The sequence below is a fragment of the Lactuca serriola genome, chromosome 6 (assembly GCF_051521515.1).
Source record: "Lactuca serriola cultivar US96UC23 chromosome 6, Lser_US96UC23_V15, whole genome shotgun sequence".
NCBI classification, from domain to species: domain Eukaryota; kingdom Viridiplantae; phylum Streptophyta; class Magnoliopsida; order Asterales; family Asteraceae; genus Lactuca; species Lactuca serriola.
The window spans coordinates 99,367,127-99,439,215 of record NC_136413.1 but is presented as its reverse complement, the minus strand read 5'-3'; positions in this window follow the sequence as shown (position 1 = coordinate 99,439,215).

Genomic DNA, 72,089 nt, shown 5'->3' with positions numbered 1-72,089 from the left:
TAGGGCCTTTTGAGATTCTCGCCAGAATCGGCCCCGTAGCTTATAAACTCAACTTACCCCACGAGCTAAGTAACATACATCCTACCTTCCACGTCTCAAACTTGAAGAAATGTCTGTCTGATGAGAAACTCGTGATCCCCCTCGACGAGATCGAGGTCAATGAGAGCCTCAACTTCGTGGAAGAGCCTGCGGATATTATGGATCGGGAAGTAAAGCGAACGAAACAAAGCCGCATCCCAATTGTGAAAGTTCGGTGGAACGCCAAGCGAGGACCCGAATTCACTTGGGAGCGCGAAGACCAAATGAAACTCAAATATCCCCATCTCTTCGCTTAGTCGTATTGTAATTCTTATCTGTATGAATTCTAAATTTCGGGACGAAATTTCCCTAACGGGGGGATGATGTGACAACCCCAAATCTATTGCCGTTACAAATCCCATCTTCACTAACGGAATGTGTCGCTATATGTTATTCTCTGTAATATATGGAGTCATCAATAAACAAATATCTAGTATTTATATGTCTTGATATTATCATAAGTACATATAACTTGTATGTGTTAACCCCGTTTAACCAAATAGAGTTATATTACTTTTCAAACCACTTCACCCGGGTAAAAAGTTTTAACCCCGTTAAACTTTAGCATCGGGTAGCCGTGTATCGGGTGCAATACCCGAGACATATATAAACAAATGGACACTACATTTAAGCTCTTTTACCACACATTCACTCTCTCTCAGTACTTTCTCTCTCTAGACCTGAAACCGACTCCAAAACTGCGAATTCCGATTTCCAAAACGTAAGGACTTCTTCCCTATCTTGTTCTAAACATACTTCATTGTATTTAGAGGCCAAAAACCATAGGATTTAAATGATTAAAAGGAGTTTACGGCCTAGGAAGCCCCTTAGGCCGTAAACACCCAATACTTGGCCAAATACCCCGTTTTTCCTTCCTTTAAGCCTATATACTAATTAATGGATTTACCTAGGGGAGTTTGGACATTAAAACATAAGAAATTGAGGCATAAAAAGGTGTTTACGGCCCAAGCTTATGCTTAGGCCGTAAACACCCAAAAACCTTGGATTTAAGTCCCAAAAACTCATCTAGGGCATGGGGTAAATTTGCTATGACCTCTAGACATGTTTAAGGCCATTAAAACACATCATTTGGAATCAAAAAGAGGAGTTTATGGCCAAGACTAGTCTTGGGTCGTAAACACCTAAGAAATATTCTAAAATGCCCCTAAAACTCCACATAAGGCCTTCATAAATTTATCTAAGATGTAGGAGAGTGTTTTGGACCATTTAACACGCCATTTTGAAGAACAAAATGGATTTTACGGCCCAAGCACAAGCCTTGGCCGTAAACTCCCCAAAATGCCACAAAATGAGAGTTTTAACCCTCCCAAATGGTCCTAGACACTTGTTAGAAAAATTAGGGAAGTGATATGAGGCTTAAACTTGCACCTTGGAGGAATACATGAGTTTACGGACAAGCCTAGGGGGCTTATGGCTGTAAACTCCCAAGGAGTGGCCTTTGGTCCGTAAACTCCAAGGGAGTGAGCTCATGGACTCCCCCGTAAACCTTACTTGGCCTCGTACCACTCCCGGGAACCCCTTCTAGGCCCTAAAACCCCGAAACGATGCTAGAATGCCCAAATACTTTAACGGAAGGCATAAAATGTCTAATTTATTGTAAAATACATATTTCATATGAATCTAGGGTCCTAAAAGGTGCACAAGTCGTTATTTGGCACAAAACGCTTAATCGGCAATTTTACCCGATTCACCCGATTTACGCGATTTCAGGTGAGTTCATACCCCTTTAATGAACCTTTCAAATGTTTTATATGTTTTAGGGGGGGATACAAGTTGATTATACATGTTTATGGAAAGTTATACAGAATGATTTTCCACGTTACGAGAATTAATCACATGTGATTCACTATCCTTAGTTCAAATCACATGTGATTTATCACTATGCCTTATAAACAGATTTATACGTTTTCAAAACTATTTTGGACAAACAAGCAAGATTTTAAATGTTCTTTTGGAAAATACTTTTAATAAATCAATCTTCTTATAAAATGTAACCACACTAATATATTTATATAAGTAAGACTTGGAGGACTTAGGACCGATATCTCGCCTTATTTCCTATTCTTGTTTGATTGTGGGCTTAGGGTAGTAGTTATCTGTCCGAACGTCGTTGATTTCTTAGTTATATAACTTGTATATTAGTATGGGACACGAATATTTCTCATTTCCCTAGATGCTAAAGTCACTAACATGACAAGAACCATCCACACTAAGTTAACTATAATAGGTATAGTTAATGCTACTACTGCTACCACTCCCAATAGCCACTACTCTCTACACTATAATACTCACCATTACCAGACAATACACTAGTAAGAGAATACACTATGATCCATACTAAAAGATTACTACACTATAACAAAAGAGAAAGCACTAAACAGATGATAACACACTAACCCACTACGAGATACTCTATTCGCTACCCACTACGCCTGGAGTTTTCCGACAGGAAGACGACACTACATGTATAGATCTATACAGGGCAGACGCTATTACATCCCGACTGTTAATTTCAGTCCGTGCCGTACAGGCCCAGGGACGCCACTACTTCACTATAATGTGCATGACTGGGAAGGTCATGGGATCCTCTATTATCCTCACTATCAGAAATATACAAGGAATACACTATAACCACACTAAATGCTAAACTACATCCCAAAGTAGGTAAGTGTCTATCACTAAAGGAAGCTTGCACCTCTATCACTGATTACAGGCTTAACCTATTCTATCACAATACTATTTGGAGATTTGCTAATATACTTTTACAATAAACTGTTTTCAAAAATGAAGAATGCATACTTTTTCATAGATTTTCACTTACAATGTATTTTCTGGAAAATATAGGATTTTCTAGGTTTTCCACTGCTTATGAATGTAAATTGCACATTTTTCGTACTATTGGTTCTAATGCTTTTTATACAAAAACTCACACTAAACTCTTATGAACTCACCAGCTTTATGCTGATATTCATTTTCAAAATAACTTGTATCCTCAGGTCAAATATAGACAGGTACAGACGCAGCATTTTTGGAGAAGGTGGAGCATACAAGACCCACTTATTTTTGAATTACTTTTGGAGTTTGTTGAACAATATAAAACACGCTTGTAATTAAATTCACTATGTAAATGCAATGGTTGTATGTTCCTTGTTTACTATTATACAATTGTGATGATACTGTACATGACGTCCTCCACCCCGAAACGTATTCCGCCGTTATCGGTTTTGGGGTGTGATAGATTGGTATCAGAGCATTGTTTATAGTGAATCAAGTATATCAACCTATAAAAGATATATGAACCATAAACGCTTCGGGACTAAAACACTCTGACCAAGAATATATACTGTTAAGTATCTAAAAGATCTAACTAAGTATATATATATATATATATATATATATATATATATATATATATATATATATATATATACACATATCACTATAAAACACAGAAATCAGTATCACACTAGAACAGAACAAAAGTATTAAGATTGTTGGGCAGCACAATTGAGCTTAGAGACATATAGTCACATTCGAGGTGATGTAGCCTGATCAACTAAATTTTCCTGAGAGTGACTAGCATGTGCCTAAGTTTGACTGTGGTGTTGCAACAAGTCTAAAACTTACCAACACTACCACAATAACGTTACCATAAGGATACCATAGGAGTATTCTGTATCTCTAGATTATACGTATGTGATAACAAAAAGGATCGTTACTAGTAGGACAATAGTTGCTAAGTGGATACACCACGATTACATGTGACTAGGGCGCTATAGACTCAGAATCTGCAGCCTTTGCTTCATTCCCTGTTCTTGTTTGATTGGGGGTCTGAAGTTAGGGTGGTTTATTTGAAGGACTATCTTGCTTCGATTACATGTAATTGGTATGCACTATGCAAGTATTGGGTCGACTAATAACGATTCATCCTATAAGGATCTTAGAATAGTATGTCTATTAATCTTCTTTTCCCCCTTTCTCGCGTAGATAGCATGGCTGGCTTCCACCTACCCGGCGATCCGTACTACCCGAACCAGGGCAATGGAGGATGGCTTGAAGAAGAGTCGGACGATGATCACCAGATCCCTCTGGACGACCATCGAGCTGAAGGCTTTTCGGATAGCTCCGACTCCGAGCCAGAAGTGAACAACCAACCTCCTGAAGCCCCGAACCCTAACCCCCGTCCGGCATTTCAGGGTCCCACTCCTATGTGGACCATATCCTTGCACCGATGGAGCGAGGAACAGGGGCAGCCCTTGCCTTACAATGGAGACCGAAGCTTTTACAACATAAGCGAAGGAGGATCAGCGGACCGGGTTCTGCCCATCATGATCCGAAGGATTGCCAGGAATGTTGAGCAAAGTCAAGCTGCTATTGGTCGAGTTGTTGAAGTGGATGCCAACTCGAATCTCAACACTATTCGCATCCGCCTACTCGAAGAAGCCATGGACAGGACGAGGAGGACCAACGAGGCTCTGCAGCATCAGCTGGCTGCATCCCGAGCCGAAGTCAGGGAACTCCGAGCACGCCAAAGGACTCCTGACCGACACCTTCAAGAAGTTATGCGTCAGCTAGCGGATCTGAGGATTCGCCCAACAAGTAACTGTCGCAAGTAGAAGACGTCTAGTTACCTCAGTCCTTTGTTTAAAGGATTAGCCTTTTCTCTCTATGTTCCATAGGTCTATTATCTGTAAACATTCCTAGCTTGAAAGTACTCTAGTTAAACCTCTAAACTGCCAACATTTTCTCTATGGTATGATGTAAGACCTACTGCTAGGTCAATTTTCATGAACTTGTGTTGCATCATTAATACCAGTATATTGGCAGTTGATTTCTCTATTGCTATAACTCTCATTCTGATCTTGGATTATGTTGATTTAATCCACGAAACACTCTATTCATATTCGCAATAGGCTCTTACTATTGCTATCATTTCTATGATCTTCCAGTGAAGGATGCCTCCACGAAAGCGTCCCAGCAGAGGAAGACCCGCAACTCAAACCCCTCCTCCACCACCTCCTCCTCCTCAGTTCGAGCCGGTGTTGTTCCAAACGGCTGTGACTGCGGCTGTAACAGCCGCCATGGCCCAAATGAACTCGGGTGATGCGAGCGGTGGTAACTCCAGGTTCGGTGAAGTCCATCAAAGGGTGCAGGGATGCACTTATAAGGATTTCATGAACTGTAAACCTACCTTCTTCGACGGTACGGGAGGAATTCTGGCATTGTCCCAATGGTTCGAAAGAACCGAAGCTGTATTTGAGATGTGCTCTTGTCCCGAAGAGAGAAAAATCAAGTTCGCTACTGCCATGGTGGAACGGCCATGTCAGTGCACTCTCCTTGCTCACAGCCAATGCCATGGGCTGGGACACTCTAAAATATCTCATGAGAGGAGAGTACTGCCCTAGGGGCGAAGTTCAGAAACTTGAGGAAGAACTCTGGAACCTCAAGATGAAGGGGACTGACATAACGGCTTATACGGCCAGGTTTTGCGACTTGGCGGCTATGTGTCCCAACATGATCCCCTCTGAAAGCATGAAGATTGAACGATACATCTGGGGTTTAGTGCCCCCGTATCGAGGGAATGTTCTGGCCTCACGCCCTACCACTTTTGACAGCGCCAAGGAATTGGACCAGAGTCTAATCAACCACGAAATCTCCTCCACTCCAGCAACAACAACCACTGCACCACCCGATTCATCTGACAGAAAAAGGAAACGATGGGATAAGAAGAAAGGCAAGAAAACTCAAGCCGCCTCCAAGGGCCAGCAAATTGTGGCGGTCCATGCTGCCACCACCCCAGCCACTCCAGCTGCTCCAGCCCCGCCGAAAGCTTACAGTGGAAACTTGCCCAAGTGTCCCAAGTTCCCTTTTCACCACAACGGCCCCTGCCGTGAATTGCAGTGTTCCAACTGCGGTCGAAAGGGCCATACTGTCCAATTTTGCAAGGCCCCTCCCAAACCTATCATGTAGGTTCCGGGTACGGGAGTGATCCCAACTTGTTATGGCTGCGGGGAAGCAGGTCATTTTAATAAAAACTGTCCGAAGACCACAAATGCTGGAGGAACTGGAACGCTACTCGCTATCGGTCACAATGAAGCGGTGGCTGATCCCACGATAGTCACGGGTACGTTTCTTCTCAACAACTCCTATGCCTGTGTCTTATTTGATAGTGGTGCAGAAAGGAGCTTCGTAAATCAAAACTTTAAACACTTACTCAAACAAACCCCTCAACCACTAAACGAAACATTCGTCGTAGAAATGGCTAATGGGAAAACAGAAAGCTCTAACAAAATCTATATAGGTTGTACTCTCACGTTAGATGATCACCCCTTTTCAATCGATCTTATACCAGTCTCAATCAAAAATTTCGATGTCATTGTTGGTATGGATTGGTTGAGTCTTCATCACGCCGATATCCTATGCTCCGACAAAGCCATTTGCCTGAACCTTCCAAATCGCGAAACCCTATTGATATATGGAGATAAGCCAAGTACGAGCCTTCGTATCATCTCCAGTATCCAGGCTCAGAAATACTTGCGCAAGGAATATCGCGCCTTTCTTGCTCACGTTGTCGACACTAACCAGAAATCGAAAGATCCAAAAGAAATTCCCGTAGTATGCGATTTCCCTGATGTCTTCCCGGAGGATCTTCCAGGCCTACCTCCCAAACGACAGGTTGAATTCAGAATCGACCTAGTCCCAGGAGCTACCCCCGTAGCTAAGTCGCCCTACCGTATAGCGCCCGCTGAAATGCAAGAACTGCCCGGTCAACTCAACGAACTGCTCAGCAAGGGCTTTATAAGACCGAGCTTCTCACCTTGGGGAGCTCCGGTCTTGTTCGTGAAGAAAAAGGATGGATCGTTTCAGATGTGCATCGATTATAGGGAACTCAATAAACTCACGGTCAAAAATCGCTATCCTCTCCCTCGTATCGACGATCTATTCGACCAACTCCAAGGAGCAAGTTACTTCTCCAAGATTGATCTTAGATCCGGGTATCATCAATTACTGGTGCTTGAGGAAGATGTTCCGAAGACAGCCTTCCGAACCCGCTACGGGCATTTTGAGTTCGTAGTGATGCCCTTTGGACTGACTAACGCCCCCATAGTATTCATGGACTTGATGAATAGGGTGTGTCGTCCATATCTAGATCAGTTTGTCATCGTCTTTATTGATGATATACTCGTCTACTCTCGGAGCGAGGAAGAACACGGGGATCATTTACGACGAGTCCTGGGAACACTACGATCCGAGAAGTTATACGCGAAGTTCTCTAAGTGCGAGTTTTGGATCCAAAGAGTTGAATTCTTAGGGCACGTGGTCAGTGAAGACAGAATCCACGTGGATCCTTCCAAAATTAAAGCTATTGAGAACTGGTCACCACCGAAGACGCCTACAGAAATTCGTCAATTTCTAGGCCTCGCTGGCTACTACCGCAGATTCATCCAAAATTTCTCTCGAATTGCGAAGCCTCTCACTATGTTAACCCAGAAGGGTGTATCATTCGACTGGGAAGAGAAACAAGAGAAGGCGTTTCAGACCCTGAAGCGAGCCCTATGCACTGCACCAGTATTATCCCTTCCCGAAGGGACAGAAGATTTCGTTGTATACTGTGATGCATCCAATCAGGGGCTCGGTTGTGTCTTGATGCAACGAGGCAAGGTTATCGCCTATGCCTCGAGGCAGCTAAAGACCCATGAAGTGAACTATGCTACTCACGACCTCGAGTTAGGAGCGGTCGTCTTCGCACTAAAAATCTGGAGACACTACTTGTATGGGACAAAGAGTGTGGTGTACACTGATCATAAAAGCCTCCAACATATACTGAACCAAAAAGAACTCAACATGAGACAGCGTCGATGGGTCGAGCTACTTAACGATTACGACTGTGAAATTAGATATCATCCGGGGAAAGCCAACGTAGTAGCAGACGCCCTGAGTAGAAAGGAGTATTCTGGTCGAAGGACCAAGTCGTTGACGATGACTATCCATTCGCATCTATCCACACAGATCAAAGAGGCTCAGCTGGAAGCCTTAAAGCCCAAGAATGTGATGAGAGAATCCCTGCGCGGAATGGATAAAAATCTGGAGGTTAAGGGTGACGGAGCCTACTACTTCATGGACCGAATCTGGACTCCACGCCATGGAGGTTTCAGAGACTTAGTCATGAAGGAAGCACACAACACTCGTTACTCCGTCCACCCGGGTTCAGATAAGATGTATCTGGATCTCAAAAAGCTATACTGGTGGCCGAACATGAAAGCGGAGATCGCTACCTTTGTGAGTAAGTGCCTTACTTGCGCGAAGGTCAAAGTCGAATATCAAAAGCCATCAGGACTCCTCCAACAACCTGAGATACCGGAATGGAAGTAGGAGCGGATCACAATGGACTTTATCACCAAACTACCCAAGACAGCGGGTGGATTAGATACCATTTGGGTCATCGTTGACAGGTTGACCAAGTCCGCACACTTCCTACCCATCAAAGAAACGGACAAGATGGAGAAACTCAGAAGAACATACATAAAAGAAATAGTACGACTGCATGGCGTCCCTATATCTATTATCTCGGACAGAGATAGTAGATTCACCTCTAGGTTTTGACAATCATTGCAAAAGGCACTAGGGACAAGGTTGGACATGAGTACAGCCTACCATCCGCAGACCGATGGACAAAGTGAGAGGACGATCCAAACCTTAGAAGATATGCTGCGAGCTTGTGTGATCGACTTCGGGAAGTCGTGGGATACACACTTGCTTCTTGTGGAGTTTTCCTACAACAATAGTTATCATACGAGCATCAAGGCAGCTCCATTCGAAGCCCTCTACGGCCGGAAGTGCAGATCCCCTCTGTGTTGGGCTGAGTTGGGTGACACTCAGCTAGCTAAAGGACGAGTTCCTGACAGCGCCCTCACTGGTCCGGAGATCATTCGAGAGACGACCGAGAAGATTGTACAGATACGTGAACGACTAAAAGCCGCTAGGGATCGACAGAAAAGCTACGCCGACAAACGAAGAAAACCCTTGGAATTCCAGGTGGGAGACCGAGTCCTGTTAAAATTCTCGCCCTGGAAGGGCACGATACGCTTTGGGAAGCGTGGAAAGCTGAACCCAAGGTACATAGGGCCTTTTGAGATTCTCGCCAGAATCGGCCCCGTAGCTTATAAACTCAACTTACCCCACGAGCTAAGTAACATACATCCTACCTTCCACGTCTCAAACTTGAAGAAATGTCTGTCTGATGAGAAACTCGTGATCCCCCTTGACGAGATCGAGGTCAATGAGAGCCTCAACTTCGTGGAAGAGCCTGCGGATATTATGGATCGGGAAGTAAAGCGAACGAAACAAAGCCGCATCCCAATTGTGAAAGTTCGGTGGAACGCCAAGCGAGGACCCGAATTCACTTGGGAGCGCGAAGACCAAATGAAACTCAAATATCCCCATCTCTTCGCTTAGTCGTATTGTAATTCTTATCTGTATGAATTCTAAATTTCGGGACGAAATTTCCCTAACGGGGGGATGATGTGACAACCCCAAATCTATTGTCGTTACAAATCCCATCTTCACTAACGGAATGCGTCGCTATATGTTATTCTCTGTAATATTTGGAGTCATCAATAAAAAAATATCTAGTATTTATATGTCTTGATATTATCATAAGTAAATATAACTTGTATGTGTTAACCCCGTTTAACCAAATAGAGTTATATTACTTTTCAAACCACTTCACCCGGGTAAAAAGTTTTTAACCCCGTTAAACTTTAGCATCGGGTAGCCGTGTATCAGGTGCAATACCTGAGACATATATAAACAAATGGACACTACATTTAAGCTCTTTTACCACACATTCACTCTCTCTCACTACTTTCTCTCTCTAGACCCGAACCCGACTCCAAAACAGCGAATTCCGACTTCCAAAACGTAAGGACTTCTTCCCTATCTTGTTCTAAACATACTTCATTGTATTTAGAGGCCAAAAACCATAGGATTTAAATGATTAAAAGGAGTTTACGGCCTAGGAAGCCCCTTAGGCCGTAAACACCCAATAATTGGCCAAATACCCCGTTTTTCCTTCCTTTAAACCTATATACTAATTAAGGGATTTACCTAGGGGAGTTTGGACATTAAAACATAAGAAATTGAGGAATAAAAAGGAGTTTATGGCCCAAGCTTATGCTTAGGCCGTAAACACCCAAAAACCTTGGATTTAAGTCCCAAAAGCTCATCTAGGGCATGGGGTAAATTTGCTATGACCTCTAGACATGTTTAAGGCCATTAAAACACATCATTTGGAATCAAAAAGACGATTTTACGGCCAAGACTAGTCTTGGGCCATAAACACCTAAGAAATATTCTAAAATGCCCCTAAAACTCCACATAAGGCCTTCATAAATTTATCTAAGATGCAGGAGAGTGTTTTGGACCATTTAACATGCCATTTTGAAGAACAAAATGGAGTTTACGGCCCAAGCACAAGCCTTGGCCGTAAACTCCCCAAAATGCCACAAAATGAGAGTTTTAACCCTCCCAAATGGTCCTAGACACTTGTTAGAAAAATTAGGGAAGTGATATGAGGCTTAAACTTGCACCTTGGAGGAATACATGAGTTTACGGACAAGCCTAGGGGGCTTACGGCCGTAAACTCCCAAGGAGTGGCCTTTGGGCCGTAAACTCCAAGGGAGTGAGCTCATGCACTCCCCCGTAAACCTTACTTGGCCTCGTACCACTCCCGGGAACCCCTTCTAGGCCCTAAAACCCCGAAACGATGCTATAATGCCCAAATACTTTAATGGAAGGCATAAAATGTCTAGTTTATTGTGAAATACATATTTCATATGAATCTAGGGTCCTAAAAGGTGCACAAGTCGTTATTTGGCACAAAACGCTTAATCGACAATTTTACCCGATTCACCCGATTTACGCGATTTCAAGTGAGTTCATACCCCTTTAATGAACCTTTCAAATGTTTTATATGTTTTAGGGGGGGATACAAGTTGATTATACATGTTTATGGAAAGTTATACAGAATGATTTTCCACGTTACGAGAATTAATCACATGTGATTCGTTATCCTTAGTTCAAATCACATGTGATTTATCACTATGCCTTATAAACAGATTTATACGTTTTCAAAACTATTTTGGACAAACAAGCAAGATTTTAAATGTTCTTTTGGAAAATACTCTTAATAAATCAATCTTGTTATAAAATGTAACCACACTAATATATTTATATAAGTAAGACTTGGAGGACTTAGGACCGATATCTCGCCTTATTTCCTGTTCTTGTTTGATTGTGGGCTTAGGGTAGTAGTTATCCGTCCGACAGTCGTTGATTTCTTAGTTATATAACTTGTATATTAGTATGGGACACGAATATTTCTCATTTCACTAGATGCTAAAGTCACTAACATGACAAGAACCATCCACACTAAGTTAACTATAATAGGTATAGTTAATGCTACTACTGCTACCACTCCCAATAGCCACTACTCTCTACACTATAATACTCACTATTACCAGACAATATACTAGTAAGAGAATACACTATGATCCATACTAAAAGATTACTACACTATAACAAAAGAGAAAGCACTAAACAGATGATAACACACTAACCCACTACGAGATACTCTATTCGCTACCCACTACGCCCGGAGTTTTCCGACAGGAAGACGACACTACATGTATAGATCTATACGGGGCAGACGCTATTACATCCCGACTGTTAATTTCAGTCCGCGCCGTACAGGCCCAGGGATGCCACTACTTCACTATACTGTGCATGACTGGGAAGGTCATGGGATCCTCTATTACCCTCACTATCAGAAATATACTAGGAATACACTATAACCACACTAAAATGCTACACTAAATGCTAAACTACATCCCAAAGTAGGTAAGTATCTATCACTAAAGGAAGCTTGCACCTCTATCACTGATTACAGGCTTAACATATTCTATCACAATACTATTTGGAGATTTGCTAATATACTTTTACAATAAACTGTTTTCAAAAATGAAGAATGCATACTTTTTCATAGATTTTCACTTACAATGTATTTTCTGGAAAATATAGGATTTTCTAGGTTTTCCACTGCTTATGAATGTAAATTGCACATTTTTCGTACTATTGGTTCTAATGCTTTTTATACAAAAACTCACACTAAACTCTTATGAACTCACCAGCTTTATGCTGATATTCGTTTTCAAAATAACTTGTATCCTCAGGTCAAAGATAGACAGGTACAGACGCAACATTTTTGGAGAAGGTGGAGCATACAAGACCCATCTCTTATTTTTGAATTACTTTTGGTGTTTGTTGAACAATATAAAACACGCTTGTAATTAAATTCACTATGTAAATGCAATGGTTGTATGTTCCTTGTTTGCTATTATACAATTGTGATGATACTGTACATGACGTCCTCCACCCCGAAACGTATTCCGCCGTTATCGGTTTTCGGGTGTGACAGTAAAGCTCACGAATCCACAGATATCATTCCTCAACATGGCATGATACCTCGTCTTCCTCATCTCCTCATTTGTAGCATACTACATCAATAGTGCTCGTTCTGAAAACTTGGCGGTGATCTTCGCTGCAGTTTCGGTGGTCTGCTGCAGCTCCTTAAACTCCTTCACTAGCCGTTGCACCTCAAATTGTGGTGCAAACTCCAAATCAAAACATCTGACAAACTCTACCAATGTCATCTCATCCACACCGGCTGCTCCCACCTGGCTAGTCACCTCTCCCCACCAATCTCGGGCTCGATCCCTCAGCATACAAGAAGCAAAACCCACCTTTGCTGAATTAGTGCAAGAACTCATGTGCTAGGCATTCTCTATGTCCACCACCCAGCTTTGGCTAATTATGGGGTCCTTGACCCCGAAGAACTCCGGCGCCCCGCATGCCTTGAACTCCCAGAACGAGGGAGTTCGGGCCCCAACCTAGCCCGCAACAATCACAGCTCTGATTCCCCTTAGCCTCTCCTCCATAATCTCCATCATCCCTTCCTTGACTGTCCAAAAAATCACTGGGGTAGCATCAAGGATGCCCCTCGTAACCTCGGATGCAATGAGCTCGCGCAGCCTCTCGTCAATGGGCTCAGTAGTGTCGCCCGACCCAGATCTGGATCCCCCTACTCCAAATCATGTCACCACCTTACTAAACTACAATCTCATAAAGCTTAATGATCAGGATATTCGAAAAGGGGATCCTCCCACACCAGTTCTCCTTAGAGCGACCAGATCTAATATTGGTTCGGGTACAGGTCATGTGCTTTTAGTAGTACGGGCCCAATTCTAACACCCATTTATTTATTAGTTAAATAAATAAATTAACGAACAAATGGTAGCCCTAAAATAAATAATTATATATCAAAGTGTGGTCTCGACGAGCTAATTGTCACAGTTTTAGAAGTCAGGGGTTAAAAGTGTGACTCCCGGACTCAGTTTGTGAATATTTATGAAGACAAGGACTTTGTGATAGTTATCGGGTTTAATTTGAAGAATAATTCCAAAGCCAGGGTAGAAAAAGTAAAATTTGGACTTCAATTGTAAAGGATTCAGGAGGCAGGGTTCAAATGGTAAATTTTGGATCATAGTTGAAAAGAATTATATAGAGAGGGACTAGAATTGCCATTATGGGGTGAAGTTTCAAAGTTACGGGATATATAACCCCATTTAAACCCTAACCCTACTCAATGATCTACAGCCGCCATTTCTCCCCCGATATGCCTCCCATCGCCAGCCACCACCCTATCCCCCTTGTTTCTCCGTCCACCGAGCCTCCATGGTGTCTTTCTGTCGCTGCTGAAGATGGAGACCATCGTGCGATGCCATTGTTCAGTCACTAGCGAAGGGAAGCGGGTTGCAGCCGCCATCTCCGGCCGTTAAAGCCCGATGCCGCTGCTCCTTCGCCATCGAGATACCACAACGTTGTTCCAACTTCCGACATCGCGTAGCTGGCGTCCTCATTGGAGACCATCTCGTCGTCGGACACCATTTTGTGGTGACTGGTGCTCTTTCCCGGTCATTGGCGCCACTGCTGTGAATGCGAATATCGCTCCTGCCGCCTTTCTCCATTGTTACATCGCAAGTACCACCACCTGCCGCTAGTTCTTCTACTTCTGTCGTCGCCGCCATGTGCCATCTGGTGGCAGTGAGTTGTGTGGGTGTGTGATTGTGCTTCAAGTGCGTATTAGGTGTGTGTGGTTGTGTTTCTATTTGTATTATGTGTGTTTGGGTGTTTGGTTAGCCGAGATTCACAGAAAAGCAACTGCGACCACCGTGAGGTGGTGGCTGCCACCATGTATGTGTGTTTACGTTAGTTAGGGTGTGTGTGAATTTTGGTATTTTCTTGTAAATTGTAAAAGAAAATGGAATAATGAGAAAGAAACCCTAACCACCACCGTGAGGTGGTGGCCGCCGCCACCGGCCGCCTTGTCGGGTGGCAGTGTGCTTAGTTGTGTTAGCATTCCAAGTTTAGGATGTTTGGACAAGGGACTAAACCCTAATGGGCCCTGAAACCCTAATGGGCCCAATGAGGCTTAATGGACATAAAAGCCCAAACATGTGATCAATGGGCTTAAGGAAACCCTAATGGGTCTAATGGAACCTAATTGACCCAAAGAGACCTTAATAGGCCCAATAAAGCTCTAAATGACCTAAAAGCCCAACAAATTAATAAATGGGCTAGTATTTAGGTTGGAAACCCTAATGCCATCAAAACCCTAAATTTTGGGGAATTTAATGGGAACACACAGAAATTATTAATAACGTTGAATAATAAATAATAATCATTGGCAAGACTAATCTAAGCGATAGTGGACTTAATGGATGAAGTCCTTAGAGGATTAGGTCCTTAATGGGTTAAGTAGGAAACTTCACCCTAATTATCATTTTATGTGTAACCCTAATTTCACTTGGATTTATTATTGGACCTTTCATTTTGGCCTTGATGATTGGGTTATTAATGGGCCATCCAAGATCAAGCAAATGGACTAGAATAATTAATGGGCTTTGTGGTAAGGCCCATATGAGGAATTGGGCCCAATTTGGAAAATTAGGCCATAGATGGGCCATAGTTTGGGCCTTTATGATTATGTGATATTGGGCCAGGAGAATGTTGAATGTTGGACTGGACTAAATGGTTGGGCCTTATGGTAACACCTTGTAAGGGTTTGGGCCCAATTTAGAAAATTGGGTCATATGATGGGCTTTGACTCATAGTTGACTTTTGGTCCTATGGATTGGGCCTTGGGCTTGAATAAAGCCAAGCATGGGATATATAGTAATGACCCCAAGTACATACTTATGGTTATGTAGTGGAACTCAATTATTAATTGGGTGTTATTTTGGTGTTGACAGTTCGGGAATCTGTTATCCAGCAGCTGGGGTTGAGTCTGCGGGACTTCAGCAGTGTGGGATTGTGTCTACGGAACTTCAGCAGTGTGAGGTAAGTTACCTTCCAGTAGCGGTGGGTCTACGGCCACAATGTCGGCCCACCAGTAGGAGTTGTATGTTAGATGATTGTCATTGTGATATCATCTAGGTTTGCTACTACCTGATATGTTATATGTTGGCATGATATGTTATATGTGATAGTAGTAGAGTTCGGTTGTTAGGACCGAAGGGTAGGTCAGACACCCCAGATATGTCTGACAGTATGTGATGATATGTTTATATGCTGGCATGATATGTTATATGTGATAGTGGTAGTAGGAGGGGAATAGTCCCCAAGTTCGGTTGTTAGGACCGAAGGGTAGTTCGGACACCCCAGATATGTCTGATAGTATGTTTATGTTATGATATATGTGATAGTAGCAGTAGGGGGTGGAATAGTCCCCGAGGGTCGGTTGCTAGGACCGACGGGTAGGTCAGCACCCCAGAATGGCTTGACACGGTTAGGTCAGCACCCTAGAATGGCTTGACACGGGTAGGTCGGCTCCCCAGAATGGTCATACCGGGTAGGTCGGGCACCCCAGAATTGCTCGACAGTATGTATGCTTTGTGATTGTATGGTATGAGGTATGATGGGGGAACTCACTAAGCTTCGTGCTTACGGTTTTCAGTTTTGGTTTCAGGTACTTTGTGTCTAAAGGAAAGGAGTCGGCTTGATCGCAGCGCATCACACTATGTTTTCCGCACATGAGATCTTTGGGGATTATACTCTAATATGGTTTTATGATAATATGTTTTGATTACTGACACTTTGGTTTGACACAAGATATTATTATGAATGTTTTTATACTGAGGGTTTTATGTAATAACTTATTTAAAAATGAAATTTTTGGCCTTGAATTTTGGGATGTTACAAGTTGGTATCAGAGCCTTGGTTTGAGGGATTCGGACACACTCTCGGGTGTGTCTGAACTCAAACTAAGGACTTGGTATGAAAATTTTCAAAAATAAAATCATTTTATAAAAGAAGTTTGAAAAGAGAAAAGAACTTTGAAAAGAACAAGGTGTGTGATGCGTGCAATCAGCCGAGCTCAAGTAAGTCTTCCCCAAGATATCCATACATGTTATGAGATGTTATGACATGATATGATTATGAGAACTACATGGTAGATTAGGGGTAAGGATCTAGAGAGGATGCCTTATATGCCTATTGTATGTGCTTGTAGACTTGCATGTTAGTACTGATCAGTCAGTAATAGGATAACCTGTTTAGGTTATGCCTGATTGTATGAGCCTTTGAATTGCATGTACAGATTCCTGATTAGAGGATAGAATGATTTGATTGGAATATGATGGTTAGATTTTCCATTGTCTGAATGTTGCTTGCTTTGTGCTTTATGGGACTTTTGGTAATGTGAGTTAGCTATTAAGTGAATATGCTAAGTCACATTTGGCACAGGCTGGATAATCTCCGAGTGATAGATTTGACCCTATTGTGCAGCTCTCGTTTGAGTCTGACCGTTATAGGGATGAGTCTGTTACTTGAAGAATTATCTGATCTCTGTTGCATGTGGCTATATTCATGAGGTAGCTAGTTGACATTACTAGGAATCTTTCAGCAACTAAGGACTGGGTGAGTTCGGGAACCTAGGGAAGCCTAGGATATATTTCAATGAGTTAGTAGTGAGGCTCAGTTAGACTTGGGTGTACCAGTTGAGGAAGTGACTTGGAGGATCCGGGAGGATTGCTGAGGAAAGTATGGATAGGTGTGGAAAGTAGTATTGGTCCCGTACTACTAAAAGCACGGGATTCATACTCGAATCGGTGAGAGTCTTGGAGAATATGAAAAGTTTTAGGGAAGAGTTTGTGACCCAGTTTCGGGACAGAGGATGTTCCAATTGCTGCAGCTTAGCCATTGACAAGTGAGTTAGTGGGCATGGCAGGGCGTCAGACCTTGATGGATATGATTTCCATGAAGTTGCAGATGTGAGATCGATTTGGAGCACCTTGAAAAGAGTGGTTCGTGCTGGGTGCGTATAGTAAGGGTCCCGGGAAGAGACCCATGATTTCTGATCATCAGGTGAAAGGCCAACAGGGCCGGAGTCAGTGCAGCACGTATAGGACAGTGCACAAGGGAGTTTGTTGCTCCGAGGGTTTAGGCTACTATAGGGTAGCAGGGTTTGTCATGTCAGCAGAAAGTGATTGGTATTCCTCCAGATGTTGCGGGTATGTCATCTTCTATTGCTATTATATGGATGTTGGGGATACGTATCGCGTTGGAGTTATGAGTGAGTTTGGATACGTTAGATCGCGGGTCGGTTTCCTGCTAGTGTTTCGGGTTATCAAGGATCATATATTGACCTGTTGGATTAGTGTCTAAGTCCATAACTATTTTGGTATGTACTTGACCCGATGGTGCATGGTCCTTTTGGGTTGCCTTCACCAAAGCAACTTGATAGGATGAATTATGGAGAGAAAGGATTAAATATGATTTATTAATATATTATGGGAATAATATATTAAAGGAGAAATCATATTGTTTAATTAATATTAGTCAAGAATTAATAAGAATTAAGTTTGTGACTAAAAGAGATTAACTAAACTTAAGGGACTGGAACTGTAATTATAAGATAATTGCAATTGGGCCATGGATTGCCTTATATTATAAGGTTGGACGAATTCTATGGGGAAACCCATTATAAATCATCCAAGGCCTTTAAGGAAAGGAGTCCATGGGTTGCTTAGGGCTTAAGCATCCAAATTAGGGTTTCCTTGTTAGATAACCCTAATAGCCTCACTATATATAGAACCCTTATGCCCCAAAAACGTGGTGAACAAGATCCTTAGGGTTTCCACACGTTTTGGGCAGCCTCATTCTCTTCTCTTCTTCGTCCTCTTGCTCTTGGTGTTTGTGAACCATTAGAGGAGTGACATTTGTGACTCTAAGTTTTCTAAAGTCATTACAAGAAGGATTTGAGATTGTTATTGCTACATAAAAATCAAGGTATGATCTAAACCCTAATTTATATGTTATCTTGTTTATCATATGCTAGATCTAGGGTTTATAGTCTTGGATAAATTGCATGTACAATAGAGAAACCTAGATCCAAGCATTAGGGTTTGTATGAGCATGTAGGATGTTCTTATAGCCAAAACCCATTAGTGGTATCAGAGCCTAGATTGGTTTCTATTGTATTGATGCATTGTGTTGCTGAAAATCATTTTTTGGCCTTCTGTTCGACTTAACTCGGCGAGTCACTACCTGGACTCGGCGAGTCAGTCCTACTCGGCGAGTACCAAAGTGTGATTCGGCGAGTCGGAGCGTCAGACAGAGGAAATCTCGGATTTTGTTGCTGTTTTGCTTAAGGATTATTACCATATTCATTTTAAACCTATAGAATACGAATTTTATTGTTTCTTAATGAATATCCTTGCCAAAACACAAGATAATTACCAATTAATTAGATAATAACTTCCATATATGATTAAAGTTGATTATTTGTATTAATTGGGTAAATACAGATAATGACAAAATTAATTTGTTAATTTATATTATTTGTTATTTGATCCTTGAGTTATGAAAAGTTTCAGTTTTCCCCTTTAGGTTTTATAGTTTAAATTTGATCTCAAAAGTTTAGTTTTGAAATTTAAATAGTTGAAACCCTAATGTTTTGAAAAAGGTTTCAAAACTTGCCCTCAAGTTTTGGAATTTAAATTTTGATTAAAAGTTTAATTTTGACGTATATTTAAATTCTAGACCTAAATGTTTTGAAATGTTTCAAAACTTGCCCTCAAGTTTTGGAATTTAAAAGTTGATTAAAAGGTTTAATTTAGGAATGTTAAATTCTAAAACCCTAGATATGTTTTGAAAAGATTCAAATCACACCCTTATGGTTTTATTAATTAATTAAGGTGTATAATTAAAAGAGGTTTAATAAATCCATAAAGTTTTGGTTTACAATTTAATTGAATTAAAAGTATAATTGTTAAATTTGACCTCCTAGTATTTTAAAAGTGTAAAATACACCCTATACTATATATAATATTAAAAGTCTAACATTATATATATATATATATATATGTATGACTAACAGTCAGGCTTACCATTAGTAGGCCTCATTCACGAAGCTGGTCTATAAGGGGTGTTTAAGGAAATTGCCTATAAAATGGCGATTAAATGGGTATCCACTCTTACCCACCGCACTCTTGACTAGTGGAGGGTCATTAGCCGAACGGGTAGGATAGGACAAAACCTTCCATTATAAGTATAATGAAGTACAAAAGTAACTAAATGTTTTTCAAATTCCCAATCTTAGTTACTTAGGCAAAAGTGAATTGATGCAATTCCATGAAATTACACTTTGTGCCCTTGCGAAGACGTTAATGGAGCGTGTGTGGTTTACCGGCACACTAAATGGTACTAAGCAAAGGTAGCAAAGGGTGACTCAATGTTTGTCATAGTTTGGTCGAGCGTGTTTGGTTTACCGACACATCGAATAGGTGACTGTAACATGTGAGGGCACCATGTAAGTTTGCATGGTTATTCACACCTGCTTTGTGATCCTCGGCATCCCAGTCACAAACTAGAGGGGCATATCGAGATTTAAACATGCCATTGAAATGTTCAATGAATCTCAAAGGATCTAGGAGTTTTCATAGATTTAAAACTTAAATTTCTTTTTCGTTTTTCATGGTGGAAATTAGTGAATCGTCATTCACTTACCTTCAAATATTCTGCAACTAGATTACAGCATCCCTTTTCTAGGTTGTAGCGTATTGTGTTGGGTCCTAGCCTTAGTATCTCATTTGGGTGATTTACTAAGGACTCAATCAATCAACTAACTTGAATTCATTTCTCCCGTTTTGTAGATGTTAAAGTATGACAACTATGGTCTTCCCAAATCCCGTGGAACAAGCATTCCACGTGAAGATGATATTCCACGATTCGATCGAGAAACAAGAGATCATGTTTCACTTCCTCCACCTCCTCTAATTATTCTCCCTAACCCACAAGTTCGAAGGCTTGAAAGGTTCAAGCTCACTCAAGCCCTTTTGGCAAGTAAACATAAAGAAGGAAAATCGGTGTGTGCACACGTCCTAGGGATGAAGTCACACATTGATAAGTTAAGAATGTTGGGATCCATTGTCTGTGAGGAGATGGCTGTTGACTAGGTTCTTCAGTCACTTCCTAACTCGTATAGTGAGTTCGTAAGAGAGTACTATATGATGAACCACGATGTGACCCTTATAGATCTCACTTATATGCTTATTGCTGCTGAATCAGCAATGGTTTGGTGCAATGGAAAAGAAAAGTTGATTGGTGAGTCTGCCTTTCAGACCTCTATGGATATAGGCAATGGCAACGACAAACATGCCATGATCGAAGAGTTTAATCATAAGAGAAAGCCAATATCTGAAGTAGCTCCATGTGATGTTCCAAAAGAGTCTATTTGCTTTTATTGCCAAGAGAAGGGGCATTGGAGACAAAGCTGCCCTATTTACCTAAGAGATCTAAGAGATGGGAGAGTCAAAACGTATGGCACTGCTTTAGGTAAAATCCATTGACTAACTCTTTTAAGCTCCTATTCTAGATTCTTAATACATAATGTGATAAGATTACAATTGATGTTTTGTAGGATCAAAGAAAAGAGAGGAAGCTTAAGGGAAGAAGTGAGCAGAATCTAACCGAGAAGGAATGGATTTCGATCGCATTACTTGAAGATTAGATTCTCGAGCTGCTACTTAGAGTTAGAATTAAATTGCTAAGAAAGATGTATTAGCATAGTTTTTCAATGAATTGCATTGTAAGGACAAATTTTTCCGCAATAAAATAAATTTTAATTTTATATTATTTATTTATCCTTGCAATGGCGTATATGAAAAATTGATGTTTGAATGTTTCTAATATTAGCAATTCTGGATTTGATTCTTAATTATGTTGTTTCAATTGGACAGAAATTTGGAATCATGCAACTTGGTTACACGATAAATGAGAAATTTCATATTTGGAAATTAGACTATTAATTCATTGACAAAGTGTCAAGTGAACGACTAGGAGATCGACTACACAAAGTTGTGTGTTGATCAAGTCCACCATAAGAGTAACAAAGATATTTTTCATGATTTACTAAAGGTTTAGTAAATATGATTATACTTATAAGATTAAGTGTAATTCTGAATTGATTGAAAAAGTTTAAATCAATAGCAGAACGAAGAAGAAGAATCAAGTAGGCAGAAAGATAAAAGTTTCTCCATTCTAACAAGAAGGGAGAGTACCTTTTATGCTTTATGATAGGTCTTAATGATTAAGAACCATATCTCAATTGATCCTCTAAGTGAGTCTTAGTACAATTATATGTCTAAGAAGAGGAATCAAGAATTGAAGAAATGGTTAAATCAAGAAGTCAATCATACTTCGTTCCAAAACAAGTCTTAGAGTTAAGATTGTGACATTGAGTGATAAGTATTAAGAAGGTTTATAACATTCATCAAATGTGGAAAGTTTTGATGTCTTGGATAAGACAAAGACCAACTAGGACCAATTTATGAAGTGTTTTGATAAAAACTACACTAACTCTTGAATATTTGTTTGTCAAGAAAGGTTTATTGGCAAAAGAATCTTATATGTCAAGGAGTCAGTGGGAGTCTTAATGGTCTTGAAAGGTTTTAAGAACAAATCAAAATAAACCTTATCGATCATCACTAGCACACGAGTTGATCGTGTTGACATTATATTGTTTCTGTGCCATTCCAATCGAGTTAATTATGCATGTGAGCCTTATGAGTTCTCATTTGAATGCATAAAAGGCAAGAACCTTGATCAATGAAAAGTACATTGATAGGAAAAGGTGAGCTGCTTAACTACTTGGAAGACATGGTGGGCAGTCGTGCTACCATAAGGCAAGAAATCAAGATTAAGAAAGTTCGGTCCATATGAGTTTGAATTTGTCGTAAACTTTGGTTTTGACAAATTCACATGGATAGGAACATATACACCATAAAAATCTAAGTGTCATAAGATTCCCTCCTTCATGAAAGTGACTGTGAGGAAATGCTTTCACTAAGAAAGATTTTAAGAAGATAGTGATTGTGAAATTGAATTCTCGAATTCGATTATGGTTATAGTATCCCTTTCCATAATTCGAATTGTGAGATTTGGCAATTAGTCTGAATTGTTTAGACATACATATAAGCAATCTAAAGGAAAGGTGTATAAGCTTAGATAAAGGATTATCAAAGCATTAGGTATTAGAAACATGAACTTAAGAAATTCAATAAGTATTGTTTTTCTAGAAGGTAAGCTGGTTTCTGAATACATGTCAAAACTAGTGGGAGCATAAGTGTTATGTTTTATAATAATAATCATGATAGTGGGAGCATAAATGTTTTGATTGTATGATTATTATGGAAAGTATTGCAAGTTAGCATTATTAATTATAGAAAACAATAGTCATACTTTGCAAAGTTGCAGCAGTTGAAAAGTTGTTTTGCTATAATTAAGGGAGAGAATATTATGCTTCATTTCAAATCTAAAGGCTTAGGTTGTGGAATGTTAATAATTTAGTCAAGGAAACATAGTGTGTTCACAATTTACGATTATGATTATGGCATTCCTCTTCATAGTTCGAATTTTGAGAACGTAGCACATAAAATATTATGATTGATAAAGTATCAAATCTTTATGTAAGACATTATGCATCGTGTCCCATACGCTTCGGGTATAGGATCGTTTGCAAATGCTATAATCTTTGACCATTCTAAAATTTTCCAAATGGCTAGCGCATTTAGAGGGAAAAAGGACAAGAATCGGTTTTGACTAAGATAATTAAACAACTATCAAAGGACAATCCAAAGTTCGCCAAGGATTGGTCACTTGTGAGTAGTTGGAAGCATGATATTTGATGGACCATATCGACATTATTATGAATAGATAAGATTCTATTGAGAATGAGTTGTTATATGGCAAATATGGAAAGGTTTCCATATTGGGAGTTAGATATTAAAGTCTACGTCTAGATTAGAAATTTTATGCAAAAGGATGTTCAAAGGAATGTACTTTGAGTGAGAGACATCATATCTAAGGAATTGTCTTGTAACAATCTCCAATAGAGGACTTTGTAATTTCATTGGCAATAGTCATAGTGACTTTTGTGCTATGACATTGCGAAAGGATCATTGCATAAAATGTTAGAATCTAGCATATTCTATAAGTGGCAAGAATTTGATATTCTTTAATTCACTTATGAAAAAGGATCTGGAGTTGTGAAATAAGTATAATTGGAAATGTGTTCATTTGATCTATTTCACAAAGTAAGAACAATAGGTATACATTGTGTGCATGCTAAGATTATGGGACAAGTGTTGTAATAATTCAAGTAAAAAGTTGATTACCCGAAACAACAAATAATGAGTAATCGATATGGTGATAAATAAAAGGTGTTTTATTTATGCTCAAAGGTTTGAGGCCATATGGGATTAGTATTATTCTTGTGTTTCACTTTGCATGTTTTGACTTCCTGAATGATTTAATTGGTTAAGAACAGTCACATTATTCGAACGGGCCACAGTCGTTCATATGTTAGAAGTAGGTATGAATGAAGACTGTCGTGAATTGATGTGTGGATTGTCTAAAGAGTATTTGACATAAGCAAATGTTTGCTGCAACATTCATGAGTGCTTATGAATGTGATTTGAGCATTGGATTAAACTCACGCTCACTTGGATCACTCCATGAATTGTATCACAAGTGATTGGTGAGACGATAACATGTTATATTCTTGAAACCGAGATGTGTGAGTTGTATCTTGCAAATCGGTTGCACATTGATAATATGTAAACACATCAGTAACTTGGTGTCATAAAACATATTGTTGTGTGTGATTCTGTGAGTGAGTGCAAGCGAGCATTGAATCAAAGTTTATCCGTTCCTTTTATCCAAAGTAGGATAATAGCGATATCTTTGGGCCCCTCGATGATTTAGTGATGACAAACGTAAATGCTCGGCCGGGCTAGGGCTAATTTGATTTGTTCAATTAGTCAGTCGTCATAAATCGGAAGTCAAGAAATGGTACAGAGAGAATGATTAAGAAATCATGTCTTACGATATCTAGAATGGAGGAATATATGATCCCTTATCTAAAGGATACGCGTATCTGAAAGGATCAGAGTTGACAACGGCTTTGGAAAGCTACGATTGCAGATCAGGATCTGAAGTCATATGCAGAATAGTTATTAGACTTATCTAAGTGGGAGACTGTTGGATTAGTGTCTAAGTCCATAACTATTTTGGTATGTACTTGACCCAATGGTGCATGGTCCTTTTGGGTTGCCACCCTATCCCCATTGTTTCTCCGTCCACCGAGCCTCCATTGTGTCTTTTTGTCGCTGCTGAAGACGGAGACCATCGTGCGATGTTGTTGTTCAGTCAGTAGCGAAGGGAAGCGGGTTACAGCCGTCATCTCCGGCCTTTAGAGCCCGCTGCCGCCGCTCCTTTGCCATCGAGATACGACGATGATGTTTCACCTTCTGACATAGCGCAGCCGGCGTCCTCGTTGGAGACCATCTCGTTGCCGGACACCATATTGTGGCGACTGGCGCTCTTTCCCAGTCATTGGCGTCACTAATGTGAATGCGAATATCACTCCTGCCGCCTTTCTCCACTGTTACATCGCAGGTACCACCACCTGCCGCTAGTTCTTCTACTTCTATCGTCGCCGCCATGTTCCATCTGATGTCTGTGAGTTGTGTGGGTGTGTAATTGTGCTTCAAGTGCGTGTTGTGTGTGTGTGTGTGTTTGTGTTTCCATTTGTATTATGTGTGTTTGGGTGTTTTGGTGTTTTGGTTAGCCGAGATTCACAGAAAAGCCACTGCCACCACCGTGAGGTGGTGGCTGCCACCATGTATGTGCGTTTACGTTAGTTAGGGTGTGTGTGAATTTTGGTACTTCATGCTAAATTGTAAAAGAAAATGGAATAATGTGAAAGAAACCCTAACCACCACCGTGAGGTGGTGGCTGCCACCACCGGCCGCCGTGTCGGGTGGCGATGTGCTTAGTTGTGTTGGGATTGCTAGTTTGGGATGTTTGGACAAGGGACTAAAACCCTAATGGGCCTTGAAACCCTAATGGGCCCAATGAGGCTTAATGGACATAAAAGCCCAAACATGTGATCAATGGGCTTAAGGAAACCCTAATGGGTCTAATGGACCCTAATTGACCCAAAGAGACCTTAATAGGCCCAATAAAGCTCTAAATGACCTAAAAGCCCAACAAATTAATAAATGGGCTAGTATTTGGGTTGGAAACCCTAATTAGGGTTTGGAAAACCCTAATGCCATCAAAACCCTAAATTTTGGGGAATTTAATCGGAACACACGGGAATTATTAATAACGTCGAATAATAAATAATAATCATTGGCAAGATTAATCTAAGCGATAGTAGACTTAATGGAATAAGTCCTTAGAGGATTAAGTCCTTAATGGGTTAAGTAGGAAACTTAACCCTAATCATCATTTTATGTGAAACCCTTATTTCACTTGGATTTATTATTGGACCTTTCATTTCAGCCTTGATGATTGGGTTATTAATGGGCCATCCAAGATCAAGCAAATGGACTAGAATAACTAATGGGCTTTGTGGTAAGGCCCATATGAGGAGTTGGGCCTAATTTGGAAAATTGGGCCATAGATGGGCCATAGTTTGGGCCTTTATGATTATTTGATATTGGGCCAGTAGAATGTTGAATGTTGGACTCGACTAAATGGTTGGGCCTTATGGTAAGACTTTGTAAGGGTTTGGGCCCAATTTAGAAAATTGGGCCATATGATAGGCTTTGACTCATAGTTGACTTTTGGGCCTTTGGGCTTGAATAAAGCCAAGCATGGGGTAATGTAGTAATGACCCCAAGTACGTACTTATGGTTATGTAGTGGAACCCAATTATTAATTGGGTGTTATTTTGGTGTTGACAGATTTTGACAGTTTAGGAATCTGTCATCCAACAGCTGGGGTTGAGTCTGCGGGACTTCAGCAGTGTGGGATTGTGTTTGCGGGACTTCAGCAGTGTAAGGTGAGTTACCTTCCAGTAGTGGTGGGTCTACGGCCACAATGTCGACCCACCAGTAGGAGTTGTATGTTAGATGATTGTCTTTGTGATATCATCTAGGTTTGCTACTACCTGATATGTTATATGCTGGCATGATATGTTATATGTGATAGTAGTAGAGTTCGGTTGTTAGGACCGAAGGGTAGGTCAGACACCCTAGATATGTCTGATAGTATGTGATGATATATTTATATGCTGGCATGATATGTTATATGTGATAGTGGTAGTAAGAGGGGAATAGTCCCCAAGTTCAGTTGTTAGGACCGAAGGGTAGTTCGGACACCCCAGATATGTCTGATAGTATGTTTATGTTATTATATATGTGATAGTAGCAGTAGGGGTGGAATAGTCCCCGAGGGTCGGTTGCTAGGACCGATGGGTAGGTCGGCACCCTAGAATAGCTTGACACTGGTAGGTCGGCACCCTAGAATGGTCATACCGGGTAGGTTGGCACCCCAGAATGGTCGTACCGGGTAGGTCAGGCACCCCAGAATTGCCCGACAGTATATATGCTTTGTGATTGTATGGTATGAGGTATAATGGGGGAACTCACTAAGCTTCGTGCTTACGGTTTTCAGTTTTGATTTTAGGTATTTCGTGTCTAAAGGAAAGGAGTCGGCTTGATCGCAGCGCATCACACTATATTTTCCGCACATGAGATCTTCTCCTTCTTCTCACTATTTTCTTCTTCTCAAGTTCCAAAAGTCACTCTAGCTCACAATTTGAGAAAAAATAGAGATTAGGGTTTATCACTGAAGTTATTAGGGTTTGGAGGCTGATGGAAGTTCAGCCTCAAGGTTTTAAGGAGATTATATAGGGTGCAAACCCTAAAATTTAGGGTTTTCCTTTACAGCGCCTACTCGTCGAGTTGGGCCTTCCAACTCGTCGAGTGGGTCCTCAATCCCACGTTCTACAATGACCTCTACTCGACGAGTTGGAGCTCCGCAACTCGTCGAGTTCCAGTCTAAAACCTTAAAATTCTGAAAATAAATTGATAACTAAAACGCGCGTTACAGGGGGGCGAAGTGGACAATTGCACACGGCCTAATTTATTTTACTAAATATTTTTATTTAATAATAATAACTTATAATAATGATAAGGGCCCTTTTTATGGTTTGCCCCGAACCTTTGAGGATATTTATTTTCTCAGGACCGGCCTATTCACAATTCACCCACGACAAGTCCAAACGTTTTTTAAATAAATACAAATAACAGCTAAATCGATTCCTCTGCTCAAAGAAGTAATTTTTTTGTTACATGTGGTACTCTCATTCATTTTGTGGTTATTTTAAATTACTTTTTCCACATTGCATTTTATGTTTTTTTTTCATTTTATTAAGCTCCACATAAAAATGATATATAATAATTGTAATAAATATTTATTGAGCTCCACATAATAATGATATGTAATAATTGTAATAAATATCATAATAAATGAACGTCAATTTCATTAATGTTTTCTTTCTAATTTTAAAATTAGTTTAACAACAATTTACTATTATTCACTAATTAGAACCTATGACATGGTAAATTTCAATTTTTGATTTCGATTTTATGCTATGTACAAATAAGTTCTTGAACAAGTAGTTTAATGATATAATTTACTATAAGTTATATTGAGTTATAACATGTTTATTTATTTTTTTAACATTTTAAGAGTTATATACTATCTTAATGACTTAATTTTAACATATTTTTCTGATTTGGTTTTACTTTGAGACTACCTTTATTGTTCCAAATGGAAACAAACTATTAGCTTTACATATATATGAAATGGAAAAATGTTAAATGTCCTTTTAAAAACCATAAGGTCCTATTTTGTTGTATTTTTTTAAAAAAAGATATTGAATAAACTAACCATTATAAATAAGCTTTTTTTAAGAAAATTACCATTTTCGGTTTTTGAAAAATAACAACTTACTTTCAAATGCCCCATTTCAGAATTAATCTTCAAATTTCATAGTTCTTTTTTGTTTTTTCCAAAGAAATTTCTGTATTTATGTCTGAAATATCCGTTTTGAAGTATTTAATGTCACAGTTTTTCAATCTAATATCTGATTTCATGCCCTAATATTATATATAGTTCACATTCAATATATTTGTTTAACTTTTTGTTAGATTTAAGTAAAAAATGAAATTTTGCTTGAAATTTCGGAACTTTTAATCGAATTTCGGATTTGTTCTTGAAATTCCAAAGTTTTTGTGACAACGAGTGTTTACTCATATGTAGTTGTATGTTGCACTGTTTAGAGGTAAAAGTAAAGATGGATTAAAAATATTAATTTTAGACAATGATGGTAACTTAGTAATATGAAATCAAATGTTGAACTACTTAGTCATTCATCATTTCTTTAAAATATGTCAATGGTTTTCTTTTATTAGTATAGATTGAAGTACTTACATATTAATCATTTCAGTCATATTTATTCGGGGATTTTACTTTAAAAATGGTAATGTATAGATCTTTAATATAAATTTTTTAATCAGCTCATGTAGTATATTGGTCTCACAACTAGTGTTCAATAATAAAAGGATTAACCAGTAAACTTAGAGTTGCTCTAGATGTAGGTGCTATAAAATATATGAATTACAAAATTGAAAACAAATATTCAAAATTCTTATCGAAAGGTATATAAGAAATTTTGGATAATTTTTCTAATCATATATGTATAGTTATTGTATAAAGTTTCTAATATGTCAGATGTCCAAAATTCAAAATATATGATTTTGTAACATAGTTTTTGTTAGATTTGCATATCCACAAATCCAAAGTTTAAGCACCTTTACAAATGACATTTTATGCATATTTTATAGTAGCTTTTAGTAGTGTTTTGCATCATATTTCATGTTATTTCATGTGCATTAGCTTAAATAACGTTCAACTCATGTCTTTTGTCAGAATTCTCGTACTACTTATGTTTTGATGTCCTTTTCAGATAAACCGAGTGGAGCAATACATTAGGAGCAGCTTTGGATGCGTTTGATGGAGCATTGGAGCTAAACTAGAGCTTGGAACTTATAAAGGATGTTGAGGAATGGTTGAAAGTTGTTTTGCTTAAGGAAAAACAAACACTTCGCATGAAATACCACAAATTCTATCGTGTTAATTCATGAATGCGATCATGTGAAGAGTTTGAGGATTGCTTGCCTTAATTTGAAGTTTTATGAAGAAAAGTAAAAAATTCGATCCAATTTTCCTCTAAAATTTGATCATGTAAACATGTCGCAGTTCATAAATTCGTCAAAAATCAATTTATAGCCAAATTCGATCAAACCTCAAAATTTTGATCGTGTTTCTAAAAAATTCGATTGAATTTTTTTTTTCTTGGCCTGGAATTTACTGGATCGCATATAAATTCGACCTATATTATGAGTTTGAAGCTTAGACGTTCCCAGATGACGAAAAACCCTGCTGAAGGCGAATTCTGCTACTTTTCATCACTTTCTAAAGATCTGAAGGTTGTAGATCATCTCATAGATTTAGATTAGTAAGATTAGATTTAGTTATTCTTTTCATTAGTTTTAATTCGATTTTAGCCATGTCTAGCGAAAACCCTAGTTTTCAGTTCTCCAAAAAACTAGTACTTTTTATGTGATCAATCGTAAAATTTAGGTTTAATTGTGAGATTCTATTTAGTAATTTCAACTTTGTGCTTAATGAATGTTTGATTTTGGTTCTTATTTGTTTGATCATCTAGCTAGGGTTTAATCATTCCAGTTAATCAGTTGTTGAAATCTGTAATTGTTTTGACAATCTGGTAATAAGTAATAAGTAATAAATCGATTCTATATATAGATTTGATATTATAAACTGAAATTTCGTATATTTACTCTTCCGAGCTTGTGAGAAGTGTTGGATATTGTTGGGAATTTTACACCAATCTTAATGCAACTTTTCTGAATTTAATTAAGAGCTTGTTTAGTTAGATTAGTAAAAAGTTAGGGTTAACCGAAGAGCTTGTTTTGGATAATTAATTAGGTAAAAGATAATTTACTAGAGCCTATTAGTTTTTCTTGGGATAGCTTAAATAGAACACATTTTAAATAAGTGGGTCTAGATTGGGTGCAAGATGAGGAAAGTTGCAGCATAACTGAATTCGTTTTTATTTACTGTATTCTCTTTAGTTATTTTCACTGTTATTTTATTTTTAATAAATAATAAAAGAAACCCCCTTTTTCATATTTTTTGTTTTATGACGAGTATGTGCCTTACGCAAAGAAGCATGACCATTAGGTTTTGTCCCTGAGGATTCGATCCTACTTCCGTTTGCTACCCATTACTGCAACTGGCTAGTAAATATTTTATTTGCTTAAATCGTATGTGCCAGCAGTTTAAGAAATTGGTTTCATTGTCGGGACACGGTATTGCTAATAGTTTGTATGCCAAGATCTTCACGTATAGGTACACCACTAGAGTTTGATCCAAAAATTGAGAAAACTACAAGAAACTAAAGAAATAAGCAACAAAACAAAAGCAATCATCTGGTTTCTTTGGATCATCATCTTCTTTAGCCCCAGAAATCACCACACCACAAGGCAATCTGTAACGACCGCAGATCCGGCCTAGTCAATTTAGAGACAATAAGCATGAAAAAATGAGTTTTCAATGGAAGATTATTTAGAAGGATTAATCTTAACCAAGTTGTAGTGTATGTTACAAGGGTTCTGTAAATATAAAGAACGTTGAAATCTAAGTTATAACGAAGAAGTTATGACCCGTCGAAGTTTCGCGACGGAACCGGCGCGACACCGGGAAGCGTAAATAGTGAATTTACGACAGAGCGACTTTTAGCCTTAGCAATCTAAATGAAAGTTTTAGAATACGTTAAACAAAGAGTGTCTGTAAAAAGAACGCCCAAATCTGACTTCGTATGTGGAAGTTATGATTTTTCGAAGTTTCGCTTAGCGGTGTACAGCCCAAAGTTCGAATCTTGTCTCGGCCTGTTAATAATATAACTTTTAAAATAAATTCAAAATTAGCTGACGGAGTCTAAATGAACGTTTTAGAGTACGTTCCCGCCTACGCGTGGATATAAAGAACGTCAAAAACGGAACTTGTACGCAATAGTTACGATTTTTTAAAGATTGCAACTGAATTTGCAAAGCTGTGATGACGTGGCAACATCTGGACCAACCATCACTGCTCAGGCCTCGCTTCGGATCACACCACGTAGCCTCGCAATTACGCCTCACGTCCGAGGCCAAGTACATCCAGCGTACTTCGGTTCTTATCCGGTTCCTAGAGTAGGTGCGTGCGAAGACAGCTGGAAGCGAGCTGGTGATCTTATCTGAGCACTACGCTGATCGTAGCCTTCGGTACCCCCTAGCTCCCGAAGGAAGCCCCGAGGCTCCCGGAGTCCCGAGAAAAAGGGTCTTTCAGTTCAGAAACGTTGCTCCAAGCGAAGCCCGGTTTTCGAGAAAACCCGTTGTAAGTTAGCTACGTCTACGCTATTTTTAATATAGCTTCTAATTAATTATAGTAACGTTATTAGGACCTTAAAATATTTACTTTGGGCTATGATTATGAGTTATATAAGAGTGCTGCTTAACGCTAATATAATAGTAATAATAGCTAGACTATTAATTAGTCGTGGTAACGTTAGACTAAACCCTAGTGGTATTGATACTACGTTTTGTCAAGGGAAAATTGTTTTGAGATAACGAAGTGTTGTCTGAGTAACAAGTCACCACCTTAATAGTGAGTGCATAGTTACTTTCATCTTACACATAGATATGAAGTATTTTATATAAATTACGTGCTATGTGTGTATACAGTCTGAATAATTGTTGTCTATGCTAGATGAAGCGTTTTATACATGTTCTTAAATGATATAAACTGTATATGTATTTTATATCTACAAAATGTGTTGGGTAAAACATGGGTAAATTAGAGCTGAGATAAATGATGAGCGATGAAAGATGAGATAAATGATGAGCGATGAAAGATGAGACGAATGATGGGCGATGATATATGAGTGATAAAATATGGTGCAAAGCGATAAGCCAAAGCGATGAGCCAAAACGATGAGTCAAAGTGATGAGCCAAAACGATGAGCCAAGCAATGGCCCCGTCATCTAGCAGAGTATGGATGACAACCACAGACTATTCTAGACAGTCTAGTGGAACACTAGCATGCTCGCAACATGTAGGTGTTGTGAACAATGTGTTCACCCGGTGTACTCTAAAAACCCATTGACATGTATTACGAGTGGACTCACGAAAACGATATTGTCAATAAACGAGATAAACCCTGGCGACTATGCAGACTTAGTGCTGATTCCTTAGGATACTCCTTATGTTTCTGTATTGACAATGACATCCCAAATGTTTTAAAATGAATAAAAATACATTTCTTCGGAAATGCTTTGATAACGTATTTATCATGTTTTATTGGGAACAAATTCCACAACATTTTTATTAAAAGAAGTACTCTGATTTTTATAAAGCATAAACAAAATCGGTCTTTTTCTGGCCGTGAAAATGGGGATGTCACAGTTGGTATCAGAGCATTAGTTTAAGCGAACTAGGAATACGGATTTATTTCTAGATTTAAACTTAGAATGCTAAGTGATGATCGTAAGGAGTGTGTCTAATAAATTTAGGTAATACACCTTAATAGACACAAGCACTAGCTTATTTAGGAAAACGCCTAACATGCTTTTATGTGCTAAATGATTTATGATATGCACAATACGATCGGATATATGGCCTGTTGCAGACCGGATCTGGAAACTTTATGTGTTCAGACTTCTAAATGTTTAATTACAGTATTAGAACTGGCATGTAATTTTTCAGAGTAATAGGGAGATTTACACGTCGATCGTAAATAAAATCTTTCATATCTTAATTCTCGTTGTTTCGCACCGAACGTCTGATTTGGTGTATAGAACGAAATGGCAAGAACCCGAAGTGGAAACGCGAATGGAAATAGAAATCAACTGCCTCAACTGTAACATCCCCATTTTTATGGCCAGAAAAGACCGATTTTGTTTATGCTTTATAGAAATCAGAGTACTTCTTTTAATAAAAATGTTGCGGAATTTGTTCCCAAAAAAACATGATAAATACGTTATCAAAGCATTTCCGAAGAAAATTATTTTTATTCATTTTAAAACATTTGGGATGTCATTGTCAATACAGTAAAATAAGCATAAACAGAACTTACATTCATTATCACTAGTGATTTATATCTCCTTATTCTCTCAGTGTAATGTGACTTCATATCAACACCTTTTATATAAATAAACTGAGTGGGTCAGGTTGGGAAACCTGGTGAGTACATAGGGTTTTCAACCCACAATAATATAATTATTATGTTTAAACATCAAACAACCAACCCAATTACCCATCCCCGTTATCTTCTTTACTCTTAAGGATCTACCCTAAGAATCAGCTATTCCTCGTTCATTCATTCCTAAGGATCATCCTAAGGAATCGGCACGAAGTCCATCATTGCCACGGTTTACACAACATGCACTAAGTCTGCATAGTCTCCAGGGTTTATGCACCAAGTATGCATGGTCACCGGGGTTTAGGCATCAAGTCTACATGATTGCCAAGGTTTAGGCACTAAGTCTGCATAGTCACCAGGGTTTAGGCATCAAGTCTGCATGATCGCCAAGGTTTAGAGTACACCGAGTGAACACATCGTTCACAACACTTACAGGTTGCGAGCCTGCTAGTGTTCCACTGGATTGTCTACAATAGTCTGTGGTTGTCATCCATACTCTGCTAGATGACGGGACCAGCATTTGGGAACAAGGCTTCTCACATCGTCCACCTCTCACCCTTACCTCAGGGTCTATACCACCTCCCAACTCATATTTCATCTACCCATGTTTTACCCAACATATTATGTAGACATAAATACATATACAGTTTAAATCATAAAAAACTTGTATAAAATCGTTCATCCATCATAGATAGCATGTATACAGATAATATGCACACATAGAATGTAGTTTATATAAAATACTTCATATTTATATGTAAGATGAAAGTAACTATCGCTCACCTGAGAAGGTGGTGACTCGGCACTCAAACAGCACTTCGTTACTCTTAACACATATTTCCTCGGACAAAACCTAGTATCATTACCACTAGAGTTTAGTCTAATATTCAACAAAACTAATTAATACTCTGACTATTATTACTATTATATAAGCGTTAAACATTACTTATATAACCCATAATAATAGCCCAAGTACTTATTATAAGTTCCTAATAATGTTACTATAATTAAATAAAAGCTATATTAAAAATAGTATAGGAATAGCTCACTTACAACGGGTTTTATAGAAAACCGGACTTCGCTTGGAGCAGCGTTTCCTAACCGAAAGACCCTTTTTATCGAGACTCCAGGAGCCTCGAGGCTTCCTTCGGGTGCTAGGGGGTTTACCTAGGCTGATGGGCTTAAGGGATCTTAGAGAGAGAAAGAAACTAGAGAGAGAATGAATTTTGGTGTGATTTCTCCGGCAGCCCTCGCAGCCTATTTATAGGCGCGAGCCTTCGGTGGTACGTTGGGCGTACAGCACTACGCGGTGCGTAGTTCGGATAATGGTGCCAGGTGGTGCTCTTTGGATAGGGCTACGTGTTTGCTTCTCGAACCACACAAGACCGAAGTACGCTGGGCATACCCGGTTCCGGACGTTGGGCATAATGCGAAGGCCAGGTGTCTGAATCCGAAGCGAGCTCATCGGATGGCTAGGATTCGGCCACGTCATCAATCTCGCATCAGATTTCGCAAATTCACTTTCTGACTTCTAAAAATCTTAACTTCCGCATATGAGCTCCGTTTTCGACGTTCTTTATATCCACGCGTAAGCGTGAGCGTACTCTACAACTTTCGTTTAGACTATGTTGACTAACTTTGACTTTATTTATATTTTTAACAGGGCCGGGACAGGATTGGTCCGTTAAAAATTCATAACTTCTTCATCTAATATCCGTTTTCGTTTGTCTTTTTATTGTCACGCTACTATTAACAAGATCTTCGATTCTCGTTTCGGTTGTGTCGGCTAAAAATCGCTCGATCTAGTATTCGAACTTCGGGTTGTACACTCCTAAGCCGAAACTTCAAAAAATCATAACTTCCTCATACGAAGTCAAATTTGGGTGTTCTTTTCATGGACGCTCTCGGTTTAACATATTCTACAACATTCGTTTAGATCGCTAAGGCTAAAAGTCTTCTATCATAAATTGACTATTTACGTCTCATAGTGTCGTGCTGGTTTTGCTGAAAAACTTCGGCGGGCCATAACTTCTTCGTTATAACTCGGATTTCGGCGTTCTTTATATGTACGCAGCCCTTTAGACATATTCTACAGCTTGGTTAAGATTATTTATTCTAAATAATCTTTTATCAAAAAGTCGTTTTCGACCCCTATTATCTCTAAATAGACTAGCCCGGATCTATGGGCGTTACATCAACCACCAGTGATTGAGCAAATACTTGTTGTAGTAGCCACTCCTGAGCCAATCACAATGGCTGGAGTACAAGCCGTGATTCGGGCTATGCTGGCTGAGCAAAGAGAAGAGATGAGGCAGAAGTTGCATGAAAATAGGGATGAACCTATGGTGCCCATTGTGCAACCTGAGTTGATCATTGAACAATCGGAGGAAGGAAATTATAGTCGCACTATGAGTCAAGTTGGGACCAAAGGGGCAAAGAGTAATGGCCTGGAGAAGGTAAATGACAAGGATGGGCGGATGTATAAGAATTTCTTGGGTGCAAAACCGTCGAGTCTCTCTGGAAGCCCAAAACCAGTTGAGATTATGGACTGGATCTCCAAGATGGAGATGGTATTTGAGAGTTCTGACTGCAGGGATAAGCAAAAGACCGTCTTTGCAGTCAGACAACTAAAGACCGGAGTGTTAAGTTGGTGGAAGTTTTTGGTAGATACAATGTCGCGAGGAGAAGCTATACGTATGTCTTGGGAAGCATTCACGGAGCAGTTAAAAATGCAGTACTGCTCAGAGATAGATTTGATAGAACTAAATAACGAGTTTTAGAACCTGAAGAAAGGGAAGATGAGTGTTGATGCGTATGCCACCACATTCACTAGGAGGATGAAGCTATTTCCCTACTTGGTGCCTACTAAACTCTCCAAGATAGATAGGTTCGCTAACGAACTGCCCGCAGACTTTGGCACAACGGTCAAGATGGCAACTACCTTGAAAACGGTCATTAGAGCAGCCAGGAATGTTGAGACCCATACTAGGGAAAAGGTTCTGGAGAAGGCTGAAGTTGGCGAGAAAAGGAAGTATGAAGGATCTTCAAAATCCAACAAAGAAAGGAAATTCTCAAAGACAGAAGGAGGAGGAGGAGGTGAAGCTAAGTGGTGCGAAAAGTGTAAAAAGAAACACTTCGGGAAATGTAGCAAGGAGGTGACTTGCTACAAATATGGAAAGACATGGCATCATGCCAGCAAGTGTACTTCCAACAAGAGGGTGTGCTACAGATGTAACAAAGAAGAGCATGTTTCTAAAGACTGCCCAAAGAAAAACGAGGCGACAAGGCCGGAAACCCCACCAAGGCCAAGGGCATTTCACATGACCCTCGACGAAGCAGATAACAATGCGAGGAATCAAGGATGAGGACTTCATATCCGAAGATCGAGTTATGCAGTAGCCATAGAATCATATGATGTAGCCTATTAGAGGTATAGTCTAGGGTAAACTTGAACACCTATGTAATAGTTTCAAGAAATAATAAAATGTTCGTTTTGTTATCCGGTGTGTTAAACTTTTATGTGATTTTCTTGTGTGATGACTTGGAAAACTGCGAGACAATACTTGGGACGAGTATGAATAGGTGTGAATGGTAGTAGAGGCCTATACTACCGGAAGCACAGGACTCACGCTTGGATCAGGGAAAGTCACAAGGTTACCAAGAAGCTAGAAATTGATTTTGTTTTATTCAAATATGTCGTTACCATTGTTTCGGTAATAACTATGAAGATGATTGTTATTCCGACCCTAGTTGTCATATCGAATTGAGTCCGACTACGATGAGTATGTTACGTGGTTCCAAGAACCAAGTTCGATGTAGCACCTGACTTAAACCGAGAGAATTAATCAAAGTGATCGGTAGAGGTATCGCGATAGTTGCTAGAAATGCTACCTTTTAAGATGAGATTAGAACATGAAGGAAAGTATAGTCTGTTCTAGAAGACTCTTAGAGACCTGAGTCTAAGCATTGCCACATACGATGATAGGTCATTAGAATATGACACATCGTTCAATTGTAGTAATAAACGAACTTATCTTGAGTTTGTATCTAGTGAGGATCGAGATTGTGACTTGAAGGTCATAATTTGGAGTCTACCGTGAGATAGGACGCAAGTCCAAGATCGGGCACCGCCTGCAGTGAGGAAGCCCAAGAGTTAGATACTCATTCGAAGGAACTAGGAAGTTACGATTATTTCCTAGGATGAAGAGATAATGTATGGAGTCATTATACAGCCATGTTTCGTTGATGATTCTGGGATGTAATCATCCTAAGGGGGAGATAATTGTAACGCCCACAGATCCGAGGTAGTCAATTTAGAGACAATAAGCATAAAAAATGAGTTTTTGACGGAAACTTATTTAGAAGGATTAATCTTAACCAAGTTGTAGTATATGTTACAAAGGTTCCGTACATATAAAGAACGCCGAAATCCGAGTTATAACGAAGAAGTTATGACCCGTCGAAGTTTCGCGACGGAACCAGAGCGACACCGAGAAGCGTAAATAGTGAATCTATGATAGAACGACTTTTAGCATTAGCGATCTAAAAGAAATTTTTAGAATACGTTAAACCGAGAGCGTCCATAAAAAGAACGCCCAAATCTGACTTCGTATGAGGAAGTTATGATTTTTCGAAGTTTGGGCTTAGCGGTGTACAGCCCAAAGTTCAAATATTAGATCAAGTGGTTTTTAGCCAACACGGCCAAAATGAGAATCGAAGATCTCGTTATTTGTAGCGTAACGATAAAAATACAGACGAAAACGGACGTCGGATGAAGAAGTTATGAGATTTTAACGGACCAATCTTGTCTCGGCCTGTTAATAATATAACTTTTAAAATAAAGTCAAAATTAGCCGACGGAGTCTAAATGAACATTGTAGAGTACGTTCCCGCCTACGCGTGGATATAAAGAACGTCAAAAACAAAGCTCGTACGCAAAAGTTATGAATTTTTAAAGATTGCACTTGAATTTGTGAAGCTGTGATGACGTGGCAACATCTGGACCATCCATCGCTTATCAGGCCTCGCTTCGGATCTCGCCATGTAGCCCCACAATTACGCCCCGCGTCTGAGGCCAAGTGCGCCCAGCGTACTTCGGTTCTTATCCGGTTTCGAGAGTAGGCGCGTGCGAAGACAGCTACAAGAGGTATGTATTCTATCTATATTATTACCCAAGTATCTATGATTGTATGCTAGATAGGGTAATACCTTGGAATATTAGCATTTGCATGTATATTAGAGAAAACATAGATTCAAGGTATTTAGGGTTGCATGTACACGATAGGAGTGTTAGAATGCTCAAAACCCAACAGTGGTATCAGAGCCTAGGCTTGTTTTCCTGTATACTTGATGCAATTGCTGAAAAATCGAAGTTTTTGTGCTGTCTGGACAGTGGACTCGCCGAGTTCCCTCATGGACTCGCCGAGTTCCCTCATGGACTCGACGAGTCCAAGGCAAAACTCATCCAACTCGGTGAGTTGGTTCATGCACTCAACAAGTTGGACCCCCTAATAGCTTATCTTCGAGTTTTGGTACTGGAATTGGTCTAGAATCATTATCTTAAACTATTTTGGACTTATAAAAACTATTTTTGATGTGATAATGATTATGGTAAACCAATTTCATAGTTGTTATCAAAATTTCAAGTTTTATATGGTTAATTTTATGATTCTTGAAATTGTTGATATGCATGTTCTTGAACTTATGAGTTTTGATGTTCGTAGGAATTATTTGTAACCTTCTTGGTAGTTTAATTCTTGATCATTATGTGTTTTAACGGAGTCCATAACTTGTCCTCAAGTTACGGATAACCAAAAGTCACAAGTTATTAAATCCATTAAAAGAACACAATGGTTACATAAAATGAAAAGTCACTCATTTTAATAAGCCATTAAATCATAAGTTATGAGAAAAGAAAAACTTCCATAAGTTATGAATTATCAAGAGTCACTTTCTTAATTAGTTTAAAGTCTTCCGTAACTTGTCCTCAAGTTATGGAACTTGAAGAGTTTTTTAATTAAAACTACTTTAAACACATAAGTTATGGAATTGAAAAGTTTTGAAAGTTACAAAACTTGCCAGCAAGTTTTGGAATTTGAAAAGTTTTCTTTTATGAATACTTTAATTCCAAATTAAGCCCTTAGAATTTTAAAGAATTAAAATTCAACCCTTATACTATTATAATATTATAAGTTAAATTATATATATATATATATATATATATATATATATATATATATATATATATATATATATATTGTTGGATATAGTGTCTAAGTCCATAACTATATTTGGTATGTACTTGACCCGACCCGGCATGGTCCATTTGGGTTGCACTTCACCCGAACAATTTATGGATAATCTTTTGAGAATAGTACAAGTTATGATTTATTAATATATTATAAGTTCTAATATATTAATATAAGATCATATTATTTAATTAGTATTGATCTATAATTAATCTAGGATTAATTTAGAGATCAAAGAGATTACTAATTAAATATGGGATTCAATATTTATATAGTGTGGGCTAATGCTTATTTGGAATGGGCTAGGCTTGCATGGAAAGTCCATGGATACTCCATGGAGCTTTAACCCATGGATCTCATGGAAATGAAGAGACATGGGTATTAGGGTTTACATGGATATAACCCTAATCCTCCACACTATATAAAGGAGGCTTTGGTTCTTGAAATCAAACTAGTGGATACTAGTTGAGTGAGTAAAGCAATAGGGCTGATTTCAAGATAGTAGTGACTATTCTCTCAAAGTTCTAAGTTTGTGGTGATTTGTGATTTCCATTTGAGGCATCCACACTATTGGTGCTAGGCTCTAAAACTCCAAGGAATCAACTACAACTACAAGGTAAGTATTTCTACTAGATTTATTTGATTCAAGTTCCCCATGCCATGCTTGTTAGGATATGAACCTTGGAAAAATAATTATTTGCATGTATCTTAGACAAACATAGATCCAAGGTTTATTAGGGTTGCATGTACACTTAGGAAGTGTTAGAATGCTCAAAACCCATCAGTGGTATCAGAGCCTAGGCTTGTTTGTTTGATACTTGATGCAAAATATTGGAAAAAGTCGAAAAACTTGTTGTCTGCCTGATGAGCTCGCCGAGTCCATGGGGGAACTCATCGAGTTCATGTGTATCTTCAACCTACTCGCCGAGTAGGTTCATGCACTCGGCGAGTAGGAGCCTCAGAATGCAGATTTTCGACTTTAGTTGCTGGAAATGGACTAGAAACATTACCCTAAATTGTTTTGGTACTTGAAAAACTTGTTTTAGATGGTCTAATGTCTTTGCTAATCCATTTACAACAACTTGTTATCAAAATTACAAATTTTTAAGTGTAATTTTGATTCATGAAAGTGTTCATATTCATGTTCTTGATCTTATGATGTTTAGATGATCATAGGAATTATTTGTAACCTATGTGGTAGATTAATTCATGATCATTATGTGTTTTAATGGAGTCCATAACTTGTCCTCAAGTTATGGAAAACCAAAAGTCACTTGAATTAAAACCATTAAAAGAACACAAGAGTTAGAAAAATGAAGAGTCTTCATTTTTATTACTCTATTTAACTCATAGGTTACAAGAAATGAAAAGTTTTGAAAGTTTACAAAACTTGCCCTCAAGTTTTGGAACAAGTAAAGTCATATTAAAAACTTTAGTTCCAACCCTTAGAATTTTAAAAGTTAAAATTCAACCCTTATACTTATAATATTATAAGTTAATAATATATATATATATATATATATATATATATATATATATATATATATATGTATGTATGTATAAGATCAAAGTCGTCTTACCGCTAGTACGCCTCATTCATGAAGCTAGTCTATAAGGTGGGTATAAGGTTGTTGCCTATAAAATGGCAACTTAATGGGTGTCCACTCGCACCCACCGCTTTCTTGACTGGTGGAGGGTCGTTAGCCGAACAGGTAGGACAAGGACTTATAAATTCTCATTAAAAGTATGATGAATATTATAAAGTAACTAAATGTTTTATTAAATACCCAATCTTAGTTACTTTAGGAAAAATGTGAATAAGGTGCTAATCCATGAAATTACACTTTACACTTTGTTTAAGTTGTTAGTAGAGCGTGTGTGGTTAACCGGCACACTAACTTGAACTTAACAAGGTAGGTAAAGGGTGACTTAATGTTTATCATAGTATCAATGGAGCGTGTATGGTTAACCGGCACATCGATTGAGGGGTAATACATTAAGGGTACCAAGTAATTTGCATGGTTACTTCACACCTCGTTTTGTGATCCTCGGCATCCCAGTCACAAAACTTGGATGGCACACTCGAGATTGAAACATGCCTTTGAAAAGTTCATTGAATCTCAAAAAGAATCTAGGAATTTCTAAGTACCAAATTAAAACTTAATATTTAATATTTCGTTTTTGGGGGAAATTGGTGGATCGTCATTCACCTACCTTTCAAATATGTTATTACTTAGATTACGGCATACCTCTTCTAAGTATAATATATTGTGATTGGGTCCTAGCCTTAATACTACATTTGGGTGTTTTATTAAGGACTATCTCTATATCTAAACTAATCCTTTCTTTCTTCTCTTATCAGATGTCTGCAAACAACGCTGCTTCTGGCTCTAATCCTAGTGGCTCCTTTTCTCTTATGAACTTGTGTGGGAAAGTCACTTTTGATGGATCCAACTTTAATGAATGGATCAGAAACATCAGAATGATTACTCGCTACGAGGACAAAGAATATGTCCTCGATAAGGAGCTTAAGGAGATTGATGAGACAGTTGCTACTCCTCAAGATATCGCTAAGTTTAAGGCACATGAAAGGGATGCCACCAAATTGGCATGCATCATGATGGCCACTATGACCGCGGATCTCCAAAAATCCTATGAATATTTCTACCCCTATGAGATGCACCAAGACTTGATGGAAAGATACCATCAAAGTGCTCGTCAAGAGAGGTATGAAATCATCTCCTCCATGATAACAACTCGCATGAAGGATGGTGAACCCATCACGGGCCACATGCAGAAAATGCAAAGACTTGTGGACCATTTCTTGAAGCTAAATGTGAACTTCCTCGAGGAGCTTGCAATAGATATCATTTTACACTCCTTACCTTCATGTTTTGATCAATTCCGCATGACATACCACATGAACAAGGAAGAGGTCACACTCAGCAAACTTCAAGGACTCTTAAAGACCGCGGAAAGTGGTCTTAAAGGTAAGGCGATTGTTACTCCTACTCCTACCAAAACTGCCCCTGTCTTGGCAATCGGGAAAGGACAATGGAAGAAGAGAAAGAGTTCTTCGAAGGGTACCAAGTTTAGGACCCTTGATGGCTCTTCTTCAAGTGGAACCAAGAAAGGTTTCATCACTCCTTCTTTTGACCCAAAAGAGGCTGAATGCTTCTATTGCCATGAAAATGCACATTGGAAGCGGAACTGCCCAAAGTACCAGCAAGATGTGAAGGATGGGAAAGTTAAACCCAACCATGCAGGTATTTACACTATCATTTCTAATAACTCACCCAATTCTAACTCTTGGGTCCTTGATACCGGTTGTGGTATTCATATTTGTTGTGACTTGCAGGGACTAAGAAGAAGTGAGAATGTGGAGCAAGGAAGGATAAACTTAATCATGGGGAATAGGAAAGTTACACCTGTCACCAAGATTGGAGTTTATACTTTGTCGCTAAGTAGTGGGTTAAATTTAGATTTGAATAAATGTTGTTACACGCCAGAAATGGCAAGAAATATTATTTCCTTTCATGCATTGTATAAACAATGGTTTACCTTTTCATTTAATAATGAAGTTGGTTCTATTGATGCTTTCTTTAATAATGTTCTTTATTTTAAAGCATTACCTTGTGATGGTGTGTATGAAGCTGTTTCTGTTGTAGATAACTTAGGAAATAATGTGATATGTTTTGATTCTATTAATAATAATAACTTGGATAAAGCATCATTATGGCATTCTCTTCTTGGACATATAAGCAAGAAACGCATAGGCCAACTCCAAAAGGATGGAGTCTTGGAGTCGTTGACCTAAAGTAAAATGATAGTTGCGAGTCATGCTTACTTGGAAAAATGACAAAGTCACCCTTCACAGGCTCTTGTGAGAGGGGTGAAGGTTTGTTGGACCTTGTACACACGGATGTGTGTGGACCATTCAAACATGCCACAAGGGATGCTAATCGTTATTATTTGACTTTTACTGATGATTACAGTAGATATGGATATGTCTACTTAATCAAACATAAGTTAGAGACTTTCGAAAGGTTTAAGGAATTTAAACAGGAAGTCAAGAATCAATTGTGCAGGAACATTAAGATGCTTTGATCCGATCGAGGTGGTGAGTATCTTAGTTCAAAGTTCCTCGACTATCTTAGGGAATGTGGGATTGTCTCACAATTGACACCTCCCAGGACACCACAGTTGAATGGTGTAGCTGAGAGGCGTAATCGAACCTTGTTGGATATGGTTCGTTCCATGATGAGTAGAGCTTCACTACCAATCTCATTTTGGGGGTATGCCTTTGAGACTGCCGCCCATATCCTTAATCTAGTCCCTACAAAGAAAGTTGCCAAAACTCCTCACGAGATGTGGACTGGTAAAGTACCCAAACTAGACCACATCAAGATTTGGGGTTGCGAGGCTTTTGTGAGGCGCAAGACTCATGATAAGCTAGAACCCCAAAGCAAGAGGTGTATTTTCATCGGCTACCCACAAAGATCCTTTGGTTACCTCTTCTACAGACCTAGTGATAATGTGGTCTTTATAGCAAGAAGAGGAGTCTTTCAAGAGATAGAGTTTATAAGCCAAGGAGACAGTGGGAGGCAAATTGATCTTGAAGAAATTCAAGAGTCAGGTGGTGAAGTAACTTCAAATGCTAGCCCTCAACTTGAGGAGGAAACTCCTGTTGAGCCAATTGATGAGTCTGTACCTCTGAGACATTCCATGAGAGTTAGGAATGCACCTGAGCATTACTATGGTTTCCATATTACTGCAGAAGGTGAGACACTTATTAGTGATGAGACACTAGTAGGTGTGGATGAGCCTAACAGCTACACGGAAGCCATGGCAGGCCCTGAGGCTGCTAAATGGAAAGAGGCTATGGATAGCGAGATACAGTCCATGTATGACAATCAAGTTTGGAACTTGGTTGACCATGTACCTGATCGTAAGGTAGTTGTGTGCAAATGGATCTTCAAGAAGAAGACCAACATGGATGGTAATGTACACACTTATAAGGCACGACCGGTTGCAAAGGGTTATTTTCAAACTCCGGGAGTTGATTATGATGAAACCTTTTCATCAGTGGCCAAGATAAAGTCTATTAGGGTTCTGTTAGCCATTGCTGCATTTCATGACTATGAAATATGGCAAATGGATGTCAAAACCGCTTTCCTTAATGGAAAGTTGGCTGAAGATGTTTACATGGTTCAGCCAGAGGGTTTTGTCAGTACAGAGTACCCCAATAGAGTGTGTAAACTCGAGAAATCCATTTATGGATTGAAATAGGCACCTCGCAGATGGAATCTTTGCTTTGATGAGAAAGTCAAGGAATTTGGCTTTTCAAGGAGTGAAGATTAATCTTGTGTCTACATCAAGGCTAGTGGGAGCATAGTCAGCTTTTTGGTACTGTATATGGATGACATACTACTCATAGGAAATGACATCCCAACCCTGCAGGAAGTAAAGTCCTGGCTTCGGAAGTGTTTCGCTATCAAGGACCTTGGTGAAGCTGCATATATCCTAGGGATAAGGATTTTAAGAAACAGGAGTAAAAGACTAAATGGACTTAGTCAAAGCACCTATGTGGACAAAGTATTGAAAAGATTCAACATGCATAACTCCAAAAAAGGTGAGTTACCCATTCAGAGTAATGCCAGATTAAGTAAGACACAAAGCCCTAGTACTGAGGCTGAGATAGCAGAAATGAGTCGGCTACCTAATGATTCAGCTGTAGGATCGATCATGTATGCTATGACGTGTACTCGACCTGATGTAGCCTTTGATTTGAGCATGGTTAGCAGGTATCAGGGGAACCCTAGCAAGGCACACTGGACTGCGGTAAAGAATATCCTCAAGTACCAGCGAAGGACTAAGGACTGGGTCCTTACCCTCGGTGGGAGTGATGACTTGAGAGTTGTAGGGTATAGTGATGCTAGCTTCCAGACTGATAGGGATAATTTCCGCTCTCAGTCGGGATGGGTCTTTACCTTAAACGGAGGAGCAATCACTTGGAAGAGTTCCAAGCAGGAGACAGTGGCTGATTCCACTTGTGAATTAGAGTATATAGCAGCAAGCGAGGAAGCAAAGCAGGCTATATGGCTAAAGAACTTCATCGGAGACCTTGGAGTTGTACCAGCTATAAAGGAGCCAATGGAGATTTTCTGTGACAGCAATAGTGCGGTTGCCTTAGCCAAGGAACCAAGAGATCATGGGAGATCCAGACACATTGACAGAAAATATCACTTCATCAGACATCGAATAGAAGAAGGAATCCTCGTGGCAAAGAGGATATCATCGGATGAGAACCCAGCAGATCCCCTCACAAAGGGACTAACTCGGGCTAAGCATCTCCAGCATGCTCGGAGTATAGGGCTGAAGGATGATATTAGTTTTAGTAGTTAGATAATCTTGAAATTTGTAAAATGTAATTGACATATGATGATAAATAAAAGCTGTTATTTATGAGTAAAGTGTTTCTATCACTTGTCAATTGTTTACTATATTTCTTTTGCATGTTTTGACTTCCAAAATAATTATGTTTGGTGTATCATATTATTCGAATCTCCACAGTCGGTCATACTGTCACACCCCAAAACCGATGACGGCGGAATACGTTTCGGGGTGGAGGACGTCATGTCCAGTATCATCACAATTGCATAATAGTAAAAACAAGGAAACATACAACCATTTCATTTACATAGTAAATTTAATTACAAGTGTGTTTTGTAATGTTTAACAATCACCCAAAAGTAAATCAAAAATAAGAGATGGGTCTTGTGTGCTCCACCTTCTCCAAAAATGTTGCGTCTGTACCTGTCTATCTTTGACCTGAAGATACAAGTTATTTTGAAAACGAATATTAGCATAAAGCTGGTGAGTTCATAAGAGTTTAGTGTGAGTTTTTTTTGTATACAAGCAATAGTGCGAAAAATGCGCCATTTATATTCATAAGCAGTAGAAACCTAGAAAATCCCAATTTTTCCAGCAATTACATTGTAAGTGAAAATCTGTTAAAAGTATGCATTCTTCCTTTTTGAAAACAGTTTATTGTAAAAGTATATTAGCAAACCTCCAAATAGTAATGTGATAGAATAGGTTAAGCTTGTAATCATTGATAGTGGTGAAAGCTTCCTTTAGTGATAGATACTTACTTACTTCGGGATGTAGTTTAGCATTTAGTGTAATATTCTAGTGTAGTTATAGTGTATTCCTTGTATATTTCTACTAGTGAGGATAATAGCGGATCCCATGACCTTTCCAGTCATGCACAGTATAGTGAAGTAGTGGCATCCCTGGGCCTGCACGGCACGGACTGAAATTATCAGTTAGGATGTAATAGCGTCTGCCCTGTATAGATATATACATGTAGTGTCGTCTTCCTGCCGGAAAACTCCGGGCGTAGTGGGTAGCGAATAGAGTATCTCGTAGCGGATTAGTGTATTATTGTTTGCTTAGTGTTTTCTCTTCTGTTATAGTGTAGAAATCTTTTAGTATTGCTCATAGTGTATTCTCTTACTAGTGTATTGTCTAGTAATAGTGAGTATTATAGTGTAGAGAGTAGTGACTTTAGCGAGTAGTAACAGTAGCAACATTAACTATACCTACTATAGTTATCTTAGTGTGGATGGTTCTTGACAGGTTAGTGACTTTAGTATTTTAGTGAAAGAGAAATATGCGTATCCCATACTAATATACAAGCTATATAACTAAGAAATCAACGACAGTCGGACAGATAACTACTACCATAAGCCCACAATCAAACAAGAACAGGAAATAAGGCGAGATATCGGTCCTAAGTCCTCCAAGTCTTACTTATATAAATATATCAGAGTGGTTACGTTTTATAAATAAATTGATTTAATAAAAGTATTTTCCAAAAGAACATTTGAAATCTGGCTAGCTGTCCAAAAATAGTTTTGAAAATGTAAAATCATGTTTATAAGGCATAGTGATAAATCACATGTGATTTGAACTAAGGATAGTGAATCACATGTGATTAATCCTCGTAACGTGGAAAATCATTCTGTAAAATTTTCCATAAACATATATAAGTAACTTGTATCTCCCCCCTAAAACATTTAAAACATTTGAAAGGTTCATTAAAGGGGTATGAACTCACCTGAAATCGCGTAAATCGGGTGAATCGGGTAAAAGTGTCGGTTGAGCGTTTGGTACCAAATAACGACTTGAGCACCTTTTAGGACCCTAACGTCATATGAAATATGTATTTTACAAGAAGTTAATCATCTTATGCTTTTCATTATAGAATTTGGACATTCTAGCATCGTTTCGGGGTTTTAGGGCCTAGAAGGGGTTCCTGGCAGTGGTTTAAGGCTAAAAAGGACTTACGGAAGGATCCATGAGCTCACTCCTTTGGATTTTACGGCCCAAAGGCCACTCCTTGGGAGTTTACGGCCGTAAGCCCCCTAGGCTTGGCCGTAAGCTCATGTGGTCTTCCAAATTGCTTGTTTAAGGTCTTATTTCACTTCCTTACTTTAATGGCATGTGTCTTGGACCAATATGGAGGGATTAAACTCTTGTTTTGTGACATTTTGGGGAGTTTACGGCCAAGACTTGTTCTTGGGCCGTAAACTCCATTAAATCCTTCAAGATGTATGTTTAAATGGTACTACATGTTCTCATTCACCTTAGGTAAATCCTAGAAGGCCCTATAATGAGTTTTGGGACAATGTGACATGAAATTTGGGGAGTTTACGGCCCAAGAATATCCTTGGCCGTAAACTCCTCATTTTGCCTCAAAATGGGAAGTTTAATGGTACAACACACCTCCAAAGTCCTTAGCTAAATTCCTTACATGCATTTGAGTGGTTTAGGGACTTGTTTGACACAAAAACATGGGTGTTTACGGCCCAAGCTTAGCCTTGGCCATAAACTCCCCTTTTTTCCATCAATTGATGTTGTTTGATGCATTTAAGCCTTCCTTGTTGTCAAGTCTAAATTACCAAACACCCTAGATGAGTTTTTGGGACTTTAAACATGGGTTTTTGGGGTGTTTGAGGTGTTTACGGCCTAAGCACAAGCTTGGGCCGTAAACTCCTTTTTAATCTTTAATTCCTTGTGTTTTAGTGTCCAAACTCTCCTAGGTTTATTCCTTGATTAGTCCATGGGCTTAAAGGAAGGAAAAACAAGGTTTTTGGCATGATTTTGGGGGTTTACGGCCTAAGGGGCTTCTTAGGCCGTAAACTCCCTTTTTGTTCTTTGTTTTCTATGATTTTGGACTCTAAATGCAGTAATGTATGTCTAGATTAAGATAGGGAATGAGTCCTTACGTTTGGAGGCCGGAAATTCGCGGATTTGGGGTCGATTTCGGGTCTAGAGAGGGAAAGTAGTGAGAGAGAGTGATTGTGTGGTAAAAGAGTGTTCAAATGTTGTTTACACTCATTTCATATGCCTCGGGTATCGTACCCGATACACGGCTACTCGATGCTAAAGTTTAACGGGGTTAAAACTTTTTACCCGGGTGAAGTGGTTGAAAGAGTAATATAACTCTATTAGGTTAAACGGGGTTAACACATACAAGTTATATTTACATATGATAATATCAAGACATGCATATAACTAGCTATTCGGTTATTGACGATTCCAAATATTACAGAGAATAACGTATAGTGACACATTCCGTTAGTGGAGATGGGATTTGTAACGGCAATAGATTTGGGGTTGTCACATCATCCCCCCGTTAGGGGAATTTCGTCCCGAAATTTAGAATTCAAACAGATAGGAATTACAATACTACTAAGCGAAAAGATGGGGATATTTGAGTTTCATTTGGTCCTCACGCTCCCAAGTGAATTCCGGTCCTCGCTTGGCGTTCCACCGAACCTTCACAATTGGGATGCGGCTTTGTTTCGTCCGTTTTACTTCACGATCCAAAATCTCCACAGGTTCTTCCACGAAGTTGAGGCTCTCATTGATCTCGATCTCGTCGAGGGGAATCACGAGAGTCTCGTCAGACAGACATTTCTTCAAGTTTGAGACGAGGAAGGTAGGATGTATGTTACTTAGTTCGCGGGGTAAGTTTAGTTTGTAAGCTACAGGGCCAATTCTGGCAAGAATCTCAAAAGGCCCTATGTACCTTGGGTTTAACTTTCCACGCTTTCCGAAGCGTATAGTGCCTTTCCAGGGCGAGACCTTCAAAAGGACTCGGTCTCCCACCTGGAATTCCAAGGGTTTTCTTCGTATGTCGGCGTAGCTTTTTTGCCGATCCCTAGCGGCTTTTAGTCGTTCACGTATCTGCACAATCTTCTCGGTTGTCTCTCGAATGATCTCCGGACCAGTGAGGGCGCTGTCAGGAACTCGTCCTTTAGCTAACTGAGTGTCTCCCACCTCGGCCCAGCACAAAGGGGATCTGCACTTCCGGCCGTAGAGGGCTTCGAATGGAGCTGCCTTGATGCTCGTATGATAACTATTGTTGTAGGAAAACTCCACAAGAGGCAAGTGTGTATCCCACGATTTCCCGAAGTCGATCACACAAGCTCGCAGCATGTCTTCTAAGGTTTGGATCGTCCTCTCACTTTGTCCGTCAGTCTGCGGATGGTAGGTTGTACTCATGTCCAGCCTCGTTCCTAGTGCCTTTTGCAATGATTGCCAAAATCTAAAAGTGAATCTACTATCTCTGTCTGATATAATAGATATAGGGACGCCATGCAGTCGCACTATTTCTTTTATGTAAGTTCTAGTGAGCTTCTCCATCTTGTCCGTCTCCCTGATGGGTAGAAAGTGTGCCGACTTGGTCAACCTGTCAACGATGACCCAAATGGTATCTAATCCACCTGCTGTCTTGGGCAGCTTGGTGATAAAGTCCATTGTGATTCGCTCCCACTTCCATTCTGGTACCTCCAGTTGTTGGAGGAGTCCTGATGGCTTTTGATATTCGACTTTGACCTTCGCGCAAGTAAGGCACCTACTTACAAAGGTAGCGATCTCTGCTTTCATGTTCGGCCACCAGTATAGCTTTTTGAGATCCAGATACATCTTATCTGAACCCGGGTGAATGGAGTAACGAGTGTTGTGTGCTTCCCTCATAACCAAGTCTCTGAAACCTCCATGGCGTGGAGTCCAGATTCGGTCCATGAAGTAGGAGGCTCCGTCACCCTTAACCTCCAGATTTTTATCCATTCCTCGCAGGGATTCTCCTATCACGTTCTCGGGCTTTAAGGCTTCTAGCTGAGCCTCTTTGATCTGTGTGGATAGATGCGAATGGATAGTCATTGTCAACGACTTGGTCCTTCGACCGGAATATTCCTTTCTACTCAGGGCGTCAGCTACTATGTTGGCTTTCCCCGGATGATATCTAATTTCACAGTCGTAATCGTTAAGTAGCTCGACCCATCGACGCTGTCTCATGTTGAGTTCTTTTTGGTTCAGTATATGTTGGAGGCTTTTATGATCAGTGTACACCATGCTCTTCGTCCCATACAAGTAGTGTCTCCAGATTTTTAGTGCAAAGACGACCGCTCCTAACTCGAGGTCGTGAGTAGTGTAGTTCACTTCATGGTTCTTTAGCTGTCTCGAGGCATAGGCGATAACCTTGCCTCGTTGCATCAAGACACAACCGAGCCCCTGATTGGATGCATCACAGTATACGACGAAATCTTCTGTCCCTTCAGGAAGGGATAATACTGGTGCGGTGCATAGGGCTCGCTTCAGGGTCTGAAATGCCTTCTCCTGTTTCTCTTCCCAGTCGAATGATACACCCTTCTGAGTTAGCATAGTGAGAGGCTTCGCAATTCGAGAGAAATTTTGGATGAATCTGCGGTAGTAGCCAGCGAGGCCTAGAAATTGACGAATTTCTGTAGGCGTCTTCGGTGCTGACCAGTTCTCAATAGCTTTAATTTTGGAGGGGTCCACGTGGATTCCGTCTTCACTGACCACGTGCCCTAAAAATTCCACTCTTCGGATCCAAAACTCGCACTTAGAGAACTTCGCATACAACTTCTCGGATCGCAGCGTTTCCAGGACTAATCGTAAATGATTTATGTGCTCTTCCTCGTTTCCAGGGGGTATAAGGTTGTTGCCTATAAAATGGAAACTTAATGGGTGTCCACTCTCACCCACCGTTTCCTTGATCGGTGGAGGGTCGTTAGCCAAAAAGGTAGGACAAGAACTATAATTCTCCCTCCATAAAAATTATTAATGATAAATACTAAGTAACTAAACACTTATAAATTCCTAATCTTAGTTACTTAGGAAAATGTGAATAAGGTGCTAATCCATGAAATTACACTTTGCACTTTGTTTAAGTCATTAGTGGAGCGTGTGTGGTTAACTAGCAAACTAACTTGGACTTAACAAGGTAGGCAAAGGGTAACTTAATATTTATCATAGTATCGTTGGAGCGTGTGTGATTAACCGACACATCGATTGAGGGGTAAATATTAAGGGTACCAAGTATATTTGCATGGTTATTTCACACCTTGTTTTGTGATCCTCGGCATCCCAGTCACAAAACCTGAAGGGCACACTCGAGATTGAAACATGCCATTGAAAAGTTCAATGAATCTCAAAAAATCTAGCAGTTTCAAAACCAATTAAAAGCTAATTAAATATTTCGTTTATCTTGGTGGAAATTGGTGAATCGGCATCCACCTACCTTCAAATATCTTATAGCTTGGATTACGGCATCCCTCTTCCAAGTTATAAAATATTGTGTTGGGTCCTAGCCTTAATATTTCATATTGGGTGTTATATTAAGGACTTAAATCAACTTACTTGAATTTCTCCCATTGAGATGTCTAGTTCAGACAACAATAATCTTCCCAAATCAAGCTTTCTAATGAAGATGATTTTCCCAAGTTTGTCTCATGGAAATCATACTTCTCTTTCTCCACCTCCTTCAATTATTCTCCGTATCCCACAATCTCAAAGACTTGAAAAGTTCAAGATCACTCAATCCCTACTCACAATAAAACATAAAAATGGAAGTCCTGTGTACACTCATGTCTTAGGACTGAAGTCACAGATTGTCAAGTTGAGAATGTTGGGTGTCATTGTCCCAAGGAAGTTGGCTATTGACTGGGTCTTTCAGACACTTCCTGAGTCATATAGAAAGACTACTATGTGACAGGTCATGACATGACCCTAATGGATCTTTCTTATTTGCTTATTGTTGCTGAATCAAAAATGGTTTGGTGCAATAGTCAAGCAAATATGGATGGAAGGTCTATTTCTCAAACTTCCATGGATATGGAGAATGAAAACATTGGAAGTCCAGAAAAGCTTTCTTTTCCCAACTGAAAGGGATCGGCCTTGGTCAACCCGGTTGACCAGAAGGTAAAGAGAAAGTCAAAGTCTAGGAGATCCTTTTGTACCATTCCCAAAGAGTCTACATGTTTTCATTGTGAAGAAAAAGGGGCATTGGAATCGAAGCTGCCCTAGCTACCTGAAAGAAAGAAGAATCAAAAGTTTGACTCTGTTTCAGGTAAGTCCACTATCTAACTCTCTTAAGTTTCATTTGAATATTCTTAATACATTTCGATGTATGAAAGGATCAAGCAAAGGGTAGAAAACTTAAAGAAAAGAGTATGCTAAATCTGATCGCGTAGATGGATTTCTATCGCATGGTTTGAAGATCAGATTCTTGAGTTACTTCTTAGGAGTTATGATAGATTGCTAGGAAACCTGAAATATCATAGTTTTCATTTGAAGTGGCATTGTAAGGAAAAAGGTTTTTCCGCATTTTGAAAAAAAATAAATAAAAGTTTTCTTTATTTTATATCTCCTTACAATTGCATTCATGAAAACTTGATGTTTGTATGTTTCTAGCAATATTGGAAATATGAATTTTATTCTTTCATTTGTGGTGGTGTCTAAATTTATCAAATAAGGAATGATTCTCATCACCCAAGTTTCAATTGGACCGAAACTTGGAGTCATGCAAGTTGTTTAGTATGGTGAATGAGAATTTTCATTTTTTGGAAAATTAAGAGTAGTTTCTTGTTCACATGTATATGTGACTCAAGTGAAGGACTAAGGGATCAAGTACGCATTCTTGTGCACTAGCCAAAGTCCACCACAAAAGATGAATGAAACTATTCATCATGATTTACTAAGGTTTAGTAAATATGATTATACTTACAAGCTTAAGTATAACTCTGAGACATTGGAAAAATTCCAAATGTTTTACAAGCTTAAGTATAACTCTAAGGGTCATAAGTTTTCTCTCCGATTCATGAAAATGAAGGTGAGGAAACACTTCCACCAAGTAGATTTTAAGTAGATAGTCATCTTTGCATTCTCAAAGTCGTTAGTAGAGCACACTAACATGGACTTATGAGAAATAGAAAAGGTCTAACCAGTTGATACTATGCTTACGGCATCCCTTTTCATAGTTCTTAAATTGTTTAGACACATCAGTGAGCTATTTATAATAAGGTGTATGATTTTGATAAAGTCTTATCAAAGCAACCTAGTATCAGAAATTTGAACTTTGGTAAGAAAGTCAATAAAGTATTGATTTCTAGAACTCCACTACTTTCTGAATACATGTCAAACCTAGTGGGAGCATAAGTATTATGTTGATAATCATCATGTTAGTGGGAGCATGATAATTATGATAAGTACTGCAAGTTAGCAATGTTAATTATAGAAAACAAAAGTTCAACTCGTGAGGTTGCAAGGGTTGAAAAGGTTGTTTTGCTATAATTAAGGGAGAGGAAATTATACTTCATTTCAATTCTAAAAGGCTTAGATTGAGATTTTAATCATTTTAGTCAGGAATATATATATATATATATATATATATATATATATATATATATATATATGAATTTCATGTTGCATTGGTTCAACTTAAGGAAATTCTATATATTGCGTTCTCAAAATTCGGTTATGATTACGGCATCCCTCTTCATAGTCAAATTTTGAAAACATGGCAAACAAAACTTATTGTAGCAAAAGACTGGTCTAGAATCATGTCTTTATGTGAGACATCATGAATCGTGTCCCGTTTGCTTTGGGTACAAGATCGATTGCATGTGCTATAATATTTATCCTTTCTAAATTTTTCAAATGCCTTGGGGCATTAAGGGGAAAAAGGTCTAGAATTGGATATGACTAAACTGATTAAGCAATTTTCAAGGACAATCTAAGGTTTTACCAAAGATTGGTTGCTCAAGGACAGTTGGAAGTATACTGTTAATATTGGAAGGACCATATTGACATATTCTGAAAAACAGACAACTCTTGTTCAGAAGTAATAGTCAAAATAGGAATATGGAGTTGTCTCCGTAGGTGGAAGTTATATGTGTAAGATTAGAAAACTTAATGCAGGAAGGATATTCAAAGCAATGTACTTTGAGACTTCGTCTCCATGGAATTGATCTCCATTGGAATAACTTGTAATGACTGTTGACAAGTCTTTGTGACTTTTTACATATTCATTACAAGAGGGTCTGTGCATATAAGTTTAAAATCTAAACAGATTTTGGTAAATGTAGGAATTTGAAATTCTTACATTTTTCGATAAGGATTTGGGACTGTAAAAAGAGAATCATTGAAAGTACGTTCAATCGATCTATTTCACAAAGTAAGGATCATAGACAAACATAGAGTGCATACTTGATGTATTGCAAAGCTATTGTTTAGGAAACATAGTGTACATGCTTGGAGCATGGGACAACTAGTGTTTTTTAAATTCAAGTATAAAGTTGATAAAACCGAAACAATGAATAATGAGTAATCAGTACGGTGATAAATAAAAAGTGTTTTATTTATATTCATAGTTTTGATACCATATTAGATTCATTTATTCTTGTGTTTCATTTTGCATGTTTTGACTTCCAGAATAAACTAGGTTATTCTTCCTGAATGACTAAGTTATTCAAACCATCCACAGTCGGTGATATGTTGGAAGTAGATATGAATCAAGACTGTCATGGGTTGGCTTGTAGAGGTCCAAGTTAGTGGACAAAGTGGTGCTACAACACTCATGAGTGCTCATAAGTTCTGAGTATGAGAGTCAACCCGAGCTCATTTGAATCACTTCATGGATTTTATCATGAGTGATCATGAGACGATAATATCTTATATTCTTCAAACCTAGAGATATGAGTTGTTACTATGAGTTGATAGTACATTGATTGCACAAAAACGCATTGGTAACTCGATGTTATAAAACATGCCTTTGTGTATGGCTCAACAAGTAGTAGAACAAGCCATATGAGTCGAAGTTTATCCATTCCTTTTACCTTCGGGATAAAAGCGATATATGTGGGCCTCTCGATGATTTAGTGATGACACATGTGAGTGCTTGGCCAAGCCAGGACTGATGTGATTTGTTCAATCAGTTAGTCGTCATAAATCGAAAATCGGGAAAAAAACAAATGGACAGAGAGAATGATTATTAATCCATGTCTCAGTCCATATGATATCTAGAATGGAGGAATATATGATCCCTTATCTAATGGACAAGTCATTGACAAGGTCAGAGTTCAGTTACGTCAGAGTTCTACAGACGGCGTTTGAGAGCTACGATTGCTAGTTGGGTTTCGAAGTCATATGCAATAATATTTTTAGACTTATCCAAGTGGGAGACTGTTGGATTAATGTCTAAGTACGTAACTATATTTGGTATGTACTTGACCCAACCCGGCATGGTCCATTTGGGTTGCATGGCATCATGCACTTGGATAGACTAAATAGAGAAATAAGACACTTATGGTTATTAATATATTATAAGTTTTAATATATTAATAATACGAATAATAATATTTAATTAGTATTGATCAAGAATTAATTTAGAATTAATTATGTGATCAAAAGAAGACTAATTAAAAATATGGGTTGATTGTGTAAATCATCCATAACTTATATAGTGGGCCAAAGCTCCATGGATAATCAAGTTGGGTTAAACCCATAGGATGCTCCGTGGATGCTCCATGAAGGTTACATAACCCATGGGTCATGGAAATGAAAGGTCATGACAATTAGGGTTTACATGGTGTAACCCTAATTGTAACACACTATATAAGCATCATATTATTCACCAAAATCGGTCACTAGTGTGTGTAAAAGAGGGGCTAGCCGATTTCATGAAGTGTGGATTTCTCTCTAAGTTATTCCAAGATCATCTGATGTTGTGTGAGTCATTTGAGGTGTCATATTTGAGGCACTAGGCATTCAAGCCCCATGGAGTCAAGCTACACTACAAGAGGTATGTATTATATCTATATTATTACCCAAGTATCTATGATTGTATGCTAGATAGGGTAATACCTTGGAATATTAGTATTTGCATGTATATTAGAGAAAACATAGATCCAAGGTATTTAGGGTTGCATGTACACCATAAGAGTGTTAGAATGCTCAAAACCCAACAGTATGGGCGTTCACATTGTAGTTTAGAGACAAAAACAACAAATCATATCATCAAAGATTTTAGTCGTATTATGCGTTGCAAAAAATTTGATGTATTATGTGTTGCAAAAAAAATTGATTAACACAAGTAAATATTATACATAAAAAGATGAATAACATGTAAATAAGTAGCACCAAAATTTGATTGTTAGTTATGTAAAGATATCAATTTTAAATAAACAAAAACATAATGATAGTTAAATAATTATTTACGACTATATGCAAAATTGTTTCTATTCCAAACCATTTTTTCGTTTTTGTGTATAATCCATTTTATTCTACACCAAACTATTCCAAATTATTTCTTTGTATGACCCATATTAATATTTTTTTTAATTATATATATATATATATATATATATATATATATATATATATATATATATATATATGTGTGTGTGTGTGTGTGTGTGTTATGCGGTGTGGTGCGGTTTGAACCGCGGTTTCGTAATTAAAAACCGCAAACCGCACCGCATAGTGCGGTTTAACAAAATTACAAACCGCAAACCGTACCGCGAATATTTAAACCGCATTTTATGGTGCGGTGCGGGTGGTTTATGCGGTTTGTGCGGTTTCGTGCACACCCCTAGGTAAAACATGGGTAGATTAGAGGTGAGATCAATGATGAGCGATGATATATGAGTGATAAAATATGGTGCAAAGCGATGACCTAAGAGATGAGCCAAAACGATGAGCCAAAGCGATGAGCCAAAACGATGACCCAAGCGGTGGCCCCGTCATCTAGCAAATTATGGATTACAACCACAGTATTCTAGACAGTCTAGTGGAACACTAGCAGGCTCGCAACCTGTAGGTGTTGTGAACGATGTGTTCACCCGATGTACTCTAAAAACCCATTGACATGTATTACGAGTGGACTCTCGAAAACGATATTTTCCATAAACGAGATAAACCCTGGCGACTATGCAGACTTAGTGTCGATTCCTTAGGATACTCCTTAGGAATGAAGGAACGAGGAATAGCTGAATCTTAGGGTAGATCCTTAAGAGTAAAGAAGATAATGGGGATGGGTAATTGGGTTGATTGTTTGATGTTTAACTTAATAATTATATTATTGTTGGTTGAAAACCCTATGTACTCACCAGGTTTCCCAACCTGACCCACTCAAGCTTATTCGAATCACAGGTGCCGATACGAAGTTACATTACACTGAGAGATTAAATGGGTGTAGATCACTAGTGTAAATGAATGTAAGTTATGTTTATGCTTATGTTTCTATATTAACAATGACATCCCAAATGTTTTAAAATGAATAAAAATACATTTCTTCGGAAATGCTTTGATAACGTATTTATCATGTTTTCTGGGATCAAGTTCTGCAACATTTTTATTAAAAGAAGTATTATAAAGCATAAACAAAATCGGTCTTTTCTGGCCGTGAGAATGGGGATGTCACACAATCCCTTGTGGAACAAACCTGAACCTAGTTTTTCCTTATTCCTAAAAGTACATGTCCTCACCTCCTAACAACCCATACAAAAAATACTCACCAACACCATCAGTTAAATCTGAGAACACTAAATCATCTGATTCTGATTTTGAAAGATCAGTCATGAGTGGCACAGGAGATGATCAGAAGAAGACTCTCAGAGAATGGTCAACACAAGAGGTTACATAACAGCCTCTTTATATCACTTTTCCAGAAGCTCGGAACTTTGAATTCAAGTCCGGTTTAATCCACCTACTTTCTACTTTCTGAGGCCTTGAGAATGAAGACATGTACAAATTTCTCAAGGAGTTTCATGTTGTCTATTATAGGATGAATCCACATGCTATTACAGAAGACCAGATCAAGTTAAGGGCATTCCCCTTTTTAGTACAGGATGAAGCAAAAGAATGGCTATACGATCTCCCTTATAGGTCTATCACCACATGGAACGAGCTGGAAAATTTATTTATGAAAAAATATTTCCTAAAAGCAAAGGTGTATAATTTACGTAGAGAAATCCTCGCTTGAAATATGATGCCAACTGAAATCCAGGCGTGAATAGAAAAGTTGGCGATTGAATCAAACGATTATGTAAATGATGAAGAATGGTACCCAAATTAGCCAAGAGGAGTAAAAGAGATCAACAATACCCACCTTGAATCTTAGATTTCATAATTGACGAAATTTGTTCTCTTACTGATAAAAGAAAAGGGAGTCAAGACAAAAGTCAAAACCTGCAAGATATGCTTGAAGAATGGACACCCTACAGATATGTGCCCAATATTACAGGATGATACTGAAGTTGTTCAAGCCTTGGGAGCTTATCAAGCACAACAATAGAGACTGTTTAACCAGCCTTGCAATAATCAAGCTTGGGGAGGATTCCAGAATAACAACCTCCGGTAGAGGCCCCAACAAAATTTCCAACAAAGACAACAATACCAGCAACCACCTGGGTTCCACCAACCTGCTTTTCAGCAGAATCAGCAACAGTCCACTTTTATAGTAGCAAAATTCACATCAACAATCTAGAAATTCCAGAGTAGCCTTAGAAGATATTGTTAAAATCTTAGAAACCAACACTCATGCGTTCCAGAGTGAAACTAGAGCGAGCATCAAAATTCTAGAACAATAGTTGTCTCAACTCACCACTTCTGTGGGTTAGCTGGAATCTCAAGGAATGTTACCGGGGCAAACTGAAAATAACCCAAAATATAATGTGAGTGGGATTTCATTGAGGAGTGGGAAGAGTTATGAAGGCCCAAGTGAATTTGAACCAAAAGATGAGGCTGAAAAGGAAACTGAAGAAGTTTTCGGTAAGAAAGATGCTGAAGAAAAGGTGGAAAAAGGGACCCCCAAGCAAACCAAGTCAGTTCTGAAGGAGTACAAGTCAATGATTCCATTCCCGTCTAGACTGAGGAGCAGGAAGTGCGAGCGAGAGGACGAGGAGATCTTGGACACATTTCGTAACTTTTAGATGTTATTAAACATGTTCAGATTTAATTGCTTTTGAATTTTGAACAAGAACCTTGTTTGACAAAACTGGACCCATAGAACACAGACCTATTTGTTGACACGCATTACCTTCGCAGTAACAGAGAGCCTTATACCAAATCCACACAATCAAAAAGAAAAGAAGGGTACAACTATAAGTTTTTTTTAAACATTTTTGTGAAAAATCTCGGATCCTAGTTTAAGACTGGATTCACACAAGTGTTCCTCCAATTCGCTCAAACCAAGGCTCTCATACTAACTTGTGACGTTCCATTTTCACAACCAAAAATTTTCATTTTTATTTAAAGTAAAACTTCTCAATTATAAATCCATTATTAAGAAAATAATTTATTCCAAAATACATTTATTAAAAAATAGAGTAATATAAGAAACGCATAATCCTCAATGTTGTTGATGAGTATGTACAATCCCATATTCACCAATAAAACCTAAAAAACATAAACAACTAGGTAGGCACAAATCTTAGTGAGTTCCCATAAAAATAACCCATGTGATAAATATGTAAGCATGCATAATGGACCACAATAATCGGATAAGAATGCCCAGGCCCAATCAGTACTCGGACTGGAATGCCAACATGAAAAGGGTCTAATCATCCATTGGGTTGGAATACCAACGGCTTGTTAGCCTATCGCCTCAACTTAACCGCTCTTCCCGAGCCTTTGTGCCTACGACTTACAGCTGGCATCTACTGGATATCTTGTCCTACAGCACAAAGCAGGATTGCCTCAACCCTATAGCACCATATGTAAACATATAAACAATAAAGGATCAAGTAGGCACATAATACTGGCAAACATCAATCATACAGCTCACTACCGCCTACTAGTCCTCTCACAACACACGGTCCCGCTACCAGCTATGTAACATTCATGTTAGGGTATTTCTCTTCTTAACCCTAAGTGCAAATTCCCTTCTTTTAGCCTTTAAGCTAGTACGCAGGGCGTACAAGGTGGAACACTTAGCATACTAGCTTAGAGTGATCGTTCCTTTGGTCCATGTACGTTGGGTGTACATAGAGTACGGATGGCGTACGTGTGGATAATAAACCCCTAATTTTTAGGATATTGTACTCTATTTAAGCCTTATAATGGCCTCAGTTGGTTATGTTTAGACAGCCTACATCCCCACTTTTCTAGAAATCGGAACCCTAGTGAGATCTTGAGTGTTTTGAGCCATAAAGTGTGTTGGTTAGTACTTTGTGAAGGGGAAGAAGAAGTGAACCATTTGGATTTATGCTTGGAGCTTGAGGATCTGAGATTTGTTCATCATTTTCTATCCGTGTGAGGTAAAAATCTCCCATCTTGCTACTCTATGATGCTAGATCTAGTTTTGGTTCCATTTTGTGCTTTTTGAGTCCTTAGAATGATTGTTGAGCCTCTTTATTCACTCCAAAAGTGATTGATGGTAGATCTAGGGTTCTTTGTGTCCTTTTGTCCATAAAAATGCAAGCTTTGAGGTGTTTATGGACTCATACATGTGTTAAGACCCTTTATTAAATTCTTTTGAGCTATAGAACCCCATTAAGCCATGCGTGCACTTAAAGTTGCCAACTTTACGTGATAAACCACCTTAAGGAAGTCAGGTCTGGGTGTTGGGTTGAAGTCCTAACTGCTTAAGAGCTTAATGATGGAAGTTGGTAAGGTTGGAGAGTATGTTGGGCGTACAAGCTCATACAGTACACGTACAAGCCCCAAAGCGAGTACGCTAAGCGTATGAGCTGAGTACACCCTACGTACTCAGCAGTGGGCTTTAGAATTATAGGTTTCTCAGTATTGTACCCATGTTGGACCTTAGTAGTCTTGAGCCTTGTTGGGCCATCACAATTCTATTTTTAGGCTGATGCTATTTCATTGGACTCTTTTGGTTGAAGGCCAATGAAACGGATTTGGGCCCAATTTGGAAAATTGGGCCATATTTGGGCTTTGGGTGATTATTTTGGAATTTGGGCTTTTTAGACAGTTGGATTGGGCCTTGGCCTTGGTCCAAGTTGTCTAAAGGGTAAAAATTTCTTTTACCCTAATTTGGACTCTTAGTGTGAGTCAGGATTGAATTATTAATTGGATGTTACTTTGTGATTAATAGCATAGGGATTTTAGCGAGCCAGCAGTCAGAGATTTATCTGTGAGATTCAGCAGTTTGAGGTGAGTTTCCTCACTGTGTTTAGTGGGTCAAAGGCACCAATGTCGGTCCCTAATTATTATGATAGGATGCTAGATGTCTGCATGACTCTTGCATGTTTCTTGTGATGGTATGTATACCGAGTGAGGCTCAATGTTGGGCGAGGCCTGATGACTATATTGTATGCCATTATTTTATGATTATCGCATGCGTTAGCATGATTATATGCTAATATGTTTATTATGTGTACCAAGCGGGGCCCAATGTCAGGCGGGGCCTAATAAAAGATAAATCTGTAATCCGAGCAGGGTTCAATGTCGAGTGGGGCCCAAGGTCGAGTGGAACTCGATGTCAGGTGAGGCACGATGTGGAGAGGGGGCATAGTATGTGTTTATTTATCTATGGTACGTGGTATCTTGTGGAACTCACTAAGCTTTGGGGTTACAGTTTTCATTTTATGTTTCAGGTACTTCAGGATTGAAAGGGAAGAGCTCGGGATGACTGCAGAGCACACACCACCTTTTTCTGCATTTTTTTGATTTACTATGATATGATATTGTCACACCCCCAAACCAGAACGGCGGAAACGTTCGGGGGCGGATGACTTCTTAGGCAGTATCATAACAATGAATATAATAGTGAAGAAAGAAAGCACAACCATCATCAATATAATTGAAAAAGTTACATCGTAGTATATGTTTACATGTTTTCGAAAACAATTACATCATGATGAAAAAATATGTTTTTGAACTTAACGCCTTAGCGTCCCTGTCCTCAAAGCTGAGCATTACCTGTTCACTGAAATCCTGAGAATACAAGTAATTTTGAAAGAGTGTCAACAATTAAGTTGGTGAGTTCATAAGATTTTTATTTTGAATCGAAACTGTTTTCCTTTGTAAAAGCGATAAAGTTGATTCCAAAAAATCCGATATTTTCCTTAAAGAGTGAATTGAAAGTTTCTTTGTTATGAAATAGTGCATCCTAGAATTTCCTATAGCTTCCTTCTATAATCTCCAAGTATATATAAGTTATATAAAGTTTAAGTTAGATAAACCGTCAAATGTAATGGGTCTTCCCTAGGCCCACAACCAAACAAGGAACAGGAAATAAAGCAGACCCACCAACTCTAAGTCGATCACGACTAAATTATATATAAATCTAGCATATACACTTAGTAATTATGGCTGCAAACTAACAATTTTAGATAGAATGTTGTCTTAAAACCCAAAGACAGAGACTATGCCTATCATAGTTCATCAAGTAGTGGTAGTGGACATAAACTATACATATCATAATTCACCAAATAGTGGTAGTGATAATGAACATGAATTATGCATATTATGTTTATCAAATAGTGGTAGTGGTAGTGAACATAAACTATACATATCATAATTCACCAAATAGTGGTAGTGATAGTATACATGAATTATGCATATTATAGTTTATCCAAAAGTGGTGGTGGTAGAGAACATAAACTATACCTATTATAGTTTATCATATTGTTTGTAATGTAATGCAACCAAGCTATACCTAATAAAGTTAGCGTATTTGTTGGTAGTGTACACTTATTATAGTTTATTGTAATTACTTGTAGTAGTGGCAAACCTTTTCTCGTAAAAGTAGTGTTTGTATATAACGGATGTAAACTTTGTTTATGACAATTTATTATTTCACCATACTTAATATAGTAAAAACCCATTTGTTTTCTAATGTATGTCTACATACCAATACAAAATGACATATAATGTAATAATATATAATCACACAAGGATACACACCTTGCTCAACAAGTTACAAGGTGTGAATGAAATTGATGGCATTTTTCTAGTGATAACATTTCTATTCCTGTTTTAGGAAAATTCATAGAAAATCATCAAAGGTCCAAATCAAAATCCGTAAATTCTGAGAGTTCAGAAAATGAGTCTAGTTTGTTCATAAATTTTATTATGATTCTTAGTGACCACCAACTTGTGTGAAAAAGTCCATAATCACAGACTGGTCTGGATTCATTCTTGAAATGATAGGCAGTTTTGTAAAAATCACCATAAATTGTAGACAAATCGTGTGGAGATGTGCAAGTAGTCGTTTTAAAGGTATTAACATGAACTATTTTCATCTAATACGGTTTTGAAAACTAAAATTTTTAAGTTGACCAAAATAGTCCGTGAATGGAGTTAAACTTTCCTGATGAAAGCTGTTGGGTGAGTTTAGTTGTGTTCTTGGTGTTTTAACTTGTATTCCCCCCCCCCCTCCCCCCCCCCCTTAAAATTTAAGAAAAACATGAAAAGATAGGGGTATGAACTCACCTTGTGTGATTTTAGTAGATGGATGATGAAGAAAAGAAGTGTTCAACTCAATAACACTTGGGAGATGCTTGAAGATTCGAAGATCTAACAACAATTATGGTGATATTTGTGTAAGGAACTCATAATTTGAGTGAAGAAGTGTAAGGAAATCAAGTGTGGGAAGAGATTTACTTACCAAGGTGTGTGAAGAGCTCAAGATCAGCCTTGAATCTCGAATTCTTGGTGAGAGGGAGTGAGAGAGAATGTGTTTGTCTTTTGGAGGAAAAAGGAGAGAAATGATAGAAATGTGAGGAAAGAGGAGGGTTTTCTAGCACGTGACCAAGTGTGTGGCTGAAAAATGGTGGGAAAAGTACTATGGAATTACTAGGTATGGTGGAAGGACAAGATTTGGTCATGGAGTGGGCATCGGGTGGTTGTTTGTGTAATACACTAAAGCAAAGTCAACACTCCACCAATAATATCCCACCCACTCTTCTTGGATAAGGATTATGCCTCAAAACGTGATTATTTATGAAATAAGGGGTTTTATATGTTAAAATATGATTTTGAGTGAAAATCCCGCGTTAAAATAATCAAAAACGGGCTTAAAACGCAAAACTAGTCGAAAACCGGGAAGAAAGGCGAAGTCTGCGAAGCTTCTCGCATGGGGGACTGAAGGTGCGAGGGTGGTCAGAAGCGAACTTGTCAGACCCGAGCCTATCAGAAGCGAACCTAGGTGAGAAGCGAAATAGACCGAAGGCGAGAGGAGGTTCGGTCTGAAGGCTAGAAGCACGGTTCGGTCCCTGGTGCAAGGTTCGGGTTCGGTCCTGATGGTTTCGGTTCTTCAGCAGTTCGGTCCCTATAGGGACCTTCGGTTCTAAGAGGGTTCGCCCCATAAAGAGGGGTTTCGGTTCCTTAAGGCTATTTTGCCCATTTTTACCCCGTTTTAAGCGGTTCTTGACCCGTTTAAGGATCGGGATGACCCGAATGATTATAAAAAGTTGAAAGAAGTTTTGAGAGAGATTTGGGAGAGATTTTTAATAGAGAGAGAGAGAGATAGAGTGAAAGAGATTGGGAGAGGCTTCATTTGTGACCTTTTAGAGTGTTCGGCTTCGCAACGCAAGGTCTGTAAACCCCGTTAAGCCATGTTTAAGGATCTTACACACTCCCGATGAGTATGCAATAGTGTTTTATCGCTTTGGTTCATTACTTACCACAGTTTTAGGTTAAAGAAATCTAGATATACTAACTTTTCAATTGATGATTTCTCATTAGAATAGGGAGTTGTTTAGAAATCTCATAACGTAAACCCTAGTATATAAGGGTTAGTTGAGTTGACCGGTTTGACTTGTTGACTTTGTTTGACTTTGACTTGACCAGAATTTAACGGTTGTCACAGATATGATTTACTGACATACTTTGGTCTTTTGGGTTGTATGACAATGTTTTGGATTACTATTTTTATAAAATTAAAAATGAAATTTTTGGGTCTTATTTTTAGGACGTTACAAGTTGGTATCAGAGCCTTGGTTTGAGGGATTCGGACATACTCTTGGGTGTGTCTGAACTCAAAATGAGGATTTCGTAAGGTTTTTCAAAAAGAAATGTTTGTTTTAAAGAAAAAGGGTTTTCTAACACAAGAAAGTGTGTGGTTAATGGAATCGACCGAGCTCAAGTAAGTTTTCCCAAAATACCCATACATGTTATCTAATATGATTTGATTTGTGAATCTGTGAATCTCATGCTAGTTAGGGCTAAGGATCTGCTCAATATTTGCATGATAGAATGTTAAGAGAGATGTCTTTGTATGTCTATTGTATGAGCTTGTAGACTTGCATACTAGTACTGATTAGTCAGTGATAGGATGGCCTGATTAGGTTATGCTTGGTTCTGATTACTTGATGCTTGAATGCTACTTGCTTTGTGCAACTCTTGTTTGAGTCCAACTGTTGTAGGGTGAGACCTCTCATTCGAAGAATTATCTGGTTCTAGTGATATGTAATTGTATTCGTGAGCTTGTTAGAGGAAGTTAGCGAGAGTTCCTTCTACAGCTAATGGCAGAGAGTGGTGTAGTGTAGAGTTTGCCCTATGAAAACCTAGGAAGAGACCTAGTGCTTGGATCCTTATCTTGATGAGAGTTAATTGTATGGATATAAAGTGACTTGGCGGATTCAAGGCAATCCTTGAGGAAAGTACGGATAGATGTGGAAGGTAGTATGGGCCTGTACTACTTGAAGCAATGGATCCGTACTCGAGTCAATGATAGCTGCTATGAGACCAGGAAGCTTTTAGAGTTTGTGATCCCTCGATATATTTTGATGCATATTGTAATGGTTTATATGGTCTATTTTCAGTATGGTGACTAGATGAGGGAGTTCAGTTTATCTGAAATTATGCATTGTATTCTTGATCAGACTCATGTGATCTTTGGTATGGTCAAGGAGGGAATTCCAAAGATTTTGTATGAGTGGTTGAGCTCATTTCGCTCTGAGACGGTGGCTTGGTAAGGGCGTGTTTATTGACCTTTAAGGAGTTCCGGGCGTGTGGGGCTCCGGACTACTACGATGAGAAGGACCCGATAGCGAGTAGGCAATGGTTAGTAGATGTTGCTAATGCTTTCCGCACCAGAAGTTGTCCCAAGGGGGCAAATGTCAGACTTGCATGAAGGGCAGGGCACGATACTAATGGGAGGAGGTTGGGTGCTCTATTGGTGATGAGGTTGTTGATTCCATGTCATGGGATGATTTTGTGACCAGGTCCAGGGCTAAGTTTGCACCAATGACTGAAGTATAGCAGTTGGTGCAAGAGTTTCAAGATCTCTGCCAGACTACTGAGACGGTGACTTAGATCACTGCAATGTTTCGAGAGATGGAACGTTTGGTTCCGTAGTATGTTGCGAACGAGGAGATAAAGAAGGCGAGGTATCATGAGATATTGAAGAGAGATATTTGGTAGTTTATGAACTGATCCAGTTGCAAGACACTGGAGGATATGATAGCGAGAGCCTAAGAGAGGGAGATTGATATTGAGATGGAGAGGAAGAGGAAGTTGGATCAGACTCAGGTTCTGGGGGAATGGGCAAGAGGCTCAAGGTTCATGATTCTAGATCGAGAGGCTAGCAAGGCCTGAGCCGTTGTGGGATGTGTAGCAAGATGCACGAGGGACCTTGTAGGCTGGGTGGTTATGGTTGTTTCAATTGCGGTCGAACGAGTCATTTTAGCAGGGATTCTACTGCTACCACCACAACCCCAGGATCTGATCTAATTTTATTTCATTGCAATCAAAAGGGCCACAAGAAGGCCCAATGTCCGAGTTTGGCTGCTGCAGGGCCGGTGTCAACACCCGCTCCCGCAACTCTTCGGATCATTAACGGCCGCCAGGGCAAGGCGGATGCACCTGTGGTGAAGAGCAGGGCTTTTCAGTTGACGGCCGAGGAGGCTCGCATGACACCTGATGTGGTGACGGGTATGTGTCTTCTCCTTATCTCTTTATTTATATTGAATTGATTGCTTATATTTATGTGTTTTATTTTGGGATCGTTCCTCATGAACGGTATTCTGCTTTGGTATTGTTTGATTCGGGGCTACCCGATCCTTTGTACCACTTGCGCTTAGCAAGAGGTTTTCTGGAGATCCGGGGGAGATGGATTGTCCTTTAGATGTCGAGATTGAAAATGATCGATCTATCAGGGTAGCGATGGTTCATCGGTGTTGTATTCTTTAGATGTTCAGCAAGCGGTATCCGACTGATTTGGTTCCCATCCCTTTGCATGGGAACAAGGTTATTGTGGGTAAGGATTGGCTGAGCCCCAATGGGGTGGTGATTGATTGTGAGCAGTAGTTAGTTCGGATTCGAACCCCAAGTGGGGGAGAGTTATTGGTTCAGGGAGACAGAGCTTAGAGTGGGTCGCATTTGTGTTCAACAGCGAGGGCCAGGCATTATATTTAGAGGGTTGTTCCGGATTTGTCGTGTATGTTATGGGTACTCGGGATAAGGGTAAAGTGACCACGGATGATGTGCCAATTGTGCAGGATTATCCCAATGTGTTTCCAGAGGATTTGCTTGGGGTGACTTCGAAGAGGTAGGTTGAGTTCAGGATTGATTTGGTTCTAGGTGCGGCACTGATAGCCAAAGCACCGTATCGGTTGGCTCCTCCCGATATGCAAAAGTTGTCTACACAACTACAGGAGCTGTTAGACAAGGGATTCATTCGATCGAGCATTTCGCCGTGGGGAGCACCGATCTTGTTTATGAAGAAGAAGGACGGGTCCCATCGTACGTACATTGACTACTGAGAGCTGAATAAGGTAACGGTGCAGAACCGTTATCTACTCCCAAGGATTGATGATCTATTTGATTAGCTTCAAGGAGAATCTTGGTTTTCCAAGATTGATTTGCGATCAGGTTATCATCAAATGAGGTTTAGATATGAGGATGTGCAGAAGATAGCTTTATGAACTCATTATGGTCATTACGAGTTTGTGGTAACGCCTTTTGGGCTCACCAATGCTCCAGCCGTGTTCATGGATATCATGAAGCGTGGGTGCAGGCCAAAGCTGGATCGGTTTGGGATTATATTTATTGATGATATCTTGGTATATTCCAAGACCCAGGAGCAACACGATGATCACTTGAGGGAAGTGTTGGAGACCTTGAGGAGGGAGAGACTTTTCACAAATTTCTCCAAGTGTAAGTTCTGGTTGCGCAAGGTGCAGTTTCTGGGGCACCTTGTCAACCAGAATGGTATTTTGGTCGATCCGTCCAAGGTTGAGGTTGTGATGCGGTGGGAGGTTCCAAGGTCTCCGTCTGAGATTCGGAGTTTCCTTTCTCTAGCAGGTTATTATCGGAAGTTTATCCAGGATTTCTCCAAGATAGTTGTTCCATTTACTCGGTTGACAAAGAAGACGGTTACATTTTGTTAGGGGCCTAAGCAGCATGCAAGTTTTAAGACCTTGAGACAGTGGTTGTTTGAGGCACTGATTTTGACCCTGCCAGAGGGTGTTGAGGATTTTGTGGTTTATTGTGGTGCGTCGATCATAGGTTTCAGGGAAGTGTTGATGCAGAGTGGTCACGTGATCGCTTACGCTTCGAGGCAGCTGAAGCCTCATGATCTGAGTTATCCGACTTATGATTTGGAGCTGGGGGTTGTTGTTTTTGCCCTCAAGATTTGGATGTATGCGACCAGGTCGTGAACCACCAGCTATGTGGAAGAGATCCTTCACGGTGGAACCTGAGACGTCACACAAGAGAAAAGGATGCCAGCCGTCGTTCGGGAGGAGATATCGGAAAGACGCTCTAACGGTCAAGTTAGTTTAGAGAGTATGAGAGAATGTGGTAATACATGACTGGAGTTGGGTTCACTTACCTTGGTTGAACCGAGTGTTAGTCCTTTTATAGTAAGGATCCTCCTCGGTCTGTACGGGGACAGGGACTGAGATCCCGACAGGATCCGTCGTCCTTATTGGAGGCTCTGCTCCACATTCGTGTCCCGGCCTCCAATTGGTTCAGGCGATTGGGCTCTGTCTGGACGCTTTGTCGCCTGAAGCTGTTGTCTTTGGACTGTAGCTAAAAGACAGTTCTTGGCGAGGGCGAGCTTTCTACGCGATCACTGCGCGGGGGCTTTGAGCTACCCAGGTTGCTGGGTCAACTCCTTCGCTAGAGGCACTCTGCCGTAACTCGCTTGTTTCTGGCCCGCTCTGAGGGGCGCGTCATCAAGTACCCCAGTCCAATAGTCAAAGTGTATGCTAGCTAGCTATGATGTTCTGGACTTAGCTATTGACACACGTCGTACTCTTATTCGGTTGATGCTTCATTTTTGGGGATGTGATGTTTCGACGTTTGTGCAGCGATTACATCAGTGGTGTCATGGATTTTCATAGATCCCGCCCTTTTTTCCCTTTTTATTACTTTGAACGGTTTCACCTTTTAGTTTCTGTCTTGCCTTTTCATTCTTTTTTTTCTTCTCTCTTTTTGTTTTGCTATGGCTTCTACTCTAAGCTTGATCCCTACTGTTGCCGAATTCGACACTCTTCTGGAGGCTTATGGCCTCACCCCTACTGATGGAGTGGAATTTCCTATTCCAGGTTTGTTGATCACTCGTCCTCCTGCCAGGAAGGTGGGTGCTTATCTGAAAACCTACGACGCTAGTCTCCGTCTTCCATTGAACGACTTTTAGGAAAAAATACTCCGATGTTGTGGGTGTAGCGTACAGATGTTGACTCCCAGTGCCGTTCACAAAGTGGTCGCTTTTGAGATGATATGTCGTGCTAATGGCATCATCCCCGATTACTTTGTTTTTAAGTATTTTTTCTAGTTTTCCGCCACTAATGACAAGTATACCTTCTCTACTCACCGCATTGGGCATAACCTTGTTCTTGATAACAAGCCTCCAAAACACTGGCAGGAAAAGTGGTTGTAAGCCAACCAATAACTGCTCGGTCGTGACCATCCTCGAGCGGTCATGCCCTCTAATACCATCCCTAAGTTATTTCCTCATAACCAATCAACTGCAGATCTCCTGCATTCTCTTCAAGTGGATGTTGACGTTATGTTGGAGGTTATCCTTGCCGGAGTCGGTATCAGCCCCAGCTGGCGTTCCTGGGGAGAAATTCCTGTGTTCTACGCTGTTTCCAATGGTAAGTTGTTATTATCTTCCCATCTATTTTTCCTCCGCTTTCTTCTTTTCCTTCCTCTTCCCCCCTTCCCCCATTTTTCTCTTTAAAAGGAGAAGGAGGGAGGAGGTTACTCATTTATTGCTGCTTTCTTATGTGTTTTCCCTTTTCCTTTTTCCTGGTAGGTGTCGAGTATTCTATCTCCATGGATTATGTGCTTCGAGGTCGTTATCAAGGTAAGTTGGAGCATCGTGTGGTGCCATTGTACGAAACTCTTCCTCCCCCCCCCCCCCATCGCTTGGTTGCTACTGTTCCGTTACCTCCACAACCCGCAGGGAGTTCCACCGTGTCGGGGAGTTGGCTGAGCTCCCGTACTATCGTGACTCCTACGGCCGCATCTGCTGCTTTTGCTGGATCGACTGTTGATCGTCCTGTGGACAGCAAGGTTAGGGTTTTGGTTGGTGCTCGTTGGGTTGCTGAGAAGAGGAAAGTTGTGCAAGCAATGAGTGGTCCGGCACCTGAGAGTAGCTCAGCACACATTGGGCGGTGTGTGATGCAACGTCATGGCCGCATGCACTTGTTATCGGCTACTCCCTACGGTCCGGGGGATGTGCTGGTGATACCCGATGATGACACACAACAGTC